General features: G+C 41.7%; 5 protein-coding genes and 1 long non-coding RNA gene across 15 annotated transcripts in view; 4 read left to right on the top strand and 2 right to left on the bottom strand.

Moving 5' to 3' along the window:
- The first annotated feature begins 21,181 nt into the window (after positions 1-21,181).
- Positions 21,182-24,527, top strand: LOC107263795 (reticulon-4-interacting protein 1 homolog, mitochondrial). 2 transcript variants are annotated; one of them, XM_015731379.2, is made up of 8 exons: positions 21,182-21,684; positions 22,152-22,392; positions 22,468-22,613; positions 22,688-22,837; positions 22,913-23,220; positions 23,303-23,488; positions 23,549-23,726; positions 23,802-24,527. In XM_015731379.2, exons 1-8 carry the CDS (start codon positions 21,637-21,639, stop codon positions 24,003-24,005), a joined length of 1,461 nt encoding a protein of 486 aa, XP_015586865.1. In that variant the 5' UTR covers positions 21,182-21,636; the 3' UTR covers positions 24,006-24,527. The 2 variants fall into 2 exon arrangements, with proteins under 2 accessions (XP_015586865.1, XP_015586866.1); XM_015731380.2 differs by having other exon boundaries at positions 21,184-21,684; positions 22,931-23,220.
- LOC107263794 (protein EFR3 homolog cmp44E) lies at positions 24,518-33,164 on the bottom strand. Of its 5 annotated transcripts, none has more exons than XM_015731373.2 (16): positions 32,941-33,164; positions 30,193-30,269; positions 29,737-29,852; positions 29,255-29,417; positions 28,818-28,970; positions 28,628-28,734; positions 28,421-28,564; positions 28,265-28,343; positions 28,058-28,193; positions 27,689-27,960; positions 27,449-27,621; positions 27,014-27,374; positions 26,743-26,942; positions 26,577-26,676; positions 26,095-26,253; positions 24,518-25,996 (listed from the first exon to the last, which is right to left on the bottom strand). In XM_015731373.2, the coding sequence occupies exons 1-16, from the start codon at positions 33,020-33,022 to the stop codon at positions 25,844-25,846; spliced, it is 2,475 nt and encodes an 824-aa protein (XP_015586859.1). In that variant the 5' UTR covers positions 33,023-33,164; the 3' UTR covers positions 24,518-25,843. The 5 variants fall into 5 exon arrangements, with proteins under 5 accessions (XP_015586859.1, XP_015586861.1, XP_015586862.1 ...); XM_015731375.2 differs by having other exon boundaries at positions 24,518-25,981; positions 32,941-33,022; XM_015731376.1 differs by lacking the exon at positions 32,941-33,164 and adding an exon at positions 32,277-32,307.
- Positions 33,165-34,494: 1,330 nt separating this feature from the next.
- On the top strand, positions 34,495-36,674 carry LOC107263555 (chymotrypsin-1). Its single transcript, XM_015730882.2, has 4 exons — positions 34,495-34,620; positions 34,683-35,008; positions 35,365-35,616; positions 35,706-36,674. The coding sequence occupies exons 1-4, from the start codon at positions 34,557-34,559 to the stop codon at positions 35,853-35,855; spliced, it is 792 nt and encodes a 263-aa protein (XP_015586368.1). The 5' UTR covers positions 34,495-34,556; the 3' UTR covers positions 35,856-36,674.
- A 645-nt stretch (positions 36,675-37,319) lies between these two features.
- Positions 37,320-39,413, bottom strand: LOC112493782. The gene is made up of 2 exons (XM_025080911.1): positions 39,117-39,413; positions 37,320-37,626 (listed from the first exon to the last, which is right to left on the bottom strand). The coding sequence occupies exons 1-2, from the start codon at positions 39,261-39,263 to the stop codon at positions 37,414-37,416; spliced, it is 360 nt and encodes a 119-aa protein (XP_024936679.1). The 5' UTR covers positions 39,264-39,413; the 3' UTR covers positions 37,320-37,413.
- Positions 39,414-46,604: 7,191 nt separating this feature from the next.
- Positions 46,605-54,608, top strand: LOC112493795. The gene is made up of 6 exons (XR_003058567.1): positions 46,605-47,030; positions 47,108-47,328; positions 48,167-48,466; positions 51,110-51,182; positions 51,701-51,921; positions 52,013-54,608. It is a non-coding gene; the product is annotated as an uncharacterized LOC112493795 (long non-coding RNA).
- Positions 54,609-55,954: 1,346 nt separating this feature from the next.
- LOC107263679 overlaps positions 55,955-72,089 on the top strand; it is a 103,928-nt gene continuing 87,793 nt past the window's right edge. Inside the window, exons 1-2 of one of the 5 annotated variants that reach the window (XM_025081061.1) lie at positions 55,955-56,599; positions 66,037-66,357. The gene's annotated coding sequence lies outside the window, so the exon portion shown is untranslated. Of the gene's footprint in view, positions 56,600-65,445; positions 65,572-66,036; positions 66,358-72,089 lie in introns of those variants that run through there. The other 4 variants (XM_025081059.1, XM_025081062.1, XM_025081063.1 and 1 more) reach the window with 4 other exon arrangements.

Consider the following 72,089-nt stretch of genomic DNA (forward strand, 5'->3'; position numbering starts at 1 on the left):
CCGTCGCTCCCACTTTCAAAATCAATATTTGTAAGTACCTTTAATATCTTGATACGTAAAAAGACAGTAGATACTGGAACTGTGGATATCGCCACGACCTTACGAGTAAGTTCTCGCTTATGACCTAACCTGGCGCCGGGACTCATGTATTTTAAACGGGAACCCATGCATTATTCATTTCACTAAACTCGTACTTCCGCAGAGTCGGTTAGTCCCCCGGTGCACGCGCCCAGCGACCTCCCTCTTTTCCCACTTTCGAAAATCGACACTGGATACCTATGGATAATCTCCTGTCTATTTCCTCTGACTGCCATGAAGAAATCTGACGTTATCCTTATGACCCTCTACAATCTTCCTCACGGATGCCAAAAATATATTCCTGACAACTGACAATATCCGAAAACCTCCACAGTAGATTCTGGACGAACACACACTAACGATGGAAGCTAAACATATATATAAGCTGTTACAATAATGATAGTAATAATAATAATAATAATAATAATAAATATATTATATTAAAAATTCAAATATTCATTCATGAATATATACTATTATTCTGATTAATTAATCAACAAAAGGATTTTCGTATAAAATTTTATTAATCAACGCCCATATATTTTCTACCCCGATTGTCATCTAGTATAGCACCTATACGTAAAAGATCAGATCTGCTGTCAGCCACATAGCACCTATCGCGATTACGAATTAATACGTATCCGCAAATTTACTCGGTGCGTCCCCTATTCTACCCCCAAACCATTCCGTCTGTCCACCCTTATGTACCCTTATACAGATATACCATCTACGTAGATAGCAGACTGCGCAATATACATATACAGCAAGTGGTAGTCGAGGACCGTTCCGGATTTTTCGCATGTACATGCACACATGCGTGAAACCAACGCACGGGGGTTGTTCACGCATTGGGGTGAAGGTGTTGGGTACGCGACAGCTGTAAGCCCCAAGGGGTAGCTGAAGTCCTCGACTCCTGCCACTATAGCGTTTGGCGTATCCGAGCAGAGCCCGACATCTCGTCCCGTATATTCCTCCCTTCTCAACATTACCAAAGTTGTAGGGGAGGTGCGTCGGCACTGTACGAGTCTCTCTATATACCAGAGGGTGGCTCTTGTGAGAGACGTTCACCGATTTTCGATGACTGGCTATTACAGGACCTAATAACATTCCTGGGACATTTTATATCTTCCTTTCCTTATCCCTTCAGTCTATATGAAATACAGGCCTACGCATAGTCTAACCCCGTCTATACAAGGCTATTCAAAAGTAGAATAGCACCTGAAGGCGGTCACGCTACGCAAGTGAAATAGACGCTAGAACTTCAGGTAGCACGTTAATTCTGAATAACCCTATACACTGTCCATACAGTATACATAAACGTAACACGTTCCGTTATCCAATTGTTCCAGAGTTTTTAGTGTGTCAGACCCGGACCGGCTCACCGATACTAATTCACCCCATTAAATTTAATTTGGGTCGCGCGACCGGACGCTCTTTGTACGCGGCTGATCCATCAAGAAGTCCCATCGCTGAGTGTGATGAATGGTTATCCCATCCTCGATCAAAGTTCCACTATGGTAGAACATGGACGAAGCGTCGCTAACAATGCAATTGGCAATTATCAGGTATACGTGGTGCCGGTCTCCCTCTAGCACTAAAGGTGTGCGTAACGTGGATCCTAGGTATAGGTAGTGTATATAAATATATATATGTATATATATACCCACATGACTGGAAGACGATCTCTCGATGCGCCATGAAAATCCTGGAAACTGGTTTTATCTGCGTATAACGATCGCCGAGACCTGTCAGAGTCTCTCTCTCTCTCTCTCTCTCTCTCTCTCTCCGTGTTAGGCGACAGGGGCGAACCATTGGAACCCTCCCGTATTCGCATTAACGTGGAAACGAGGGATGCCCTCGACACTTCTACCCGTGGAAGCCCCTAACCATGAAATAAGCTAGTTCCTCCTAGTAACCCAATGAAATGCGAGTTTGACGTCACGCGGTACCATCGACCACGCTTCAACCACGACACGGCCGACGAATGTCAATTCTCCTGATTACAGGGCTCTAACCGCGACACGTTCCTTAGACTTGGCCCTAACCATTACAGCAAAGCCTACCTTACACCCAACATAACGCTCTACGCTCGTCAACTCGTTTGTACGTCTAAGATCTATACTTTCCACCTTCTCCGTACTTCGAGGTCTTAGCAAAAATATAATCCAAAGATATCAAATGCCATTCGCCAAGATTCTTCGCATAGTCTCCATTAAGTTCTATATTGGTACCCTGTGGTAATATACCGGAAGGAAGGAAAGAACGAAAGTGATCCGAACCCCGTATCAGTATACTGATCGCAGCAAGGATAATAGGTTAAGGAGGATGAGAAGAAGGGCTGCCAATAAAAGGACGGTCGTGAATGGCGCCCAATATACTCAACTAAAAAGAATAATCCAGGCTGTCCCGAGCTGCGAAAAGCCACCAGTGTCGATCAATGTGTTGCAAAAGTATGTATAGCGAAGCCCGCAAAGTGGTTCGGCGAGAGGCAAGCTTGTGGGCTGCTTACGAGCTTGTGAAGAGGCGATAACCATAACCTCCCCGCAAGAGGAGAGAAGAGCCACCAAGAGGTGGTGAAGCGGGTTGAAGAAGAGGAGTAGGAGTACTGGTACCACTGGCGGTGGCGGCGGAGGGGGAAGGAGGGGGGAGACTGTGGCTGCCGGCGGTAGTTGTACGCAATGGATATGAAGGCAGATAGGTAATTACCCACGTGTGCTGGCTTTCCTTTTTCGATATCTTCTAAGCATTGTGTAAAAGGAGTGCGAAAAAGTTAATCGCTGAAAGCCAACGAGAAAAGGGGTGGAAAAGTGGGAAAGGCCAGGATATCGATTATAATCAGCGCGGACAGGAGCTACGGCTGATCCGCAGTCATTAGGGACGCCAGGCGCCGCTTCGTTCTACCTTACACCTTTTACCACCAGCGATCTACGTCCTTCACACCCATGTATACGTCATACCCCATATAGACAACCCTTCGTAGGGACGAAAGACTTCCTTTCGAGCCTTAACACTTCCTTCTGCCACAAGTTCCCGGTCATTCAATGTACAATGACTATGGGGTTTACGTAACCTTAGTCATTAGTTATTTATATTGCATGGCTATGTAATCCAACCGCGTGTATATATATATATTTCTGTATATACATATATACTTCCTTTTTGGATACCTGATTTTCAGATATCAAATTCATGTTTTTTTTTTTTTTGGTACTTTTAAAGATAGTCAAGTTGCGTGGGCACTCCTTCGCTAATATGTGATAACGCTTAGGATTCATAAAAATTATAGAGAAGCACTGGGGTTATTAGACAGTTTAAAATGACTTTTAATTACAGACGGTCATAATAAAATTGTCCCCTGGACAGTTTAGTAACGAGTAATTACAGAAATTTCATTAATCTCCTCAAGTATTTACCTGCCACCTCAGCCCAAGAGTTTACATCGAATAATTATTACTCTTGTCTCTTGAATTTTTTTCCTCGAGGCAATCAGACGAACATTGCATCGCAACGAATACCTCGCAACGGTACCTCGACATCCAACACCCAGTCCTAACTCAGGCGTCCGTCCATCCATCCAGTCCAAAGGCCCCACCGAGTAAGTTCCTCTCTACCCATGGCAAACGAAAACAAACGAATTTTTAATTAATCACTTGCTAATGAGCTGGCAGCCGTCGAGAGACAGCTGACTGGTAATGCGCACGGCGTTACGAGGCTCGAGAGTGTAAGAGAGAGGAGACTGATAAAAAGAGAGAAATTTACGCTAAACCAGACGTTTTAAATTTCATCGACGGCTGCTGCATTTCGACGAAGCCCTCGTTGACAAAATGAAAAATAATGTAAAAAAGGAAGAACGCTACGCGATAAACGGAGAGGAAGCACACGAGAGAGAAAGAGAGAGAGAGAGAGAGAGAGGTAGAGCACATAGAAAGGACGTAATCAAAAAGGACAAATAATACATAGTCAGGTTCTTCCGTGTATATATATACATATACACATATGTAAACCCGCGCGTACAGGGACATGTAAAACAAGTAGGGTAGGTTGGTATAGGCAGATATAAAATCGTGCACGGCACCGGTCTAACCCCTGTTCCAACGTATGATTAAAGATTTACGCAAGTAAGCGCGTAGTACGCGAAATGACGGGTGGGTGCACGTGATAATTAGTGCCCGCGGCTTGTGCCCTCGACTCACGCTCGCACATTCACGCATGCACGTAACGATTATAAGCGACGATCGATTCTGGCGCTTATTGGAGCTCTCGTTTTTTTTTCGTCGGCCTTTCGTGCGCCCTTCTCCCACGTTCCGCCGTTTTTCTTCCCTCTTTTTTCATACTCGCCTCCCATTGGCAACGGCGAGTGATTTCGGAGCCGGAGTACCATCGAAAAGGGCGGAAAAAAGTGAGGGCGTCGCGACGGTACAGTTGGCTAGGAAAAGCAGGAGAAAGTCAGCCCTAAAATGAATGGCGATGTGCTTCGATCCGTTTCTTAGGATTTTCTCTTAGCTGGAGATGAGGTCGAATTAGCGTGAGAGCTACTTGGGTCTTCGGTAGAATTACGATAGGGTGGCGAATGGGAAATTTAAAGATGAACAAAACAAGTATAAATTCTGCACCTCTTCGGTATAGGGAATAATCTATTTGGAGATCCTCATATCCATTAAGGTCAGAGTCTACTGGCTGCATAAGATTTCAGTTTAATTAAGAGAAATAATTAGCTGGCAAAGGTTAACCCGCTGCGGCAGTGGTAGCGCCACTGTGGACACTAACGCAAACCTCTAACGGTAGCGCCGGTTCGCACTAGCTGCGACCTCGATTCGATATTCCGTGGATGGTCTTTTCATTTGTTTTCTCTATTTGCCGAAAAGCGCCAGGAGATCTTGTCCCGGACGGAGATTAATACACGGCGGTTCGAGAGGGCGAGACGAGAAGAAGAAGAAAGTGAGGAGATGAAAAAAAGAAATAAGTGGAGAACCGTATATAGGAAGGCAAGGCAAGATAAGTGGTAAAAGGAAGAAGAGGATAAGGACGAGAGGGAGAGAGAAGAAAGATATAAGAATAAAGGAGCGCCGGTAAACCTCTTCCTCCTTCGGTTGAGCATCCAGCCCTCATCTATTAATCCCACCGGCAAAATAATGCACTAGTCCCGTGAGCGCAGCCTCGCGTACGAGCGACGGACCAGTTATTAATAAGTTAACAGGATTTCCTCGGGTCGGAAAATACGCCGGGGAATCCCTTGAGGATTTGGATTTCGGGGAGCCGTAACGCTGCTATACTACGTCCCACACTCCCTTACCCTCGTATTCCACCTTCAACCTCTTCCAACCTTTTCTAACCTTATTCAACATACTCGGCACTCCACTGTACGTCCTCGCCGTACTTTATACCAGTAGATTCGCTCGCTCGCCCACTCCTGGCTTTCCCTCGTCCTTCCACACCACTCCCATCCTCGGGTTCCTTTCTATAGTGCCTTTCTACCTAGGTTCTCTGCTCGTCCTCCTGATCCTTCGACTCTGCTACGTCCTTTCCTCTTGCTCTCTTTCCCTTCTCTCTCTCTCTCTCTCTTTGTCTTACTCGATCTCCCGTACCCAATCTCCGTTACCACCGTTGCTACCACGTTTTCCGGCATCCCGTCCTTTTTCGCCATAGCACCGCTCCACGTACGACCAATCCAATCCCCGGAATAAAAGGTTGAGCCGAAATTATCATGGAAGTAGACCGAACGCTTTCCGGAAAGTTGGACCCGAAATCCGAGACGTATCCACGGAAATAGCCACTACGACAACCGCACGATCACCATATTCCCCAGTGCCTCGTAGCGTGCTATATACCAACGACTCCATGATACTGGATCGAATGAGAGCAACGATTAAGCACGGCTGCCTCTCGTTTCTCGACCGTTGGCGCGAAACGTAATCGACTTTGTCAGCACCGCGCAGGAGGGAAATAAATTAACACTCTCGGATCCTCCTTCCGGCCGGTGGACGGACGTTCCGCGTCCCCCAGACGCTCAACCTGTTGCGAGCCATTAACATCGACGCCATCTCCATCGATTTTTGTCCGGTGCCTGGCAGTCGCGAGGAGTTTCAAGGAAATATACCAGTTTCTGTGTAACGCGATATTTTCAGTTTTCGTATTTTTTTATTTTCTTATTTCACTCTCACTCTGCCTCGCTCCTTTTATCTCGTTCTTCTAATTGGCGAAAAATGCCAGGCACACCAAAAAGAGAGAGGCCTGACCCTACCGGGAGTACGTGGTGCGACGAGAGAAGTAAGAGAGATAGGAAAAACAGGAAGGTCGTTCAGAGGAAAAGAGGAGGCTGGACCGTATAGAATTGAAAAGAGAGGACGCGAACCCTGGCATCCACAGTGAACTATAGACGGCGGCCTATTACGCGAAATACGACACCGCTGCCGGACCGAGTCGGAACCACTTGTGCGTAGAAAGAGGACGGAGGACGGTACAGCTGTGAGTTTGACGAAGACGGAGGCTCTTGGCGAGTGGAATGGGATGCTGTGAGAGAGAGTACCTTATAGATATACAATGTGCGTACACGAGTAACGGAGAGGGAGCATTGAGTCCTGCGGGTTAAAGAGAGTAAGAGAACCAGTCGGGGAGCTAGCCAGCAAGCGAGAGGGAGTAGGACAGAGCTATCAAGTAGAAGCCAGCCAGACTGGCGAGAGTCTGGAGCGAGAGAGCGAGAGAGAGGGAAGAGAGAGAATACTGGCAGCGAAACGGGAGACTACCAAATGCATGGGATATCGGGGCTACGAGCATGCGAAAAGGGCTCAGCCGACGCGGCCAATGTTCCCGTCTCTGGATACGAGTCGGCATGGGACTGTGGTGTGTAAAACTTACTCGTATTCGAGAGAGAGAGGGAGAGGGAGAGAGAGAGAAAGAGCGGATAGCGAGGGAGACAAGGAGAGAAAGGAATCGTAGTCCGCCACTGGATGAGAGCCAGCACGAAACCCATGGTGTGTAAAACTCCCCGTGAGAGAACCGTCAGCAAGATAGGAGGAGGGAGAGGAGGAGGTGAGATGGAGAGCGAGAGGAAGAGAGAAATATGAAATGGGAAAAGCGATAGAGAGAAAGAGAGAAGATGAAAAGGCAAGAGTACCAGAGTGACTGGGGGAGAGGGGGGAGACTGGAGGGGACTGGAGGATACTGCGAGAGGACTGGACGAATGGAGAGCTCGAGATAACCAGTGCGAGTGCGAGAGAGAATATTTGAGTGCTCTGGAGAAATGGAGATGCTCTCACAGACTGGCTCGTAATCAATGGGTAGAGGACGATCTCTGCCCTGGTCAGGATACGTACAGCTTTTGATACGTATATTCACGTATGTGTCTATATTGCTACTCGCGCATTGGACACACATACGGTCCGTCGAATCGGTATCAGTTACTATCTTGAAATGGGCTACTTCTTACTGCTTTTCTCTTTTTTTTTTTCTTTTTCCTCAATTTTATTACCCAAAAGATTAACGCAGATCCACTGGATACCGGATACCATTGCCGGTGACATTTACCGGAAACGAATAAAAGTTTTAACGTCACTTCAATTGATCCGCGGATGTGCAAACGACTTTGCGAAAGAGAACTGCGTCAACTTTTCACGAAAAAGGAAAGGGACATCCTGAAATTCCTTTGTCGCTCTCCTTATTTTCGTCGACTTTTCCTAAAATGAAGAAAGAACGAGAGAGAGAGAGAACGATAGTGACCCCGTAAAATTCTTTCTCTCTTTGTCTCTCTTAAAAGATTTCTCGCGCAAACACAAGAATATACCCCAGCCAGTATCAGGAGAATCTTTCCGATCGGTAGCTGAGAGACAACGTACTCCCCAGGGACAACCCTCTATAATCAGGAACTTCTCTGAGAACAGGAAGGAGTAACCAGGAAGTTCGAGGTTCGATCCTTGCTTCTACCTGATCTTTGATCTCCGACGGAGCACCGTTCAGCGTCTAGCGTCCCGTTTCCGATGAGGCGAAAGAGCGTATCCTGCGGGATCTGGTTGGCCCAAGAGATAGCTGGGTGGAGGAAGACCTCCTTCAGGAACTGCTGGCTGTAGTGTGTGACCAAAAGTTTAAGTTCGCTTCCCTTCTATGCATGTGTTATATCTCCCCACCTACCCCCCCCCCAACCCCGTGACACTGTGCGACCTTAAAGTGTAATGGTTTTACGGTGCGTCAAAGCTACAGCAGTACAGGAAGTGCCGGGGTAGTCGTAGCGAGTAGGTCGGGGCGGGAGGGGAGGGTTTACGCTCTGACGGGGCCATTACACCCTTGATTTCATTACAGCAGCCTTCCTAGAGTCGCCTGCAATCTCGCCCTCTTCCTCTTTACCATCCCCCAACGTCACCCTTCTTCGACTCACCCTCCAATATCACCCTCGACTTTGCCACCCTGTCAGCTCTCACCCCTAACTCAGCCATGCACCTCCTAGCTCCCGCCGTCACACTTCATCGCTCTATCTTTTTCTGTCAGTGACGCTGACTATTAGATTACCTAGGGACTGAAATCGGTGACTTTCATCCCCCGTCCCTCCCCCGTCCCTCCCCCAGTCATCAAACGAATTCTACCGGGTGAATCGAAAGTCATTCGTTTAACGAGAGCTCTGTCTTTTCGATCGAAATGACTTTTATCGACTTGCCGATTACGTGAGATAGTTCGTATAGTCCTTGAGAGCAACCCTTGTAGATTATATCTTGAGGAACCGGGAGACGTTGGGTAAGGGTGACGAATTAATTACGTTTTGCTTACGGGATGCTACCGTCGGATCATCCAGGCATAGGAACGAGCAGAAGATTACGGTAACTAACCTTATCCAACCTAACTCTAACGGGTAACGAGATTCTGATAAAGGCGGTCAGAGGCGGCAGGCTAACGCTTTAACGATTTCACGTGATCGCCGATACGAACCACGCGATGCTAATTCGTTCGTGGCGAATGGATTTGTCAGTGTGTCACGGGAGGAAGTAGTTTAATGATCGTGAAACCTCGTGCTGAAATCTAGGTACGGGGAACGACACACGTCCGATGCACATCGATGATTATGGTCAGTCTTAATATTTGGAAACACGCGATGAAATTCAGGCCACCATTCAATGACCTAATTATCATAGAAATCATATTAATGCCGATCCTACAAATTTGATACGTAACACGTGTATAGCTTTTTGAGTGGATATTTATTTAAATATTAAAATACGTGTATGTGAAGAAATGGGCAATTTGCACATCTGACTCTTTAAGGATCATGAAATACACGTTTATACGAAACTCGTGAAAGGACGAAAAAATTATTCTAATTTATGAAGATGTTCGAATCTAACCAGCCAACGAAATCTTCTGCTCAAATCAATTGGGACTTTCTGACCAAGACTGTGTTATTGGGTAAGGGTTGAAACCCCAAGGGCTCCCCCAATATCCTATTCTGCGATTGACTTCGAATCCTCCCCCAAAGCGGGTTCCTTTCTACGAGGGTGACGAGGACTCATGGTAGACCACAAGTGGCTGACAATCGCCACTGACGATTGATAACCCTGCCAATTCGCTGTTTAGAATATCAAAAAGTTTATATCTCGAAGAAGCTAAAAAAATTGTTAACTATGATTCTGCTGATTTATCCAAATCCTAGAGTTATCGCTTGACATATCAACGATTGTATAGATAGTCCTCCTCTGTGCTATAGATACCAGGTAATAACGGTGAAGCCAAGACATTGTAACGGGTGGTTAAAAAAAATCGTATTGCAATAAATAATAAATATTTACTATGATATTTGCAAGGACTGGCAGGAATCAGTCGGTGCTAAAGTCATCGATATGAGCCAAAAGATCTCTTTTCAAATGATACACTTCAGAATTCTCCTATATCTGAAAACGACAAGTATAATAAAACCTAGAGGAGAAAATAACCCCAGTAAAAGTAACCCTCGAAGAAGGCTCAATGTTCAAGCATCTAGAAACAAAATGACGAGTAGGAAAAAAAAAGAAAAGAAAAAAGGAATATCTCCCTGATTGATAATCCAACGACTCGGAAGGTTAGGCTCTTTCTTAGTACCGCGAATAGAAGCCGCGGATCGAAGAGGGTTAGGTCAGGCAGATAGACAGACAGACGGATGGTCGGACCGACAAGGCGACAGGGGATATCGAAATAGGGTTAGGGAATTCCCCTAGTAATGTGATTGCTCACCCGTTTTACTTCGCTTTCCCGCTTCCCTGTCTCTTAAGACCTTTTGCTGGTCCTACTTATAGAGAGACAGCCAGTTCCCTGAACCAGCCGCAGGAGATTTCCTCGATCGTTGAATTGTGAACGAGCACAGCCAGATTTTCTGGAGAACGTAATCCGAAGGTCGTAGAGGGTGGTTCTGGTTAGTGGTAGAATGTTCCACTTGAAGTTACGTACCAGCCATACCTAGCCACTTACTAGCTACGTATGCCAAAGTATAGAATAGGGGTATTTATATACCTATAGCTATTACTCTATCTGGCTGCCTAGCACAATCCCTGTACGCGTATCCGTATTAACCCACAAAATGTTCCACGCAGACCTTTAAAAACCACGCGTACCGGGAACAACAAGTGGCTCGCTGTATGGTCGCTCTCAATGTTATCGCTTTGAGCTTATCGTCCCTCGGGCGACCACTCGACAGGAAGCTGGTTTCTAGTTGGTCTGACTACGACAATGTATCTTGCATCCTTATATCATACCAAGGACCCTCCAGCGATTCTCGTGTCTCTGTCTGAGCAAAAAAATCTCTGTGCCTACGTACTATTCCAGTTAGCAACGGAATTTAGTTTCTACCTTGCTAGACTCTCAGCCAGCTTTTCCATCTGTGGAGTAAGCTGGACTGACAGAGTGGGTAAGGGTAGCTGGTGGCAGGATAGTTCGAAAGTCCCTGGAACATGGGACTCACGAAGTTTTGAACGAGTTCGCCGCTACGTTATGAAGGCGTGGGACGACTGGCAGGGTGAAACGGGCCCCCTGAAGGGTGAGGTTACATCGATAGCCCCCATAGCTAGCCGCAGCGAACCGGGATCCGGGAAATTGCAAGGGATTCGACCCGCCCCTGCCATCTGCTCACTGGGAAAACCTTCGACCTCGAAATGTCCCAAATCCATTGAATTACGAAAATTTTTTTAACACTTCCAAAAAACAGCACCGCTAACCAACCTTATGTAAAATTACGAACTAAGAAACACAAACATCCGGATGATATGAGAATTTATCTTTTGAAATTAATAAGAAACTTGCCAGTGAAAAGAGCAAAGGTTAAAGGGTTTCAAATACTTGGCGCCAAACTGTAACTGGTCCCTACGTAGTGTCAGTTTGAAAGGGCGAGCAGCATCGGCCCGCGGCGCGACGAATCGATCCCTCCGTCTATCCCGTATCCATCCGTATATATATATATAGTTATATGCATATATATGCACATAGGTAAAGCAGCTATATGGGAACCTCCCTATACCTGCTCTGTTGCTCTCACGCAAGCCACTCATACGCCCGGTAACGTACGATGGCTAAACCATGATATAGGTAGGTTGGCTAGATAGGTGTAGCTAGCTGGGCTAGAGTACATCCGTACCAAGTACATACGTATATTTAGATACATACGAGTATGGCTCCATCCTCCTATATGCATCCCCGAGCCTCACCGTCATTTTAATGAAGATGTAATTACGGACGTTTTGCTCTTGGATTCAGCAATGTGCCCGTGGTACGACAGATCGGGATGCATCATTGGCTGCATTATTAACCGCACCGAATACTGTACCTGCTAGCCAGTCAGCTCCCAGCACCAGGTACTCAGAGAATCGAGACAATTAAGGAAGCTTCCACAAGGCGAGGGAAGTTTCAAGGAAGCACCCACGTAGAAGTCTCGTAACCGCCCACTCGTATCCTGCGGAAGCTGGGAAAAAGGAACTAGAAATGCATCTTATTCTCGAGCATCGTTCCTTTTCTAAATTGGATTTTCTCGGAAGGGGATGCTATAGGTAAAAGTACCATTCTTACTTTACGGATTCGTTTGTTCATAGAATCTAATATATATATATATAGTGCACGTATAGTGTCTCGATCGGTCTTTTGATATTGATTAGAACAGATAACAACAACTTTATGTTAATTTCATAGTAGACCTTGACATCATCCAAGTCTTTAACGGGATTAGAAAATTAGTTCTGTTAAATCTTGTTTAGGTAGCTGTGATCCTAGTAGTTAGCTCATATCGACTATGGATACTAACAGGTACATCACCTACATGGACCGGTGTGTAGTACGCAGAAGTGGCCTGGCGCCTTGGAGATTAATCTCTCGATGCAGAATCATCCCAACGATAATCCACCTTGGAAAACATCCCCTCTCTGCCAAATGCACAAAGGGCTGCGTCATGATTTAGTGAGTGGAGATACCACAGCATCCCGATCTCTCCCCTATTTTTTGACCTCGCTCGGACCCCAAGGGTCTGCTCCCCCTTACGGGCTACCTACGCGATGTATCCCGCTACTGGCTACGCGATAGGCATAACCTGTATACTGATGTATAACACAATTTTTTCCCCAGACATTTTGTGCGTCATGCCTCGTTCCAAAGTCGGTAGAAATCCCTGAAATTAATACGGGCCAAGATTTTTCGAAAGTATCTGTAATTCGTTGGATCGTATCCTTCTTGCTTTACTTTCTCTCCAACGCTTTCAATGGACAGCTGGTAGTGGACTTCTCGTAAATGGAAACTTGCCCTGTCGTTTGCTTCCTTGAACGGCAACGGACTGGTGCCTGAGGTTTCCTGTTTTTGACACAACCAGACCCGATAAGATGGTAGAGGGGGATCGACGTTACGAAATATCATGAAATTCCAGTAAAGCACGGAAAGCGCAATTACCGCCTCTATGTCAACCCCTCGTTAATAATTTGGATAACTCCCCTCTTCTTGATGAGAGAAAATGATATCGAGCGCGCGCTAAGAAGACTTTCGTGGCGGTTGCTTTTACCCGGTTTGTAAAAAAAAAATGAACACCGCCTGCTAAACTTATCCCGTATCTCAATACCTACCAGATATATTTCCGTGAAAAGTTTTAATAGAAACCGAGCCCTTTCTCTCTAGGGATATTTCATCCCTCATACAAGGGGTGGACAGCAAACGATGTCCGGTAGAGCAACCCAACCAAGAGAGCTACCCTGTCCGGTTGAGGGATGCTGTGGTCCAGCATAAGGTATTCAGAGAAATCTTGATCTCACCAGCAGGGAGCAGAAGGTTACCAACGAACTTCCAAAACCGTTGTCCCTTTCTGCGTATGTATTTACACGTCATCCAGTGTCACACGTGGATTTCTAGCATCAGCAATGTTTTACGACCCCAACGAAAGACGTCGAGCGATATTATTATTATGCAGCCATAGATTCATTAACGCGTATTACAGTGTCGAATAAAGCAAGAATTGGGCCTTGTACTTCCCAGTGAATATATCCACTCTAAGTGAGACCCAAACAAAGGAACTTGCTGAATGTTCAACCCCTAGCTCCTTCAAGAGCCGCAGTCACGATTGGTATCGACACTCCCGTTTTTCCTCGTGTTTCCTCATTTCAGCCTCCTTCCTCGTCTCCTAACAGAGGCTGCTGCTGCTGCTGCTGCTGCTACTGCCACCCGCTACAGATACTCCAGCTTCTACCACTTCCATACTACTACAGCTTCTCTACTGCCTCTACCGGTGGTGGCTCCCTCGAAACCCTATTTCGCTCTACCCCCTCTGACTTCTCTTTTCCTCTTTTCTCCAACCCCATACTCTCGCAAATATCTCACCCCCATTTCCCGAGCTGACTCTCATTCTCTCGCTCTCTCGCTCTACTTATCTCTCCCTCTTACACCCGCCAACTTTCTCCCGACTTTTCCTCATTCCATCTCAGTGCCCTGGTACCTACTCTCTCTTCGCCTCTGAGAAAATCCCAAGAGGAAACTCAGGCTTATGTCTTTCCCCGCCAACTTTTATTTATTCAACTAATTGCGGCGGGTCTGCGCAACGCGGCCCGCGCTACGTACACCACTGCTTACTAACGGAGATAAATGAAACGGTCTAGTTCATCCGAAAAAAGAAAAAAAAGAAATTGAGTGGGCTCTTATCCGGAATTAAAAAATCTACAATATCTCATCCCTGTACTCTGACGAGTGGCTCGATCGAAATTTCTACAGCTACATCGAGTATCCTGTGTTAATTGACATCGGTACCTGGCGGGTCCTATGTGATATTTCAGAAATCTGGATATCACCGTCCTTCGTCTGAAATGAACTCCTTGTCTCGCAGCCGAGACGCGGAAATTCCGCGTGCAAAAATCAATTAAATCGGAAGCGCCCCCGTCAAGTAATTGGCACGGGAATGCGTTTATCGAAGCATAAACTGCGAACGGAACGGGTCTGTCCCAGGGGTTGGAAAGTAGAGGATAGGACACACAGGCACACCGAGAGCCAGAATACCAGCAAAGGGGGGTTGAAACGGTGAAAAAATCGATATAATCTTCCATCTGCTAATAATAGAGGCTTAGCCCCCGTCCATTCATCCATGGAGCGCCGCGCCGTACCGCTTCGAGTATTCTACATGTTTACCCTGGGCTCATCCAGCATAGGCAGGCACTAGCCAGCCACCTACTATAAGCCTCATACTATATTCATCGATCAGGTTATTCCTGATCCTTGGGAGTGTCTACGAGACGGATCGACCTCCTTCAACAAATTCAGGAACCACGATGCAGTCCGACCTATGAACTTAACCTCTGTCCGATATGGCCCCGTTACTCTTTCCTTGAAAAAAAATGGCTGAGTGCCCAATGTCCCTGGAAGTCGGGACGAAATAGTCTAGCTTGGATGATCGATAAGAAAGGCACCACGGGATCTTCTTGAACCCTGATGAAGGTATTCCTGTACCCCGGAACAGGACGTCGACGTGTAGAATATTCCTGGGAATATTATGCGCGGAGTATGCTTATTGAGTGTCTCCTAATTGGTTTATCCCGATGTTCAGAAGTTATCCTCGATTTCTGTCCTATGCTATCCGGGATTGGTTCTTGTCATTGGAATGCCAGTGACGATTTGCGGGTTATTTGCTCCACGGGAATAATTCATAGATGGCGAAGCATCTCCTTTGCTGGCAAATTGGCCAGTCTCGGCCAGGTCGTACAAGAGAAGCGCTATTCGGCATGGAGAAAAAGTAAATTCCGGTGGTTCCATTCAAGTACAAGTCAGATTGAGAAAATATAGGTAAGTAGGTGTGTATAAGCGAGCAGTTCGAGGAGAGCGATGGGTAGCAGAAGGATGTACCACGGTAGATTGGCCAGGACACATATAGCCCTTTTAGCTCGCGAGAAATCTCTAGTCGGGCCGGGGATGAGATACTCCTGGTACCGAGATAGCAACGCGAGTTGGCGAAACTCTGAGGAAATTCGATAAAGTTAGGGCATCGATGCGTAGCTCAAGAAAGGTTGCTCTATCGCCGACCCCTAGGAGGTTAAACGGGACTCGATACTCAACATTCCACACCCTCGCTGAAAACTTCGGCCCTACCTATTCTCTTCTTTTTCTAGACCTCTAAGAGGAACTTTGCCCTCTCACGCTACCCTCGTTTCGGGATCCTTCCTCATCGTCCGCCATCGCCTCGCAGTCCTTTTTCACTCTTCCGTAAGAAGTTTGAGGCATGGCCTTTCCCTAAGGGATAAGGGTTATCCGCGGGATAGAGCAGGGTTCCCGGTTCGATTCGCGGTCGAGGAGACTAGCCCCATTTCTGGACGGTCCGTTTGCACCAGGAACTTTGAGGTATTTAAGCAAGCAAGGAGGGGTCCCAGTTCGATACGCGCCCAAGCTCAGGCCAGGCCGCATTCTGAGGGACGAGGGAGCGAACAAGAGGGCGAGGTGAAGCTGGAAGAAGATATAGAGGGTTTAGGTAGTGAATTCTAGGGTGGAGCTACCCCGAGAGAAGGAGAAGTTCGGGAGAGAAGAGAGCCCGTGAACGGGAGGACTTCAGCGAAGCGCGAATTAATTCAACGCACAACTCGCTCCTCCTCACAGTACCTTTGCCCTCGCGCTCTGGAGGGTTCGGAGTGTTCGGAGTGCTTGGGAGCCTTGGGAAGCTGCGAGGGTCGGAGAGAGATATAAAACGTGCCAGAGTAGGAAGTACGATCCTTTACGCGTATAAAATGTAGGAGTTCGATGAAGAGCGATGAAGAGGGATAGAACCGAAGAAAGGGGCGAAGAGAGAGAGAGAGAGAGAGAGAGAGAGAGAGAGAGAGAGAGCAGGAGGAGGCAAAGCAAAGAGAAAGCTCTGCTTAGAGAGGACAGCCTGTACGCTAAGAGAAAAAGAGACAGACGTAGTGTGAGCCAGATGCAAAGAGAGATTGTCTGGGCAAGAGGGACTGGATCTAAAAAGAAAGGGAGAGAAATGTAAAAAAAGAGAGAAAGAGTGAAGGGCGAAGTAAAATACAGCGGCAACCAGGTTTTCTATGAAGCACGTGTATTCGTGTGATCACGTCTTATGCACCCGTCTTCGCAGAAAAATGAATTTCACGTGTGCGCTATTTCGTAACTGGAAACTGGTGGACATTTTCAAAATTCACTGTTGCGTCTGTGTTGGAAATTTGAATTTTTTTTATTGCGACCACATTGGCTCAGAATTTCAGGTACAACGTACGCGTGCTTTTCTAAAAATGTCGCGTGTTCTCGGCGTCGTATCTAAGAATAAGGAAAAACCTGACGAAAGCGGGAAACTGAAAGCAACGAAGATCCTAACAGTCGCATTGCGTGCAGATGGCTCGCGTCTGATTTCCAAGCGGATATTCGCCGTTGCTGAAAGTGAAGTAGGCACGAGGAGAATTGACTGAGACCTGGAGAAGGCCGTAACCGGAAAAGGTCGTGAGGTTGAGATCACCGATGACGTCACTAGGCACGTCGAACATTTCCGTTTGACTTCCGTATACGAAATTCTAAATTCCGAAGTAAATACGACAGCGCTTCGTAGATTATCTCATTATAATATCTGTGCATGGGACAGCAAGTTCAAGACCTCTCGGATGAAGCTAACTTTTAGCGGTGAGTCGGGTCGCTTTGAAGTCGTTTTGGATCTCATTAGCATTGACCGTAACGTCCGATTTGTATCAGCTACTTAACGGGTGTGTTATAATATTACTATCGTAACCAGTCCCGTACACCCTTCCACTTTTTCCAGCTTTCTCTGGCTTAGCCTCTTCACGCACACTCTCTCTTTTCATCCCCACACACTCGAGAAAGCATTTCCACCCTCGCGGTTCAGGGAGAAAAGCGGGTTGGTTTGGAATGGGGCCGCCAAGGGGTGGCCAGGGAGAGTCGCCCTCCCTTAACAAGCAACAAGGGTGGAGAATTAATGAGAGAGGGCGCTCGGGCGGACACTTGTGGCTACCGCCCAACCCTAACCCACCCAGCATACTGCCACCCCAAGCCGACCTCCCGGCTAACCTACCCCCTAACGCTTTCTAGCGATCCCCCAAAACCCTCAAACTTACGCACTACACACCCACGGCTTTCGGAACTATCTCCTTGGGCCGTATATATATATATGTATATACAGCTATGGTATGTATATATATATATATATAAATACGTATAGATATACCATTCCACATACTCAAGCGTTATACGTGCGGTTGGACTAAAGTTTTTCCAGCTTCTTGAGAAAACGAGGAGCCGACTCGCTCGGTCTTGGCGAGCGATAGTCTTTTCTTTGGCTCCTTTTTTCTTTCCTCTCCTTTCCTTCCTTTCTGCAGGGTAAAAGGAATCAGTGGATACGTGGATCTCACGAGTGCGCTTCTCTATCCAAAATCGATCTCCTTCCCAGAGAGCTGAGAGTGGATACATCCACCACGGTAAATCCTTAGGTGAAATCCCTAACGACGGGCTGGAAGGGTCATAAGTCATCTTGCGTACGAATACGCGAAGCGGGGATTAACCTAGGTTAACTCTTCCTGGTCGATCGTATTTTATCCAGGCTCACTCGTACCCTGCTACCTTTACGCATAAATTTGAAGTCTCCGTTTTGCAAGAATTTCAGGATACAAATTGGAACACGTAGGTATAGCCACCTACCCACCTGTCCGACCAGTCTTCCCTTAGCCCTTTAAACTCTCTCCCTTGGGCTTCCTTTTTTTTTCACCCATCTTCCACGTTCTCGCTGACGGGAACAGGCATACCAGCGTCCCGGCGCGTAGCGTGAATTTTAATTAAAGCAATTAAGCATGCGTCCATAGCGGCGCATTAACGCGCGGTGCATTCATGGCGCAACGGTTCAAAAACGAGACTGTGACGTGTCACGCGACACAAAGGGTGGATGCCGAGTGGCGAGGGTGGACATCTGGGCATCCGGCTGCAGCCCTCCCGTACACAACCATTCCAACCATTTTTCTACCGAGTCGGTCCTTCGAGCCCGCCACTTTTTTAATTAACAGCTCCCGGATTAGTCACCCTTAAGTCGCGTGGACACAAGTCGCGCAGGCGTCGACTTCATCTCCCTGCCGATGGCAACGTTCCCCCACATTTCGAGGTCCACTTCGATTTTAATAAAATTCCACGATTTCCGCTCTCTATTTTTTGTCTCCCTTTGCAATATATGTCTTCTCGTTTTTCTCGTCTTCCTTTTTTTTTTTAGTTCCAGGATATTCCCAATGTCACTAGTAACGATGCGACGAGCGAGAAAAATACCGCGCGAAATCAGAAGAGCGTAACGTAAAACGGAGGCTGGTACAACCGAGGCCGCAACACCCCTACCATCTCGTATCGTAAAAATCGAATATTTCCATGGGCGTAGGCGAACGGTATAGAGGCGTAGAGCCACCTTTATATCTGTAGACGTGACTTTGCCGCTAGCTCTAGAAATATATGGGGCCGTAACGCTAGCTAGTGCGAGGGACACCAGAGTTGGAGTGAGAGGGAGAGAGAGAGAGACAGAGAGAGAGAGAGAGAGAGACAGAGAGAGAGAGAGAGAGCCCGATGAATGAGACTGAGAGAGTTTCAGAGTTACCGCAGGAGAGAGTAAGAGAGAGAAAGTACAAGGAGCAAAGAGAATGTCAAAGAAAAGGATAGTTAAAAGAGATAGAAGGGTGGGAAGGAGGACATACCCTCCTGTCCGTTGACCCACGGGACCCTCCTGACTCTGGCAACCCTCGCGACCCTGTTATTTGCATATGTTGACCTCCTTTACCGATTTCCACAGCTAAACAGAAACCTCCTTCGACTTGGAATTATTTTTTACTTAATTTTTTTCAACATACCCATGCCGATATCTATGATCAGTTTTAATTCCTGGATTTTCTTCCATAATCTGAAAAGAAATATTTATCATATACATTATTATATTGGAAATCTGCGTGTGCATATATATATATAAAGTTAAATAAGTGATAGTAGATATAATTACTTGGTAAGCAGTATTGATGTTGGAATGAAAATAAAGAAAATGTCTCTCATACAAAAAATTTCAGCGAAAGCTTATTAAGTTACTTCCATAGCTCCCCGTGAGGTGTAACATATTAACGATGATTCATATAAACACCACATAAATCCAGGTCATTAATATAAGCCTTTTGTAATGTCTATTTAATATTCAGTATCATTTAATTGCTTGTGAAATTACGTGAAATCGAAAGCAGTCGTCGCACAGAAAATTCACTAAAGTTTCTACTCGGCGCCGCTTAGGAACGTCGATGTAAATGGCGCTGCAGTGTAACGATCACCAAGGGAATTGCTGGGGATCCGTGTCGTCAGCTTCTGGCAGCCACGATACTTCATATTCCGTTCTCTCTTTGTAGCTTAAAAGTCGTTGTAGGCTGAATGCACTTGATAATAAAGGATGGGGCGTATAGGACTCCCCCTTTGACAATAGGCTGTTCGGTCGAGCGCAGCACTTTTACGAACGTTATGATTTTCTTTTTTGCAGTAACACACTCCACGCATTTCTGAGATCTTCCTTCGGCCTTTTGCCGTTACTTTCGTACTTTCTTAGTAGTTTGTCGCTTAGAGCAATAATATTCTACGAACAAGGGAAACACCGTTGGGAAACGGCCAAGGACTATCTGGAAGGACGTGTTTGGATAGTTACCAACTACCTAATGTTCCTGCAAGTCGTGCGAACGTACCAAACGCATATTTGCTGTTTGCAACCAATATGTTCTTTGTACATTGTATAATCGAACTCCTTGACTTATTTACATACGAATATACTTAGTCTTGCCTTTCATATTTTTGATGTTCTTCAATTTTAAACCCTACTGAGATAACAGTTGAAAATAAAAATAAGATAGCAGTATAGGATGATTCTACAGAAATGTTTATTACTATGAATTTAAGAAATCTTAAGGTTCGAGTAGTTCCTTTTTTAAGTTTACAGATACACTCTATATGTACCTCTTGCATTCGAATGCTGGATGCGAATACACGTTTTGAATATTTTTAATAATAAAAGTGATGGCATCTTTATATGTACGAAATAATTGTCTTGGTATATATCTACATTACTCACTGTTAGTTCATGTGAATCAGATGATAAAGCGTAAGAACAATTAGATATTTATCAGCGGTTGTACCGATGCCGTTATTGACTAGAGGATACTATTCTCGAAATCACTCGACACTGTCGCATGCGACAATCGTGGTCGAATGATCGCAGCGCCCCCACAATGCACAATAACCCATTTAACGTGAGAACCAGGAACTACAAACAAATATCGCATGCCATATGTCGAGTGATTCCGAGACTAGAGTCCTAGGCATCTTATCACTGGCACATTTCCTCATTGGAGGAGTCAGCCATAAGGAAAGGAAGGAAGGAAGGCATCTTATCGGGTTTGGTGTTACGTGAATGTGGCTGCCGCGGACACCCATTGATCAAATTACTGACTAAAATACCAATGCCAAGAATACACCCAAAGATGATATCGCCTAATAAATAAAATAATAATGAACCCCAGAATTGTGAGTACAAAATATCATTTGTTATTTATTGTATTACTTTCAGTCGGTAACTTCATCTACGTATGGTTGCAACATCCAAGTTCACGTGACAACAAACCTGGCAAGATGGCTGGTATACTTATCTTCAGTCATCGATAATACAAAATAAAATGTATACTGAAGATTATCATGGTTGTTCCGCCAGATAGCGGCGCAATTTATAGTTTAACACGTGACTCATTACATCATATACAAAATCAAACAAATATGTGCCAAATAGAGACACGAACTGATCTGGCATTGTTAGGAATGCTGAAATAGCCAGTTTTTTTTAATTACCATTTATTCAGACGAATCATACGCAGTTTGCATTTTTGGTGCGATGAATAATACGTTGAAGTTAAGCCGGCTTGATAGTTCCAAAAGACACACTTTGCATCTATTTCGAGGGGAATGCAATGTGTTAATCGGTTATTTATAACACTGGTGTGCCGTTTTTCCTGTTGGTCAGTTACTGGCGTAAGACTCTCCGGTTAAAATTGTGTCTCTTTTATTAATAATGATGTATTAACATTCATTTGATATCATTGTGAAGAAAAAGAAATCATGGACGAACTTTTATTCCGTCTGTCCAATCAACTTGAGGCACTCCAGGTATTGCTTTAATTACCCCTCTTCATTGAATGATTGTTCTTATCAAATCGTAGGTTTTAGAAAGTTTATATAATAATTACTAGATTGTTGTGCTCTGCTTGATTGATAATATAATCCATGTAACTGTGATTTAAATGATTAGACACGTATGAGGTGGTTTTGTTTACAGCAGTTAGCTGCAGATAAGTCACGTGTACTTTTTAATTGCTCTGTCTTACATGGTACGCTTTAAATACAAACAGAACGAGTATCTATATCACGATTATGTTAAAAATTCCTTTCCTTTGAATAAATTGAAAAGCAGATAGTACTTCAATTTCTGTATGAGCTACCAAATTATTTTATAGATTTAAAATGGAAGAGGTATTTTTATATGATACATTTATTCCGTAAGAAATTATTGATCTGTCCAATAATTTTAATTAATTACGTAATGCTTTTAGAAATATGAAAAATTTTTTTTTCAGGTACAAGCATCAGTAACAGCACAGCAGGGACAACAATGGTGCGCAGTGTGGTTTGCAGAAGTTCAAAGACTGTCACAAGATTTGTATAATGAACAATATGGACATCAGGTCATAGATTTTGTGAAAAACCTTGGATCTTATTTAGAAAGTGGCTGGGAACAGCTTCAATTTCACTACTACTCTTTACAATTTAATCCTAGAGAGTTTTATCAACATCTGGGCAATTTGTGTTTTAGCGACGGTACTGCTCTTATTTATACTTTTCATGGCTTGATTTCTATGAGCAATAACTAAATATAAACTTTCTGTTTTTCAGTTACACGAAGAGAATTAGCTTTTTGCATAACAGGTTTAATTATTGGTAGTGTAGCTGGGTATAATATTGGCCTAAATTGGCAGCGACCGTCCCATCATATGCACCATATGAAAGCCATAATATGCCATCACTACATAGGTATCGAGGTATGCGTAATGTCTCCAACAAATAGAACCCAACACAGATCCCAGCATGCTATATTTCAATTACTTTCAATTAGGGCGTTTCTACAATAGACGATGCCGAGATGCCTACCATACAAAAATCAAACGAATTACTTATTCAAGTTCGAGCAGCATCTGTCAATGTTGTTGATGCTAAAATATGTTGGGGCTATTCGAAAGCATACAGGCGGCTCCTTAATTCTGGAGTAAGTAGTTAGTTCAGCAATAAACATTTGAATCCACTGATTTAAATAATGTAACAATATAAGATTTACTTGAAGTCATTTCTTTATTGTCAGAGATACAAGGAATTGCCGGTTACACTTGGTAGAGACTGTTCTGGCGTTGTAGTAGACATTGGTCAGAGTGTGATAAACTTTGATATTGGTGATGAAGTTTATTTGGCAGTACCACCATGGGCATCAGGTACTATGGCCGAATATCTTGTTATACCTGAATGTCAGGTGGCTAAGCGACCAAGACTTGTTACTTTTGAAGCTTCTGCTAGTTTGCCATATAGTGGATGTCTTGCCTGGGACGCCTTGGTTAATAAATCTAATATACAAGAAGGAAATGCTAGAGGAAAAAGGTCAATAAATTACACCATAGCTATGCATTTAATTTACGTTACTAAATTTCACTTTCCTCTATAACCGGATTAAATGTTTCAGAGTACTGGTTTATGGTGGAAGCACACCAGTAGGATGTATCCTAATTCAACTGGTAAAATTTTGGGGTGGTCATGTGGTAACTGCTTGCAAGCCACATGCAATACCAGTAACGAGAGCCTTAGGTGCTGATGAAGTAATACCGTTCAATGAATCAAATATTGAAAAAGAACTTGAATTGCATGATAAGTATGTAAATTCAGAAAACTCTTGAACAAGAATATGTATACTCATTTTTCTTTTTTATAGGTACCATGCTATTTTTTACACTGGTGGCCAACCTATTGATGAGTTCATACTGAAAAAACATTTACTACCATATGGTTCGTACGTATCTACCATGCCTGAATATCTGACTTCTGATTCCTTGGGATTTTTCTTCGGTAGTATATTTTCTGGATGTGTCAGAATCAAACTTATGGTACAAGTAAGTCAACGTCATTGACATTGATATAACATTCTTTACGGGTAACCAAAAATAATTTAATCTTGCAATTTTCAGTATATGTTTGGCTGCAATATTCATCATTGGAAGGAAGGTTCTAAAATAAATACGGCGTATCTACAATCTTTGAGAGACTTAGTAGATGCAGATCAATTACAAACAGTTGTGGATCGCGCATTTGCACCGCACAATATCGAACAAGCACTGCATCACGTATTAGATCCAAATGCAATTGGTAGTACTATTATAAAATTCCAATGACACCTTGTTACTACATTTAGGATACTTAGATGTTGCTAACTCTAACTCATAGACTGTACAATATTATACCATTGTTCACTGTAAATACTAAAATCACATTTAATCATATATGGCTGTAACCGTCCGTCAATTTATATTACAGAAAGTTTATCATTTTTCGTATAAACAATATACAAGGTAAAATAATGTATGTATATAATTATAAAAAAATAATTACCTTGGTTCAATTGCATCTGCATGATAACTTATCAGTACGAATGCGTCAATAGTTTTGACTGGACTATCGAATTATAAATGATTCGATATCTTAAGTTGACATATTGAGTTGACAATAATCTGATGTATGGATAGGATGACGGTAATAATGGTTAAGGGTGCTTCTACTGCCATATAATCGTCTAAAGAACTTTGCAGATAACGTAACGCCAAGACGATTGAAACAAAGGAGATATGAGATGTTAAGTTTATATCTAAAGCTTTATAATCTGTTTTACTAAAATAAATAGTGGATCGACATTTTAATTTGTTGTATTTCATTTTTGTTTCTATTTACATTATTCTATTCTATTTTTACCGTTGGTACAAAGGTAAAGTAAACATTATACGCCCATTATACTAACTGTAACCTTTGATCTCTTAGGTAAATTATACAAGTTAAATTGTAATATGGGAATGAAGAATATTCGTTGTATAATGCATTTTCTACAATGATTAAATACCATATGTTTAACTACATCGTTTTCTACAATAAAGAACGTTCACTGTGAGACATAGCTGATGAAACATCAATCAAAAAGTAATGACAGTAACGAACAGATGACAAATAAATATATAACATACAAAAACACTAACAATTACTTCATAAAGAGGCGATCTTGCATCAATTTTCATTTCCACTACATATACATGAAACTATATTGTCTCCATGGGAAATACTTAGAATCTATTTACTATATTCTTCTTCTAGTTCCTTTTGGTATTATACTCCCCTAGGGAGCCAAACGCCAGATATATTTACTATATCATCCTATAGCTGGCAGCTGTATTTTGTGTATGGCAGAATATAAAGACTGAACAATATAAGATACTGATTTAGAAAACAGGCGAATTTTCAACTATTTCTAAAGTCAATATCCAAAACGAGCAATACATTCTACTGCGAATTATCTAGAAATCAAAAACGCTTTTTGTACTTAAAAGTACGATGTTATTAGCAAAAGGAAGCATTACGCAATTATGTAATTATGATTAATTAATAACACTATCGAATTATTGTTGCCATTAGATTCGTCAAATTAATATCTCTAAAGCAGTGCGCATTGCTCATATTCTTAAATGCTCAAAAACAAAGAACTTTGTCAATATTACGAAATTCCTTGTTCTTAAAATTCATTCGCGAACTTTAACCGTCGCAATCATGCGGATTAATAAGAATAACTGGACTAAATATTATTGAAACAAGCTGAATCAATCAAGCTTATTCGTCTTAGATCCTAATAAATTTTGTGTCTAATACGGACAAATAACGATATTTTTTATATAATATCTCTCTTATCCTAAACAACCTCATTTTTGGTGTCTTTGATTTTGAAAACCAGCGAAGTTTCGAAATGACGTATAAGAGAGGTGTAATTAACAATTCGCACTGAACCACATGAGCAGTTAGTATATACAAATACGCGTGCGTAAATTTCAATTCCATTGAAATAATCGTATAAAAAATGAAAATAAAGATATAGTAATATTAGGCAATTAACTTATCCCGTATGTAATTTACGAGAGTAAAACTTACGTCTTGAATAAATAAAATGAACAAAAAGTATGACTGGTGTTTGTCCTTAATACACGAAGAGTTCTGGAAAATGAATTTCATAGGCTGGTGTTTGGCTTGGTTTGGCATCGGCCGGTGGCACTCCTGGTTGTATTGGATTTCGTGGCTCTACTGACAGCGTTGTAAATATTTCCGACAATTTGCTCTGTAATAAGTCATGCTGCAAAATATTAATTGGATCCAAATTTGACATTCAAAGATACGCATATAATTCGATGCAGATTCAGCAACTTCAATAATATAAAAATAATGCATCACCTTTGGTTGGGTTTTACTGACTAGATCAGGGAAGGGTGCATTTTTAAAGAACTGTAAAAGCTCCACTCGTTTCTCTTCTTGCACCTCACGCCTCATGTCACTGGTTTCTGTCAAAATCCTTTTCATACTCTCAAACGTTAATTCCTCGCCAGGTAATTTCTGAATACAAAAGAACACCTCGTGTTTGAATTAAATTCTTAATGATTGCATAAACTGCACTTATATATGGCCATTAAATAAAAGGAATAAGAAAACATGGAGTAATAGGATATCAGGAACAGCAAAATATAATGGACTGACGGATACAATGTCGAAATAGGAAAGGTCTTCATTGACATCTGTATAGGAACTTCGCTGTCCAGTGGCATTTATAGAACCAAAAATATCCCAACTTGGGATTTTCTCCATAGCCCATAACTTCAGTATCTGCATAGATGTCGAACGATGATTAAGAAGAAAGTGAATATTGAGTTTGAAAATACCTTTTGTACCCCCGGAGAAGAACCAGCACTGTCCACTTCTGTAGGTACTGTGTTGATATCAGCCATGGAGTTGCGTCCAGCGCTATCAACCCAGGAATGCCTAAGGAAATATTTGCAATAATTGTAATTAAATGAAATCTACATATAAATTAAATTAATGTAGTACCTATGTTGTAAAGAGTTACTGCTATATCCAGATCCCTGTTGAAACTTTCCTGTATCAAGGCCAGCAGCTTTAAGGCACTCAGTTACAACAGTTTGATCTACCATTAAAGATGGTAACAACCGAGATGTCAAATCACTATCGTAACGCGATTTCAGATCAGGAAGTAAATGTAATCCCTCCTTACGTCGAGCTTCGACAACCTTATAAAAAAAGTTCCAATTTGCAAATCAATATATACACATGTTTCCGGGGATATTTATGACTGTCTTACCTTATTAGCGTAATCCATAAGGGATGTTATATTGCAAACATAAGAAATCAAAACTAACAGACACACTACAATAGCGTGTAAATTGAATTTCAAAGAGATACTGATTTGGCTGCTTGTCAATGCCAAATCTTGGAGACTCAAGACTAATCTCAACAACTCCAGAACAGTTTCCTCGGACGCCAATTCTACGGCGAGTAGAGCCAAGGTCGTATAAATGGCTTCAACATTCTCCACTGTGTTGCTTGTAAGCTCAAGAGATTCATAAAGAGCTAGGTAAATATCAGGACCGTGTTTACGTATAAATATTACATCCGGTCTGGAGGACTTTTCAATAACCAGATCAAGTTCTGCGACATTCAAGCTATAAAGAGAAACAAATATATATTTATTCAAGTATTAATCATCGATAACAATGATTGAAATGCATAGACTTACGTCGGTTTCGCAAATTTAGTTATATTGTGATGTCTGTCGATTAATGTGTGCAAAATTTTTTGAACCAGAAGTCGCATCTCAGCGTCCGGTGCCAAAGACATTCTTAGCAGCGGCTCTAGGAAACTTGGTGGGAATGTAGTATTCAAATGAATTGTCTGATATTTTGTACCGACCTGAAATTATACAAAAATATTGAAATATTTGTTTAAACAACTAAAACTGTATGTATTTAATAGTTACTTTTAAAAGAGACTTTAAGAGAATGCTCTGCAACAATACGTCTCCTTTTCCAACAGACACAACGCGATCTGGCTGACTGTAGGGTACTTTACTCATGATAAACATCATAATCTCGATCTTCTGATAATCAGGTAAATGATTTGCAAATTCACCCAAGGCATTAATCAATGCTTCTTGGTACTGTTGCTCATCACTACTGGATGACTGATTTCTGGTAACGCTTACTCGTAGGTGAGATAGTAAGGAGTTGATAATTTCTAACACGGATGGACCTAGATTAAGGTAGAATAATATGTAAACTTTACTATGTATCCAATTTCAGTAAAATTTGGTTACTGAAATAGTTCATCAATCACTTGATTCCCTTACCGACGCTTTCACCAGCTGCAATAGATATGATTTTTGACAAAGTGTCGGCTATGCTCGTTCGAATTTTCGCTGTGGATTTCGAATTTTCGTCAAGATGAGTCATTAAAGCTTCGACCACGGTATAAGAATATTGTGACTGGAAAGAGATATAACGTCAATAGCTAATTATATGAAAAATGTAAATTGGACAATATTTATAAAACCAACCTGAATGGAGAACATGATTATTCTAAACGTGTGTATCGCAAAATAATTGGGAACCCATAGTTGATGATTATCTAAATGCCTATAAATTATGAACATAAATAAGTGATAATGTTTGATTAAAGTTTTAATGGCAAAATTTAGTAAATTTAAATTTACCTTAATACTGGGCGTATAACACAACGAATGTGTCCAAATGAGGCCCGTCCAACGAGTTCGCGCATACAAGTTTCTGCGAACTGTGGTGGATCAGATCTTTCTTCGACAGGACTCTCTGGAGTCGCATCCTCTTTATCAGAATATCTAACAGAATGGTTGAATAATTAATAAAAACAATAAACATAACAACACAAACAATAAACATACCTTAAATTTTGCATATTGTACAACAGCGAAGGAACAATTTTATCCATATGTACAGGCTCCCAAATATTTTCTACCAAATCATCAGAAAGAGTCTTTCTTACGACACCCTGAAAAAAGGTATAATTACATACTCATTCGTGCATTTAATTCGGAAATTAAACTTTTGCATTAAAAACAAAATCTACAGCACCTGCAATCCCTGTATCCCTGCGAGTCGAATCTGCTTGCGGATTCCCATGTCGTCGTGGTTGGAGTGGCACATTGCAGAGAACTTTGATACAAAGAAATCGTAACGTGTGTGATAAGACGGCGTATCCTCTTCGATGTTGGCAAAACTAACAAACTGGAATAAGAAAGCATTTTGTTCAACTGAATTAAAAATTTGGTATAATCTGTTCTCTTGAATGATTCACACGGCGTAGCGAAAATTAGAGAAGCTCACTGCACATCTTTTATTGTAGTAGAGAGCACATACGACAAACACATGCAATGTAATTTATAAATTATGTATTCATGTTTGAAATACATAAGTGATCATACCCACAATTTCAATCACAATCTCCAAATATTTAAGTAAACTATGGAGATAGTAGATAAACGGATTATCAATTTTTAATGTATACTCACAGACTGTGTTGCCAAAATTTGTAACTCTGGTTCAGTAGATTCTAATAATTTTTGAACCATCTTTAAAAAACTCTCAACAAATAAATTAAGAGTTTGGGCATGGCACGCCAGTAATAGCTGATCCATTGCCTCCATTGCGATGATGACAAATCCATTTCGCCTTCTATTACATCATATACAAAACAAGAAATATGTAAGTAAATTTTGTAAATAAAGATGATAAAAGAATTAATGTAAATCTGTGTAGCAGAAGTGGTCTCATATAAAAAATTATACATGATTTATTATTTTTCAGCAATTTAATGTTTATGATACTATTCAGTATATGATATTTAACAGTAGCAAAAATAATTTAGGTAATGTATATTTTGATAATGTTTCCTAAACGGATTTTCAGATTTCTATATTAAAGTATTTCAAGCAGAATATTCCATGTTTGTTATATATATGAAAATATTGGACTATGGTTTGTTTCTACATACCTATAAATATCTCTGGAAGCTCGCTGAAACAAATATTCCCCTATTCTATCCAACTTTTCTGGACTACTGAGAGAATAAAATGTCAGCTTTTCCATATTGTTTTTGACCAAGCCATCCTGTACAAAAATATCATACATTCATATTATTCATACAATCCTTATATTTTCAAGAATATATGCCTCGAGCATTCTAGTAACGTATAAATATATCAATTCAGTATAATTTTGCATATCATAGTAGAACTTGTAATATTGTCTCAACATGACTATCACTTATTTAATTACAATGCAGTTGCAAACTATAGATCCCTATCAACCTAAGTTACATAAAATTATTGAACAATAAACTATATTTTAAAATTGTCCTCGAAAAATAAAACATTACAGAAATAGTACTATAAAAACCACGTATGTAATTAAGAAAATAAGGAATTTAACATATATTTTAAATCCATACCTGAGGATTGACTGGAAATATATTGTCCACAAGTCTTTTATACCTTGGTCGCAATGCAGAACAGCACCAGCAGCAGCCTAGAATATTAAAGTGAGCAGTAAATGTAAAGTATCGTTAGGATTTCTGTCAATTACTATTATCCTCCCTAGATTATTAATGTCGTATACCGAAATATACGTGTCATGTGAATAAACTAAAGCCTTTATAACTGAATAACTATTCCGAAACAGTATCCATTACCGAACATCTTGTCACGTCCACCCGCACTCTACTTCGACGACACACTAATACGTCTTACTATTCACTAGAAGTATCTTATCGACGGAGTAGTATGATTCATTATCTAATGAGCAGGCCTGTTCGTTCTAGCATTTTTAAGTGCTCCAAAACACTATACATATGTTCGAAAATGAGCCGGAAACGCTAAGATCATCGTTGTGTTTCGATTAAATTCGTAAAAATTAAATGCAAAAGTAATCAGATCAGAAACTTTGCACGCGTTTCAATTTCACATCAAAATTTTCAGATTTTATTAGTCTTTTAATTTTGGGTTAATTATTGCTATATTGATATCAAAAGGATTGTTCATTTTGGAGAATGTATCCTGTTCTTCTCTTTGGGAAAAAATCTCTATCAAAATCCTATTATTTACTATTTTCGTTGACATATTACTTGCATGATAATAAAAAATCCGGAGTTTCCTAAAAAACGATAAAACCGAGTAAACATGAAGGTATTAAAGACTTTCTTAAAGAGATGCCATATGTATTCAAATATAAGACCTTAAGCAGGAATGCAATAGTAGAGTACAAAGAAAATATAGAATATTGCTATAACATAATAATTATTGTCATCGTATTTCATTCACTTCATTCTTACTTCACCATCAGTTGATCTACGTTCGGCTAATTGTCAACAGATGGAGCCATAAGCTACTCTTAGAACTTTGAATATTATCCTTTACATTCTCTAATAAACGAAAAGTACTAAATTAATTTTTTTATATTCAACGATAGAATTTCAATTATCCAAACTCATGTACAAGATAATATCCAAAAGCATTATACAAATAATATTTCATTGTTCAAAAATTACAAATCCAAGCATTAATGATAATTCGTTTAAAAAACATATTGTCATTGCAGACACATAATATTTAGTGCATATAAGATTATTCAAGATTATTTCATCAACCAAAATTGAACCATTTATATATTTTCTATGGTAGAACGACTACAATTCAACAGTATTGAATAACACTGTATGTTAGTACTTAATCCCGCTAAGGGTTATAAATCCATGAAAAGGAGAATATAGAATAACTCTGTATAGCGTAAGTTAAAATTCAATCATTTCATGAACGCCTACAAAATATGGGAGTTTCCATAAATAATAGTCTACACGCAACCTATAAATAAAGCGCATTATACACAGTATGTATCCGGACGAGGCTTAAAAAAGAAGGGTAGCCACCCATAATAAGTCTTCACAGATCAATACCTGATATAGGTGTATGTCGCCATGGAGCGACAACACACAGGAAATTGAAAATCTTAAAGCGATCACAGGAAGCGTAAAATCATTTCAAAGAGTAACGTCCAATACTAATAATAGAATCACAGAATAATCGTAGGAATTTCGTCACTCTTCTGCACGAGCACCTATATATCACGCATTATAGAGAAAGGTGTACGCTTTCGCGCCATTTGTAATTCGAATACCGCAAGAATATGTTAAGATACTGTGAATGATGCACGTGGAGGTTGTCGACGAAGGTTTCGCATAGCTTATTAAAATTTCGAGGTCTCCAGACAGGAAGATCGTTGTTTTCAACTTCTTTTCTTAGTAGCAAACGGGTTTCGCGCTCCATTACGCATAGATAACTCACAAGAGGTATAACCATTAGTACTTATATACATGCATATATACTACTGAATCTTTTATGATTTTTAGGTTAATTCGCATATAAGGTATCAAGTTTTGTAAACCCCGTGATCTGCATGTGGGACAAACGGTACCGACGGTAAAGACGCATGACGAATCTACGACAAAGTTTGTAAAAAAATTACTATATTTTCCCCTACCTTTCACAGTCGCCATAAATAATTCGCGCTACGTTGAAAACGGTACTTGAGATCCTCAATTCGACGCCTGTCATCTACATAGATGTGGGGAAACCATTCTGGTAATACGTATGCACATATATTTACGCTTTTACGTCCATGCATTACAATATCAATTTGTGCGTGCCACTTATGCATCTGTTGATGGTAGATAAGAGAAACGCATGGTTGCCTGTAATCGATGACATTTTGAAAAGGAAAAAAAAGAACGTCAGGTGAGGGAAAATATTTTCTTTTAATTTTATACAAATAATAGATTAATCTAATATTTATCATTGATCAAAGTATGATTATCTCGAGTGAGGACAAGACATACACATATTTCCAACATCATAACATATTCAAGGCTGACTCGGTTTTTTTAACCACGAATTTCCCGGTTTGAACTAACCTTAAACCACGTGATCGAAATACAGTTTGATTCATGTATAGCCTACATATGTTACGAGATAAGTGATCCTACAATGATGCCGGTATAGCTCATTGTAATCAAACAATCTGGAACTACCCTCATGGATTATAAATAAAGTCAGTGCTAAATATTTTCAGGATTATTAAATAGTAACCTCGCATGTGGTTATAAGGGATGAAATCGAATTTTTTAAATATTTCTATTATTACTCACAGCCTGGATCAGTGCACTTTCGTACGACAGATTCAAAGACATCCGGTGCTTCAGATTCGAAGCAGCATCTGACCAACGCCATTCCCAAAGGATAATTTCGAGAACAACTTCCTCCCACAGCAGTTTCAGTACGGTGCTTTTCGTTTTAGGCAAAAGAGGGAGTACACGCTCGACGCCCCGGGATGGTTTTATCGCGTCAATGCTCCGAGTCTCTCGGCGTCGCAGCGCCAGTGCTCTACTAACCTGCATAGCACGAGGCAGCCCCGGCCACCTTCGTTATTATGTGCTGTGACGTCACAGGACGTTGGAGCGCGTGTGCCAAGTATCCAGAAATTCTGATCAGCCTTCACGGTCACAATATTTCTCTTTAGCACCACCCTTATGTCTATATATGTTTTAGCATAAGAGATCTGCGTGCTAACCGACTCCTTGTGTTCTCGTTACGTTTAAAAGTTGACAGCCGTTGTCACGTATACGTGATTTTGCTGTGCCAGCGGATATCGGCCGGTGTCACGTAATTGTGACTTTGCTAAGGCGGCTTATTATGTCACAGTTCATCGCAAGCTATCTCGATGTATTATTAATATATATTTCTATATAACAATATCCTTAGCAGCCTCCTTTGCCTTACTTCTATCAGTCTAAAAATTATTTTAATTCTTTATATCTAGTAACTCAATACTGATATCTCGAGTTTTCGGTCTAAACCGAAAATTTCAAAATATCCCGAAAAATGTCTAGTAATAACTAAATAATGAATGCTGATTTTTATCAGGCATTTAGATACGTGCACGGGCATAACCTAACACTTGGAACTTATTTTTTTCTTCTGATCATTGAGAGATACTGTTGCGCGTCTGATAACTGTTTTATTTTCAATCGCCAAAAACTAAGATAAGCTATCAGGAAAATCTCTTTCTGGTATAGTATCGATTGATGATAAAAAGACGTTTTATATTGATGGATAATTTAAATAGGGAATTATAGTTTTGTAATTCAATTTCTTTTACATGAATTTGTACTTTTGGTAATAAAAAGGCTTAAGGGAAAAAAGTTGAACACGTGTCAAGTTGTCATAGTGACTTGGCGGAGACGAAGGTTCAGTTACATCGGCGGTGATCGCTTGTAATACGGGCCTTATAATGGGCCCACGGACGAGTGGGCCCAACGCACTGACCCATACGCTCAGCCGCTCCAAACACGGCGAGGACACTGAGCACGTGACGTCACCATTCGGCCCACACGATTTGCGGTTTTCAATAATTATAATCGTCTTTGTTACTATTATTTCCCTCGACACGATTGCACTTATGCATTTTGTATTCAATGAGTATCGTAAAAAACATTTGGAATGCCAATGGGAAATCATTTTGATAATTATACAAATTATTTACCTTAATTATCAATTTTACATTACAATAATTCTAAGAACGATTTCAATCTAGGAAATTACGTAGAGTGTATGTAGTTCGATCTATTAATTAACACCATTAGATAACTTAATCAGTTGGGCTTGATTGGGTTTTGCAGATAAACATTCCAACTTCTATAAAAGGAAGTTTATATGTCGTGAATTTTCGCTCGCAACGCGTACACTAAAGTATCGACAGGTGACAATGACTCCTGTCAAAATGAGCTTCTCTCTTTTGTCTATTTTGGTCGTTGGTATTCTTGCCAAAGGTGAGTAAAGCATCGTGAATAACAATTAATTAATTAACCGAAAAATTATTAACAATCAATAGGAATCAGTGGTGGTGTTCTGAACACGCGAATAATCGGTGGTGAAAATGCCAAAATTGCTGAGTTTCCTCATCAAGTATCATTGAGATACCAAAATCGTCATTATTGTGGCGGCACGATCATCAGTACGAAACATATTTTGACAGCTGCTCACTGTATCATCGAGTTCGTACAGCAGGATTATCCTTTGAAGGATCTGACCGTTATTACCGGAACTAACAGTCTGGCAACAGGTGGCGACACCTACGGGATACAAAATCTAACTTATCATAGCAGCTACGATGACAGTGCCAGTTCAACCTGGCGCCATGATATCGCCATCATTAGGGTAAGAACCACGGTCTTACATACAGGTCTTGCAACTCGTCCAATTTCCAGCGTTGGGGGTAGACGTGGTTTTGAAGCACGGCACATTTTAAATTTTAGTCACAAGCGTCGCTGTGATCGAGCGACCCCTTATCTATCTCACTTTACAATCGGCTGTGGGAGAGAGAAATAGGAACGGATCGCTTGATCGCAACGTCTCTTGTGGTCATGAAGCGAAATGAAAAATGCTTCTAAAAGAAGACTACCCTCTCCAAGGGAGTTGCAAGACCTGTATGTACGACCGTGGTAAGAACAATTAATAATATATTTATAGTTATACTTATCTGATAAATATTCGTTATTATTCTTTTGCATCAGCTCAGTACGGAACTGACTGTCAGTTCAAGCCAATCAATCATTTCGTTACCGACAGAGGATGCACCTACTGACGTAGATGCTACTGTCAGTGGATGGGGTCGCGTATTGTACCCTAGCTACTCTTCGCCAACATCCTTACAAAAAGCTAGCGTTACGCTTCTCAACAACACATATTGCCAATCGTTTGTTAACTTAGCGATATATGATTCCCATCTCTGTGGACTTCAAGAATACGGCATTGGCGTTTGTAGTGTAAATATTTCTTTTATTAATATCGATAAATGAGAGTAACTTTTGATATCTCAAGTGATATATTGATAAATGTATGCATTTCCTTTTAGGGTGACAGCGGTGGTCCTTTAATTTACAATAATACGATTGTTGGTATTGTATCTTGGGGATATGGCTGTGCTATTGGTATGCCTGACGGTTACACAAGAGTATATTCATATCTGGATTACATTAAAACAACGATGCTTGAATTAGCATAGAATAGAATAGGTTAAAGCATTGGTAAAACCTAAGAGCTAAAATATATGATAACTGTCAGAGTGTTATTGATAATTCAAAACGACTTTGATAATGGTATCATTTTCCGAAAACTCAAAAGTGTTTCAAAAGATAAATGGGTATATTTCACACTATACCATATATCATATGTATACCACGTATTGTCTATAGTACTAAGTTACTTGATTTTATATTGATAAATTCTGTGAATAATACAAAATTTTATGGCACGTAGATACAATGTGTGATCTCGTTGACTGATGTTATTATCTGAAGTATCAAGATAGAACATGATAATATATTGCTGATATATCATTATAAATGAATAATCTAATCAATTATCTGTCAGGAATAAACGGTGATAATTGCCTTGCGATGAAAGTTACTGAGATTCCTTAGTCATGCTCAATAAAATCGAATGTATAATGTTCCAGGAGTTGAATACTCTAATGTGTTAGGGCGAACGCGTGAGGTACTTATCTATATATATTAAGGTTTATTATAATGGTGGCTACGTAAATACTTGTTTCATGGGGTTACTGTTTCTTTTATAATTACCTTAATGGTGGCTGAAGTAATATCGTTAAGAAAACTAGGCTGCACAAGTCGTGTCTGTTCCCTGTCGATTATTTCATACGAGCTAACTACGTCAGATATCGATTAGAAAATTGTAGAGATTCAATTAAATTATGGTAAATCACTGGATGGAAGGTAAATGTATATTGTCTTTGGTTTGGACGTAATTACACGGATTATTATGAGATTCTGTTCGCAGTCAATAAATGTTAATATATGTTTCACCATTACAGTTCCATTAATCAGTTCAAATTTCACAGATAATATTCGCAGTTCACTTACGTCTCTCACGACGATACAAATAGCCGACGAAATCTTCCCAGCGCATTCTTGTAGTGTAATAAAGTAACGTTTTGATTACCTGTTACTATGTCCCGGTAACCACGGAGTTTATCGTACGTTTAGAAGTCGTACCACCTTAGTTACATGAGAACGAATTACGACTAAAGGAGCTTCGGAATCGCAAGTGAATGAAATAACAGAAAAAAGTTTGCGAATATGAATTGCATAATAAAATCGTACATAGAGCCGCATATAAATTACGATACAATTTTGGCATATGACATCGATCAAGTAAATGTCAAAATAATAATTTACTTTCTTTTAAAAAAGAAAGTTGCACGTTCATTTTTCTTGACGCATCAAGTGACTTTCACATTTAGTCTATTTGAAATTTCAATAAGGTTGGTTATACAAATTTATGTCAATTCAATAACCGATACTGTACACACGATTGTCGATCAATCAAATTTAGGTTCACGACCATACCGGAGTGATTGGAATGTGTCAATGATTTTCAGGTCAAAGGTTATAATCTTCAAATCCAAACAGAAACGGTTATCAGATTTCGATAAGTTCTTGTTCCATGCAGTGATACAGCATCATGCTGAGATCAATCTATAATCTATATACTATCGATTGAATCTTGTCATGCGATACAACAGACATACCTTGTCCATTGTGCTATACAGATAAGTTTCTCTTGGTTACTATATACTCAGAGACTTTATTCCTAGTTCCAACTTCCAAGTACTTTAAGGAACCGTATAAGATCCTTTCGCAACTCGAGATAAGGAACAGAGTGTGGCATGAATATTCGGTACTGTAAATCTCAAAGTCCATATCCTGCGCATAGGGTACCCATGCAAATTGCTGGTAAATTTCTTCCTCGACCAGCTGTAACAGGAATTGCAAAAGGTGTAGGTGAATTTACGCGGCCAGAATATAACTAAGCGGTTTACGTTACGTAACATTGCATTTTTGTCATGGCGACGCTTTAGCTTTTTCATATTGTTAGCCAAATGGGACCAGAACGATATAATGAATTCGTATGCTTCACGGGCTTACCGTTATGCGGAATCCGCGAGAGCTGTCTTATGTAACTATGCCAAGCATGCAACACTATATATATATCGTTTAGTATACTATACGTATATATATAGACAATATATAACCACGTACGCAATACGTAATCCATTCTTTGAGGATGATCAGATATTTAAGTTTTGGTATATAAAAGAAAAAAAATGGTCTCAGTGAACCTGGATGTCAGTGTGTAAATGTATGATACTCGTCGGGATGAGATCTCGTATCTCTAGAGATCAAGGATCTTGTTATGGAAGATTGAAGATCTTGCGTGATCAGGATTGCAGATTGAACGGGGAGAGTAGCGTTTCGCAAACTTTGTCTTCTCACGCATCATAATGTGTATTGTAACGTAACATTAACGGAAGGCAATGTAATGCCGGCTAGACGTGTGTATAGTCGTATTCGCGTCGCGCTTGATGATTTCAATGGTTGATCGCATAAAATGGTGAGAAAGAATAAGATTTGCAGAAACGAGCATAACTACGGTATCGTTTAGGGAACATGCGATGGTTGGAACAAAGATATTCTGTAATATTTTCCATGTCTTACAGTTGGTTGTTATACGATAAACCGTGATATTACATACATATGTATGTAATAGGTGGATGAGAAACAGAGAAGTCGTCGAGTCCATAAAGTGAAGTTTCGAACGATGTTTATCAGTAGAATCACGCAATCATCATACTCTCATATATGTATCTTTATTGCTATAGTAAATCCTGACAATTTCTTATAGTGTTGCACCCATCGTCAGGATAAAGGACCCAACTGGTCTCTTCTTGATTCCAACCCGTGACGTAACTTAGTACTGGGGGAGTTGTTATAAATTATTAATTAGCTAGTGGCACCATGGGTGGAGAGAGTAAGAGAATGAGCGAGAAGAGAAAAGGAGATTAAGAGAGGTTAATCGTGGGCGCGGTTTTATGATAGGCTCGTAACGTAACTGATTATGGTCGATCTACGTTTCGCTGGCCAAATTAGCAGATGAAATCGACAAGGTGATACGAATGGTTGATTTATATAACGGATCCGGTTTGCCGAAGTCCAGTATCTCGTCGACAATGACTTTTATGTTATTGGGCCAACTACGTTAATTAGATCTTTAATGTACTGGTACTGTATCGTCGATTTATGAATCTTATTACGAAAATATTATTGACAGACTCTGTTTTTAATGTCGGATAAAAGAATTATTTAACGTTTGAACCTTTTAGCGAAGGATCAACGAAGCAATGTGGTTAAGTATAATTATATATTTTGTTGTCAAACTTTCACTTGTACTTTCATAATAAATTTACCTGGTAGAATTGAGCCCGAAAATCCTGTGCAGTTACGTCAACATGTATCCAAGCAGTGATGCAAGGACGAGCAGCTCCGACGATTCGGAAGAGTGAGAGTCGAGGAAGCTGATTAATTGAAAGAAACTCGTTTCCAAATCGAAGCATCGCCTTTTTGGTTCAACATATGGCAGTCACTGAGTAATACTTTCAAGTCTCTCTGAAGCTGCTTTCTTATTAGCTGCTAAAGAAAAGTCTTATACGGTCGCACCAACAGTTTTATACGAGTTCACCGATGTTCATTTCCAAAAGTGAATGTTAAATTCACCATCAACGTCCGTTCAATGACTAAGACCTGTACTTTAATTAAGGCCACTCTGAAACGACCTACTACGACGTTTGCTCGGTCGGTAATTAATGAAAATGACGTCGGTACAAGTACCCAGTCCGACACGTTTACACGTATACACACCATACCTGCCTTGGCTTATAGCATATAAGAATTTACGTATTGGTCGGTCGCGTATATTTCGTAATGATCCTCCCTTATGTAACGTCACATAAACTCTGTATATTACTTGTATATTGTGCATATACGTATACGCAGGCACGTACGGCTACATAAGAATAATATGTACCCGTACTTGAGATTTATAACCGAAATTGAAGATAAACGCGACCCAAAGAGGAGTTAATTTGAATAATAATACAAGGCAAAGCAAACAGCGCCTCCTGACAGTACAAACTATATTTCTCTATGGGGTGTCCGGTTGAGTAAGTGGCCTTGCCCACCGGGAGATGGCACCTTCCACCAAATAATAAATGCCCAAAACTATCATGGAGGCTCAGCTTCGCGCTAATGTGTCAACCGAATGAAGACTAATATCTTAAAGTAAATTGTAATACAAGAATACCGTTTTACTGGCAGGTAGCATCAAGTACTGAATATATAAGGTATGATACTATCAATAAGCAATTCATATATGACAGAAATTTAATATGGAGTCAATATTTTATCAGTCGGTATAACAAAAACAGAAACCATAAATTGGATATAGGCAGTGAAACGTTTTAGAATTTAGAGTGGCAGATAACTGTGTTTTTTTACTATGTAATATAATTCCCATGGTATTCATTCCGAGTCAAAAGGATCGGCGGCTTTTATGGGATTGATGTAATTAGGATTTCATGGTGGTAAGTAACAAAAGATTTTAACGAAGTTCGTATGTTTTGATCAGTCTCGTTAACCTTGTTCCTAGTCAACTTCACAGACGTATCAAACTTGTATAGAACCGTTAACCTCCGTGATGTTTAGCTGGATAATTAAAATGTTGATTAGTAAAACAATCAAGAAAGTATATAGTAATGGGAGACCATAATAAACACTGTGCTATGCCCTAGTTATTATTTATTGAGCTTCGCGCCTATAAAAGCACGTACGTGTACAACATGTGAGTCCACATTACAAGAGGCTGTATAACCACACAGTATAAGGCAATTAAATCCATGGAATGTGCACACGCCATATGGCCTATCAATGGCGTTGTGCTTGTCGGATCGCACAGGCGTTATTATTCCCATGTAAAAGTACCCGGTAGCCGTAGCTACTAAATCTAGTCTTCTAGGCTTTTGATGTTGGAAAATTTTTGGATTAACTTCAATAAACCTTGATTGGTTGAGATTTTTTGGTTTCATAGTATATTACACATTTTCTCTACCAAGTGTCACTTATAATCTATAGGGTGGCTAAATTTGAATGCTTGAAACGTAACCGTTCTGAGTGTCGGTGTTCGGAAACTTCTGGAGATCAGAAACACGATTGATCGGTCCTGATTCTTGCTTAACTCGACAAGAACTTTACGGCTCCTTAAGATATAGATCTAGCGTTAGTTCTGGAGTCTCGCAATCGCCGCCCAAGAAGACAATGGCTTTTTCGAATAAAAGCAGAGTAAATACATCCAAACATTCTCGTTGAAGAATGGTGGAGGCCGTAACGGTTTCCGAGTAATGGATACCAATGAAATCGTTCAAGCTGGTTCAATCGTAATTAGAGTTTGCAGTAATATTTACTGTCGCTGTTGAGTATAATACGTTTTTTTAGTACCTCTTATACTCACCAAGGGAGTAAATTGGTTTTGTCTTGGATGAATAATAAATATCTGTCATTCTCATACGTTATACAAAAAAAAATTATTACCACTGAATAATGACAGTAAGTATACCTCAGTTATGCCTATATATCCACGAAATTTCAATATTCTCGCACAGGTTATATCACGTACACCTTGCAATGGCTGCACTTGGCATTTTACAATAATTAGAGTCTATTTTATGGTAATTAACGAACTCTCCTGGCATGGCTTTATAACGACCCCGTGGACTTACAGTGAAATATATTTTCCAGCTTAACGAGAGCGTGCGTGCATTGTCTTCGTTCTTTTTATATACGTTAGCGGACCTCGGGATATTTTATGGATATCCATATCCAGGGAATTTTGCAACCTCTTATAAAAATAGCTTTAACGAACTTTTCGCTCTATAGTAGTCAATATATCAATACCGTTACATATTAAAGTGCATTATAATAATTTACAAAGGCATAAAACTTCTGGGATATTCACCTTATTGATAGTCTGACAATTGGTATTGATCGCATGTAGGATATATGATCTTCCTTATAAAGTAAGGCTCATGGGTACCAACTGTCCTCGATACGAATACTTGGAGCGAAATGAGACGCAATCGACGGAAATAAGTACAGTTCTCCCGCACGTACCGAGTTCATGGAAAGACCTCGTGCTTTCCCATAGATGGAATTGTGTCAGTATATCTAAGAAGGTACTATAGTCTGTTAAGATAATATACTTATACATATGTAATAGATCGTCGGGGCCGTAGACTGAGCGACCGAAGTATGTGTCGGAACTGCTTAATTCATATATGGTCTTAAAAAATCTTTAGTAATTTTCTAGAGAAACGTCATCATAGGAATATCCTTAAGCGTATAGATTCTTCGAAGACAATTCGCCATCTTTGTTTACCATATTCATAGATAATTATCGTCTATAGCAATGAGTGTTCCCTGTAGCAGTTACACCATCGCTAATTGTTTTTTCCGCTCTGAGACGTGTCCATGGGGAATCCGGGTAGTCCTCGGAATTCCCTAGACAGGATAATAGGGAATTATAGCCTTTTACAATGGATCAGATAAATTAGAAAAAGTGAAGTTCGTGTAAATACATTGAACGAGAATGTTGTATCCTTTTGATTTCCCGTTTACTTGGATAGTCATTTAATGAAATCTTGAAGGTGCATTTGTGTAGGAATGAGTTTGATCTTATCCTCATTTTGTACACTGAGATTCCTTATTCAATTCAGAATAGTGTGAATGGACGTTTACGTAATGAAGCTTCACTTGGCACATGGCAGGTGGGTTCATCATGGAAGGATAGAAATAGCACATTTGACCATTGTGATCTATTATTGTGACGTCTCGACGGGAGTATTCACTATGCAACAGTGTAATTGTTATTTAATTGCGGCTTAACCTTTGCCTAATGAGAGCGTGCCATTATCCATCATGAAAACCGTCACAGCCAAGTCAAATCGAATGGCTGAAATGATTTTCTAGCAGTGGGAGCTGAAAGAAGCTGTCCATCCTACTGTCCTTTGCCTTATGAATGGATCCCTCAGTACTTGCGCACTTCTCAGCTCTACCATCGTACATACGTCATCATTTACGTTCACATTAATTTTCGCTAAGAATCTTGGTGTGCGTCTTGAGTGAACGTGGACTTGTGATAAGATTAAACAGCCTTTTTTAAATAAATCAACTAATACATTATACATGAGATACGCGAAACTGTCATTCTTGTACTTTCTCAAAATATCAAGTAGATACTTCATAAATTTTCAGTAGTTTATATCCGTAGGTGAGACCGACTACGCGAGTTCTAAGGTCATCGACTTTAGGTCGAGGAGGGCTGTTTCAAGCAGCATGTTTCTCCTTCGTCCTTCTGTCGTTCACGGCTGAACGGATTTATCCTCTTTTATTTTCATTCAGCTGCCGATATTCGCTGCCAATGAATTCTCATTGGCGAGTCGATGCATATGGAAGTTAAAAAAAAAATCGCCAAAGACGTCTCGGTAGTCATCACTCGTACAGGTACTCGATATGAGTTATATGGAGAAGATCCAGGAACTTCTAAAGGCCCCTATAGAATAGCAGGTAGAATAATGAAAAGGATAAGGCCGGAGTATACAAGCCGATGTATCGTATTCTATTTCTTCCTCTGACTGTGTCGAAGTTCATTCACGAAGTGCCGGGGTCAATAAGTTGACGAACGGTAAGGCAATAAAGTTGATCGGGATCGAAAAGCATCTCGCCTCCTCTGGCTATCTGGTTTTATTTACACCGCTACGTTTCCCATGTAATCCCTCGTACAAAGAGCCGCTCGTGCTGCTCGCCTCCTACAACAAGGTAAAATCCTCCAGTTCAAGTAGACGTGCACCACGGTGTGTTCTATAGTGTGTATATATATATATATACAAGCACATATATATCCAACGATAATTCGATTCTTCAAGAGGAGCCCCAGTTGCGCCTCCGCTGATCCTCGGGTCACGTTAGAATCACCAGATGCACCATAGTCGAGGTTATAACAAACGATATCGAGGTGCGTAATGGTCCAGGCTTTATCAGGCACGGCGATTAGTGCCTGTAATAGTATAAACTTCCCAGCAGGCGCACCGTGGAAAGTGCTTCGTAAAGTCAGAATCGAACGGTACCCGAAGAGGGCTGGAGAGGGGGGAGCACGGTTAACGAAGTGAAAAGTAAGCAAGCACGGTCTTGCATATGATACCGGAAGTTAAACGACCTCAAGTGACCTTGGCCCTCGAAAGGGTCCAATGGTCCTAAGATGGCTGGTAGAATGATCTTGAACGTATCCAAAAGCATCGGAGGAGTCATCTAACGAATCGATTAGTCTTGTTCGTTAGAGAAGGCGTGATTGCCGAACGTTGAACATGGACCGAGGCGGCCCTCGTAGTGTAAAATCATTCTGAACTTCTACGTCATCGTAGCCAAGTAAGCGAGCCTCCAGTACGATCCTTACGGACGCTGTACTTCCCAAATTAATTGGTGGGTCGTGCGGCGAAGCTTTTTGCTCCAGTGTCGAGTGATTGAATTAAGAGATCACTGATGCCGCCACTTAGCGCTTCGCTGAACAGACGTCTCTCATTGTCAGTCACTCTTCCTTGGTCGGACATCACTTAGACTCCTTCTGGCGAAACCATTATCGCAGAATGGGGAGGTATCGAATTGCCAGGGACCCAATCGTGAGTTTTAATCTTATTGGGATTGGGCATTCTGCAGGTCGAAAGGGCACTTTGATCCTTTCACGAAATGGGCTTTATTTTTTTTAATTTTTAAAATGACATTCTGAATCGATTTATGAAACTATAGTTGTTTTTGAGATTTTTCTGGTTCATGTGAAACATTACTCTTAGTTTGCTACTGATTGGAATGGGGCTTCGGGGTATGCGGAATATGTAACAATTAAATGTGATACCTCATTCATTGTAATTGCGATCTACGCACCGAGCTGTGATGAATTATTTTATTGCGCTTTAAAGTAATTGGAAAATACTATAAAGTGCTGTAAAATTGTTAAAAACTTTTTTAATGCATGTATGTAATGTAAATTTAATTTGTTTAAACGTATGTATGTGTAACACAGAAGGAAATTAAAAGGGAAATGGCAAGTGCATCGCTATCAATGTGCATTGAGTAGCGTACCATCATTCCATCATTATCGTCACCGGGGGCGCTACCAGTACTGTAGCAAGAACTATATGCGCCGATCGTACATTGATGATGAGTAATGATAATTTCACGTAATTATATACGCGAACGCTTGGTAATCGCGATGTAAGTGATTTAGGACATACGAGTGCTTGGTATTAGCCGCCATGTTCTACGTGTTATGCATTTGGCCGTTCTTTCGAAGTTTACCTACCTATCTATACACTGTATGTCGCAACATGCGTAACAGACAAAGAGCGAAAGATGTAAGCGAATATTCAGGAAGAAACACTTTTACATTGTAATACTGGCTTTACTGTGTGACAGCATCCGAGTAGGTTGTAATTAATATCCTTGCGAAAGAGCCATTTTCTTTAGCTTTTATGCGTTCTTAGCTCAGATTCGAACTCGTGTTGTACACTAAGAAGGAAACTGTGGTTGGACGTTTGTAAACGGAAATAGGTACTGGAAGCAGCAGTTTATGAAAGAGCACAGTAACTGAGTGGGAATACGTTTTAATGGGTATATGGATTACAAGAATGCTTGTGATACTCTTAGGACTTTTTTTTGACACGTTATACGACAGTTACGAGTTTAGCGACAGAAGGAAACCGATCTGTAAATTATTTATTTTATTGTACGTATATTGGGATAATTTGAGAAAATTTGTACCTTAGTTGTCATGGAGATATTTTTTGTGCTATTAATTTTTCGTTTTTTTTTCTTTTAATATTTCTTGGTTATTTATTTTTCTTGATTTTATAAAGACGAACTTGATCGCGCTTGGGTGCACTTTGAATCCACCACTGTCCAGGGGTGAGATAGGATAGTGCCGCTACGAGTAAGGCGCTGCACCGCACAGCAAAGTGTTCTTATCTTCCAACAGAATGGGGATTACTGTGTTTCTATAGGGTACAACTTGTTAGTCGATAAGTTTTCTACGATAACAAGAGGTTACGGACGGGTACACTGATCCAATTCGAGATAATGATTCATTAGAAAATTCTTAGTCTTTCGACATAAAAACGACCTTCAGGTATTCACGTAACTGAAGAGGATTTTATAGATTTCCTTACATACAGAATATATACATAGACAGGTCTAGTATGTAATAAAAAAAAATTGCAACCTTATTCTTATTGTAATTAAAAAAAAATTGTGCATTTTCCATGGGGTACGTGTACGTTTACGTATATACGGAATGCAGTAAAAAATGGTTTATTCTAGATATAAATAATATATAATTAAACATATATTTCTCATATGTATATTCTAGGTTTATGATGTTTTTGTGAGGGTTTTGAATTCAAGAAGGTACACGCGGTATTATATCCAGTGAGGTGTGAACGGTAGGTGAACGAACCTGCACCAGTTGTAAGATAGTGAACAGGCCAGGCGTGGACCACCTATAGAGCCTGCGGCCTAAACAGTTCACATCGGCAAAGGCTCCATCTCGCACAGGAAAGCAGTGAATTTTTTTCCGAATCATCTCGATTAGCTAAAGCTGCTATCGTCACTACGAATACTGCATAAGGCGTCAATCAGCAGCCAGAGGGTTTATGTAGAATAAATGAACTAAGGTTAGCTAGCCACTGCTAGCTGGCGCTAGTTATCGTAAAGGATAAGGGTTACTCATAGATGGCAGCAGGGTTGGTACGTGAATACTCCGCAACGTACCAACCGTCGCTGACTAGCGGAGAACATATTGTCGCGGGAATATCGTGTGGCCCGAGGGCACTTGGCAATCGTGTTATACATGCGGAGACCGTGTTTAGCATGTGCATACTAGGTAGACGGGACGGCCGATAGCAGCTCCTGATTATCAAGACGCCAGGGCCGGTGTAATTAATAGTTTATGGGCTCCGCAGAGAATTATCATTCATAACCTCGTCGCGCGTGACGAGAATACACAGAGGAGCAGGGAGACGCTCAATGCTACGGTTTTAGGCGATATCAAAAGCATGGCGCTAAATCGTAGCGGCGAGTCCGGGAGTGGAATTTTATTATCATCGTCTGCGTCGACAATGCATATCCCGTCGTAGCCGAGCTGAACGTGAAACTTGGCGGACAGACGTTCCCCGCTACTTACCGCTGGTTCCGACAGCAATCCTTCGAACGAAGCCGCTCATCAGGTATTGACTAAATTGTTTTTCTTCGCAATCTGTTCGAGCGCACAATTCAAGCTCTATAAAATTTACTATGACAAAAGCCAACACCTCGTGCCTGCCTGCACTGAGGAGTGCAGCGGTGCCGTGCTGACTTCCAGCAATGTCCAAACAATATAGTGCCGAGCGGAACTGTGTGCAGAACAGTAAGCTCTAGTGAGAATTATCCCGGAACTGTTTGAAACTCGATGGAAAACAACACTGGAAGCTGGCACAACATGCCTGCCTGCACTGAAGCGTATGATGTCACCAGCATCGTCAATAGGTACTTTAACGATGTTACGTAGCAGAACTATTATTAAAACCTATCAGGAACTGTAAAACTTATCGAGAACTATTGAAAAGGCCTATAGATAAAACATTTAAAAAAAATCAAGGTGCTACGCGTGTGCAAAGTTGGCGCCGCAATTTCTTACCGTGGCGCTTGTTCTAGGTTCGCCTCGAGTCCTTTCAAAGCTCAGAAATGTATTTAACTATGGGCAAGCGTAGGCGTTCTTAAGAAAAATATTTCTGGTGTTATTAGTAGGTGTTGGGCAGCTAGTACCGCTATTTGAATAATGCATATAATGCCGCCGGACGAGAGCAGGATCTATTCAGACCTAAGACCTCCATGTTTGACTTCCTTGGCTATTGCGAGAATCATGGGTTCTCCGTATTAGCCGCTGTCATCAGAGAATTTAAATAGTAAAAACTTCCTACATACAATAATACTGAAACCATATTACATTTTGAATCTGTTAAACGTTTTCTCTATCTGTGGATCCAAGATTTACTTGCTTACACACCGTGTGGAAATACCTTAATTCTCTGAGGCCGTTGTCGCGTCCTATGGCACCTACAATTCTGATTGTCATTGTGAATGGCGCAGGTATGCCAGCCCAAACCATGTTTGTGAACGTCTGAATATATTGTAATGTACATTCCAAGGGATAATTATTATTCCCGCCAACATCAGTCTCGTATAAAACATTCGGCAGGTTTATCGTCAACCTACCGTATCACGAATCCGCATACTTCATACACCCACGTCGTTCTCTATTCAATACGATTCCTCGGGTTTCACAATCTTCCAAACTTCTCATTTTAGTTTTTCTCCTTTCCAGATACGAATACGTAAATAAACTCGCATCTCTCAGGAGCCAAGTGAATCAAGTCTATACGTAGACCTATAAGCAAGTAGGTATCCAACTATCCAGAAGAGTACTATCGTAACCCCTCCAGGCTTAAGGTAGACAACAGAGCAACGAAGCTGGAGAAAAGTGAAGGAAGATGACGGCGAAGAAGAAAAAAGGAAGAATTCACGAGGAAGAGAGTTCATCGTAGCAGGAAAGGAGATATCAAAGCTAACAGTTCATCTCAGCAACGGATTCACGTCCAATTCAGTATACAGATTAATACCCGAGGTGATTTCATCACACCGACCAATCCTGTAGCATCATTTTCATTCCTACCATCGTACCTTCGGTTTCCATTTGGACACCATAGATACCTTTGTGAAGCATCGATCCAGCTGTACAGCGTCCCTCCTTTATTTTCTCTCATTTAATTTCTTCCTCTATTGCTCCAGCATTTCTCATTCGAATTATGTCAATAAATAATCCACCGTCTATACGCTGTAATGGATATACATTCAAAGCGTCACGTCACTCAGCAGTAATATAGTCGTGTGTATCAGACCTTATGGTACATTGTCAAAACAATGACTGGTAAAATAACGAATCATTTTATAATCAATTAATAATTACCAGTCGCATTAAATTTCTGATTAAGAGAGGTTATCAGATAATACGAAGGTGTCTTTGAGGATTTATCAAATACGTATATGCATTTGTCTATGATTTATACTTGGCTTGTACATTAAAGCAGTGACAGCTGGTGATACCAACCGGTTGAAAATTTACTTAAAAATTAGGAGGAAGGGGGGTCACGATTTAATCGTAGATGCACCTTTACTTTAATCACGACCACTTTACCTGGCCGTTGATTTTATGACTATTTATGTAGATTAGGCGAGATCGAGTGAGCAGTACGCCGCTACTAACTAACTCCGGACACATATAGTAATGCTACGGTAACGCAGCACGTGGGCGGGGCGGATCGTACATGTGTTCATTAATGGCAATGTCTTATCGTCATTAAAATCGAGAACGTCTATACCTTACTGACTTTATGAGAATCATCCGTGCACCCTCATACATTTTCACTTCGATATCAATGTATTCGGTTTCTATGATGGGACATGCAACCGAGTAATGTCACTTTAATTCAATTACCTATGCATTGACTCTCACGATATTAATCTCATTTGCATTATAGTCATTTGCATGGCCAAGACGAACCGCCATGAATATCTGACTGGTTTTTGAAAAAAGTGTAACATACCTACATGGTAATAATCAGTGACGTGTACTAGTACTATTTTATGCGAAATAGTAATTTCAATTTCATACAAAATCTGTCCGAAGGTATCACAGCTTAGAAATGTGATTAAGCTAATATTCAATAATAATAATAATCTTGACATCTATCTACAGCAATAAGACGCAACGTGCAATGAAATTAAGAAATGATTAAGTGCCATATGATAATGTTACAAGGTAAAGTCTCTATATTTAAGAGTGTGTACGATGGTAGGAAATAATTTCCAAGTCAAGCGATACAAATTAATTGAGACAGTTCTAATCGAACTTGTCAATTAGCTATATGTCTAGTATCCGAGAAAGGAACAAGGAACCAAACAAGAAATCAGTGCGATAGCCAAAGATGAACCGTGCAATAATAAAGCATCGGTACAATTTTGTAGTTGAGCATGTAGTAATCCCATGTTAACGGCGAGCGGACAGGCCCACACATAGTCCTTGAAAAAAGTCAATGACGAGACGGTAGTCGCGTGGGTCGAGTTCAGGAGGATCCCTGGAAGCATTCGAGGTCACCACACGGAAAGATAGACGTCTCGAGAAACTCGAAAGCCAGCTTGACTGGCTGCTACCGGCAGATCTGATCCTGCCGAGAGGATAGCTTTGTTACCCGCTCTGCTGGTGATCTATGGAGTGGCTCTAGATCGTAGAGTGCGCGTGCGCCTATTACATATTATAATAGAATTTGCCGTGGAGGTTGGCCAAGGCAGGTACCTACGTATGTACATAACCGGTAAGAAGGTAGACAGTAGGTAGTTAGGTAGCCGGAGAGCCAGATGGGACAGGATTTAGCGAGAGAGTTGTTTTTGAATTATTATATATACCAAGGTACGATAAGAGGAATATTATCAAGTCAAGATGATTTTTTTTTAATTGCCCGAAAATATCGGAGAGAATTCAAAGCAGATGGTCGAAAGGTGTCTAGCGCTGGCTTATATGCGAATACGTTCTTTTTAATTATTTACTTCCTTATGGCACGTACTGGGTATATGGTTTAAACGGGATAGGTGAATGCGATGGTACGGGCTGTTATGCAGTTATGAATCGAATAATTTCTAGGTATAATAAGTGATAAATCATGTGAGAATGATCTCGGTATGCAACGCTGATAGGATACGGGATGCATTGGTAGACTCCAATCGTGGCAGATGCTGGATGGACTTCCATTAAAAGATATAATTTTTGCATTGGCATCACTGACCGAGGGAAGTTCAAGCGGTGGGTCAAATAGTGAGGTTAGGTTTGGTATCTGGTAGAATTCGAGATAGGATATGGGTGTTAACTGGGATCGAAAGAACGTTTAGCGTGTTAGTGATTAATTTAATTGACTCAATTAGAATTGGTTTGCGTGAGAGCTGATCCTACGGCTGGATGCATGCAAGCACAATTCTCCAACTTTCAATTTCGTTCGGCCACTTTGAGGTCGGTTTTAATTTGCCGCCAATGATACTAAACTCGAAAAGAAGGGTGGCTTAATGCTGTGGTGCCTTGTAAAACCATCGAGGATTCCATTAAACGTTCATTTCGCTGACCGCGATTAAAGCAGCCTCCACAGTGCGAACGAAAATTACATACCTGCTGTCGGCTTCTCGAGTTATTTTAAATGAAATCTACTTTACCCTGTTTCAGTTAACGATCGTGCACGCGACGTTCGAAATGGTTTTAACGTCTCCGTAGGACCGGCTGGACCAAACGCGTTGAGGTGAGTAAAAGAAAAAATATACATATATGGAACAGTATCGATGTGTTTTTAAATATTAAAAATTATTCAGAAATTTTTTAAACTCCATTGCATTCTGGGTCGGACGTCACTGCTTATAGAAAGTTCCGTCGTGACGAATACTGTGTACGATATTATCTTATACCATAAAGCATTTCAATTAATACAGGCATTCTTGATTTGCGTTTTGCAATTTGAAATTCATATTTCTGGAAATCTCGAACTCGAGATACATGATTCCGATGTATATAACAGTCTGTCCTATTAATTTTGACCTTGACCTTAGTACCAGCTGTTACGGGGTGTACGGTAGTATTCATTATTCATGGATGCCAGTGTCCGATACTCTTACGAATTTATAATCGCTGCAACGTGCGTCAGTCGACCAAATTTGTATTATGAGTGTACGCATAGAAACGACAGTGAAATTTGACTCTATCATCGAACCAATAGGCCAATACAACGACCTCATGTTTCATAGCTCATTCAAATTTCCGCAGGGAGTTTCGCTATCGTCCAATCACGGGCAACGTGCTGATATCCTCTTGATGACCATCAGTCGCTTCAATGCTTGGATAAAATCTTCAAACACGCCCGTTTTACGAGCCCACGTTGTACCTATAATTCATAGACGATATATCTAGTCGCAAAGCTGTCTAACCCTAGGAATGCGCCTAGTACCTTCAGCAATCTTGAATGTCAGCCATTTCCTTGAAATGAGGTGAGTGACCGAAGACAACTTTATTTTAGTAGCCAAGTGTTACGAATTAAAAAGCCATTGTATTTTTAACATCAACATTGTAATCTTACAGCATCACAAGCCGCAGCGAGGCATCCGAACAAAAGGATCGGATCCGAGACCTCGCAGATCTTCCCAATCACACGGTAGAGTGAGATCGCTAAAAATTAAGATGGCTCCTGCAGTAACGAGTTAACTGAATATCCAATGAGATACAGAGACGACAGAAGGATGCTGTATCAGTCAAATCGAATTAACAAGGATCTTTTGTTATTCTAATATCCGTAGCGGTAGCAACATGTCCCAAGGCAGTTGACATTTACGTAGCACGAATGTGTACGAAGCCAGAGGGTCAGTCACGCCCTCTCATAATAGAAGTACAGTATATAATACAGTAGGTACCTAGATACGTAGGTCGGTAAGTCAGATACTTATAGAACGTAGAGATCGAGAGACCAAGCCAGCGATACACCGAGGTCGATCAGCAACTTCAGTCTGGAAGAACGAGGACGCGTGGACTGAAGAAGCTCTCGAAGATGATGTTAATAATGGCGGCTGGCTTCCACTCGCCATTCCCCTTTCTCGACTCTCACCTTCTTCATCATCCTTCAACATTGCGCACCCTGTGTGGCCGCTGACAATCATCGAGTCTCCGTTAAGTACGCTCACGACATGATACGTAGCAGAGGTTAAGGAACTTTTAATACCGCGTCAATCAAGTCTCTCGCTAACTCGCAGTAGCGTGGGTCGACAGGCGGGCTTGTTTGAATTTGCAATTCCGCCAATAGCTCGCACTAGCCGTAGATAGTCTGACTGCAGTTGCTGGATGGCCAACTTTGTTCTTGAGTGTACCCAGTGTACCGTATCTACGCAGGTATATCGGTACTTGTAATGAGAGACGCCATGGAAGGGGTCGATGAAAAGATGGAGGTAGTGTAGGTAGATGTGACACGAGACGAAGATTCACGAAGGTCGAGAAATTATCGTTATCGCCATCGTGTCGCCGTTGTAAATGCATACGAAAATGCAACCAGGATAAAGGAGATTCGCGGGCTGATATAGAGAGGGAACTTGGGTAAAATTATTAGCCGTGTCTAGTTGGAGGTCGTAATGTTTTGTGAGGAGGCATGTAAGTAGGACCTATCAGCATAAATATGAAGACCTCCCATATGAGGTAGCACAAGCCCTCGGGCAACATGAGGTCGTCGGTAGGCTGCTACAGTTATGTCACGTCCCCACCTACTCTTACGATACATTTTTCTACTGGAATATATTAAATAGTTAATAGGGTACCCATATCTATGTACTTTGCGATACGAGATCCCATATCTATAGACTGTCTACCGCTTTGTATTAAACATACTAAGAAGGCTTAATTGTGTCCCGTGGGACCTTGATAGAGCTACCGTTCTTGATAATGCGTCGGACAGCATCCCGCAGGGCTAATCGTTATGACAGATGCGCGTGCAAACGGCTAGTATGGCTGTCATCGCAGAAATCACGCGATTTCATTAAAGAACCCAAGCCGTGGTATACATGTCCTTACGATAAATTAGCAATATACACACTGTACACGCGAGAGTAACCACGTCGTCAGGCAAATCGTATGAAAGGCAAGGAAAGGCGGTAACGTCCGGGCGACACGCAGCATCACGGGGATAGGTTTACACAGGCCTTCTAGCCTACGCAGAAGCATCGACTACGCAGTAGAGCTCCTGCCAATCCTATCCTATACGGGTATTTCAATATCGTATATTATTAATAACATATAAGAGCTATAGTATGTGAGCGGGTACCAGCATGTCTTCCTGCTACCAACCTATGCTCTCGTAGGCTTAACATCTGCATCACGATGTCATGATATCACGCTACGCGTACACGCGTACATACAGTCAAATGCGGACGAGCCTTACGTAGTATAGAAATTATGATATACTTACTGTACAGTCTTATTCACCGTTCGAGGGATCGATAAGACTACCTGCGTGCTTAGTATATCTTTTTACATATTAGCCTCTATACTTACATACTCAGTACATAGATAATTAGTGAATTGCTAAGTGATCTTAGGAGAGGAATTGTCGGTAGAAATTCAAAGGTTTATTTTTAGAAATTCATATCCCTCACTGTTCCTGTATGATCGATCTTAGATGTAGGTCTGGCGTGTGTCGCGAATGCGAAAATCATGTAGACACCAGCGCGAAACCACTTTAGGGACAAAGGAAGCGCCCGAGGTGCAGGGTCGGCAGGTATATGAATTTAAAATTGTCCTGTATGATCGTCCGAGCTGTAATCGCGTTGCCGTCGTCGAAGACTCTGCTGGTAGCATCTGGAGATAGTATGTGGCCGTGACAAATGTGATCTACGTTCGCGTAGCATACTCATCGAAAAATCTTAAGGGGTCTGCTGTAGGTAGCAAGGGATACGAACAGTTCACGTCATTGAACCAGAAGAATCTATGACAGGGATAATTAATAAAAAATTGAAGATACTCATGGAGTAATTACAATTAATTAATAGGTACTGGATAATCATACATATAGTCAATTTCACTTATGGTTATTAATCTTTATTTATCTTTATTTCATTTTCGCGTCAGTCTGAAATATGCATTGGATCTCACTGTATGCACCGTTCGGAAACAGTATATGTAGTAGTATAGCACGTGTAATTCGATGGGACAGGCAGTTACTCGTAGCCATCGCGAGCGGTAGGTCGCGCGTATTATAAACTATATAAATAATCCGCAGCATCTGGTCTCATCGCATCTGCGTACGTGTCGCACAAGAGACTAATAAATCGCACCTTTCCTGTTCTGACATAGGAACGGCCGTGTGAGTTGAGCGCGCGAGCGCGAGCCAGGTTAAAAATCTAGGTAAGCCCATTTGCCATAGGACCACGTAAATCACCGTCATTGTTTTATTACTTTATTACCACCCTGGAGATATATGGCAACAAGGCGTTAGGTTAAGTTAATTCAACTGGAGAGGATCGCTGCCTCCCAAGTAGTCACTGCGGAAACTGGGAATTTCCATGGGATTTCTATATGACTTCCTGTCGTGAGTATGTTCCTTGCCACTTCTAAGCGCACACTCGCCGCTTGTGTGCATGAGTAAAATTCAAAGACTGCTTAAGGAATTATTTTCTGCACAGGGATTGGACTTTACTATTAGCTGCCTCTCTGATGGGATTCGATGGAATGGACCGGAACGTGTACGGAGCATCGTTTTGCTGAATCGAGATTAGAAGTTGATGTACACGAACTCCTTAATCCCTTTTGGTATCGTTATTTCAAATCGCCTGGAACAATCGGCGCCTCGGCATGGCTTGCCGATCATTCTTCGTTCCTTGCACTGAGAGGATTTTTGAAAGATTGCTACAGGAATAATATACCTCTAAACGCGGTAAGATGTTTAGGAGGTTTTATTTAAGTCTATTTGTTTATACGTAAAGATATTAAAATTTTTTAAAAATCTTTCAGGCAGTTGACTAAGCAGACGACACATGAATTTGTTATTAATTAACTAAATACAATCATCCCCTGGAGCCAGCTTTCCTAAAACTCAGCACGCAAGCCATTCTCAGTAAATGCCAATAAATAAGGGTCGAAGGTTAATTTAAGGGATGCAGCATGACTGACAAGATTCAGAAATACACTGGCATCCCTAGTACTTAAAGTTCCAGCTGCGTGGAAGATGCGTGGCTGTGCTTAGCCTTTCGCACGTGAAAAAAATACTAAGAGAATGGGACGAAGGTACAGAAGATAAAGATGAAGAGGAGCGTGCAGAATAAGAGGCACGAGGAAGGTGGCGAGATGGAAGAAGCAATCAGAGGAAAAACGAAGGTGAATTGGCAGGGATTCTGGTGGCGGCAGAGAGGCTGGAAGATAGCAGAGCGCATCATGGAAAAGAGGATCGAGAGAGGATCCGGAGGTAGTAGAATGTGGTGATGGTGGTGGTAAAGAGTAATACCAGCGTAGTGGTAGTAAGGTGTACCTTACTCCGGTGAGCGGAGACCGCTGTCAGTACTCCCGAGACCATAGGCCCGTGCCATCGCGAGATTCTGTGCTCGCCACTTGGCATAAAGTTGTCGCGCAAAAGAAAATAAGGCGACATAAAAAATTAGAAAATTATCACAACGAAGAAGCCCGAGAAAGATAATCGACAAGTAAAAGATAAGAAACAATGAAGATCTTGACTATGATTCATCAGTACCATTGAGAGGACATTATAAATGACAGAAAAAACAAAACTCTATGATTTCTTTTAAAATCAAAGAATCCTTATAGAACTCCAGATCAGATCTCTATTCCACCTTGTCCAGATGGTCAGTGACTCGTAGCAGAAGACGACGTGATCACCTTGATTCCTCGAAGGGTTTGCTGGTCCTTCTGGATGTCCTAGTAAATGAAGACTGATAGCAGCGAAGAAGTCAGGACTCCATTGGTCGTTCCTTGTACCAGGAGAGATCCCTGACACATTCAGAGGATCGATCAGGATCCAAGAGTGTATTTACTCGAAGCCAACGCTCCAGTGACAGTGGGAATTTATCGGGAAGCGAAGGACCTTCGCGAAGTGTCTGTGAGGAAGTGTGAAGTGGTTGATGCTGTACTGTATCTCTTGATGACCGAGAGGAGCATCCGTTACACACACTGAATCAGGTAGGAGCGTGCATTATAAAAATATCAATATTTTATCCCTATCTCTATAAATAAAAATCTTAAATTTCATCCATATACTAAACAACGCGTATAGTACCCATAGTCAATTGGTACTCTTTGAACTCAGACACCTAACTATTATATACCACAAGTACCCAACCATGTAGTATTGACAATTTATTGTCAGCCTTTATTTTATCCTAGAAGTCACGTGTAGGTGCGACCTGCACGTAGGGTGCATAGTTAACCATGTGACATTGCTGACCAAGACCAGATGGTCCTACGTTATGTTCACGCCAGTGGGTGCACCGTGTATTACATGTGGGACGCTATACGATTCTTGTTGTTGTTATTGTTGTTCATCGTATTGACGTTGTCTCTTAAGATATCGACAAGTAACTGACAACTCTCCGCTATTCAGCTACTCGAGAGTTGAGCTGGCTCATTGTTAGTCTGACATTAACTTTTACTCTCTCCTGGGGCATGACGTCAGTGGTATCTCTATACGTGTAACCGTCACGTGTAGGTAGCTCGGAGTCAACAGACCAATAGTTGGAAATGGTACCTCGCACTATAGTATACGTGCGCAAGTCACGCACGAATTTCAAATACATCGTGATCCTATGAAGTGTTCCTAGCTCACCGGCAATTTGTCACTTGATCCTCCATCCAGATAACAGCGTTTCGAAGAACTCATCCGTAAATAGACATGACGAGATGAATATAACTCGCTCTATATTTTAACATGGATCTATTATATACTTATGTATATATGGCATACCTGTATTATAGGCAGTGGCTAGACGGCGTTAAAAATCTTCAGAGATGAGATCGCGGGTCGTAATGATACAGTCACGATTTCGCTGTTTTAATTCTTCGTCCTTCCAACTCGGTGCCTTCTTCGGTCCTTATGAAATACCACCGGGCAATTAAGCCGCTACGCTAACTCGTCATTTTCATAGCACAGGGGAAGCGTTGCCAGGCACTCTCTTTAATGTAATCGTTGCGCAGTTTCACCAGGTCGTTTTAAGTAACCCGGTGACACGTTTGCGGCACGTTTAGCGTAACCGCGTTAACGCGTCGGGTAAATAGGCACCTGAGAGACACTTACGTAAGCGACCTCAACCTTAAAAACGGATGATACCTCTGGCGCCAGGACAATTTGATGCTCTCGGTTCGAGTCTTGGTAACAGATTTGTTGTCATTGGTTTCAGGTAATATTTGACATACGTGTCGTAAATGGTATATTTATTGATATTAATTGACGCGACAAATAAAATTATTGCGAATCAGTAAGAATCGATGTTTTCTGGGTCGGTGTGATATTTTTTCTTGTTATCGAATTCAAATAAATGCAAATAATTCATGTCCCTTACAATGGCAAAAGGCAAGTAGAGAAATCGCGGTCGTTCGGACATAAAAAACGGATGAGAGTAGAAAATGGAGTAAAAGAATCATTTTATCCTGCTTGACTGAACAAACTCTATGGTATTATTTGAAACGTCATTCTCGATGTTATTGTACCTAATTGTTAGTCATTGTGTCACTATGAAACTGGATAATCATGCTAAAGTCGAAGAAAAAGCAGATAAATATTCGTCTAATCGGCGACCATTATTTAGTGGACCACGTAGCTTGACAATGTATCGGTATAATAGTGGTTGACGAAATAATTAACATCTGTATCAAAGACAAAGGAGAATTGCTGTGTACCCGCGAGAGCGGACATTCCGTAGATCATCGAAGTAATGCCACTCGCAATGGAACCTGTTCACGGAGTTGAGAAAAATGGCATAGGAATAAAATTGCGTAGGCAATAAGGCGTGGGCGATCCACAGAAGGATGCGAAAGAGATCTAGCCATATATGAGAGGAAGTGGATGAGCTTGAGTTCGTATAGGGGATACAGATAGTAGAGATACAATTCATTTATATACCAATCTATATATAAATATATATATATAGCAGTGAATATTGGATCAAGTAGATAATTCAATATGACTCAAAGGCACAGAATTTGGGTAATATTTAAAATTTAGAGGGTTGTAAAGTTTTCCATTATCACCTTCAATTTCGAAATCGAGAGATTTCAGGGTGCCATCATCCACGGTGGTAAAGGTGCCGGGGCCTGGAGGCATCGTAAAATCACTGCTGGAAGAATTTCCTTGGGTTCGTTTCAGCTCAGCCGACTGCGTCCCGACCAACCCTCTAATTCACTTCGACCGGTATAACAGAAGGACGTTTAAATTTCTTAGCATCCTTGAATAAGGATCGGGTTCTACATAAGATGGATCCACAGGAAAATTACCAAGGTAGATACCAGCCAGTCTGGCCATTAGCGTATCTACCTACTTACAGGTAGTACATGCTTAATATGTAGAAAAGGCTAACAGGTTACCATGCACGCGTTAGTACCTAAATATTTACGTGGCTCGGCGGGCGCACCAGCTTCAGCCAAGTGTAGATACGCGAGATGAGAGTGTGCAAGGGAGAAAACTGGATGGAGAGAAAGAGAGAAAGGAGTAAAAAGGAATAGAAAAGTAGAGGTCCCTAGTGTAGGTGAAGGTATTGTGTACATCCGCCGCAAAGTCTTTTGTTTCGTCGCGTTCCTCAGGAAATTTTATGGTTCGGCCCTCCTTTAGCCTAGGCCTGGCTCGAGTCTAGGCTAGGTCAGGCAACCAAGGTAGCAGCCCACGTCGCTTTACAACTTTACGTTTAAGCGGCTATTAGCGGCGATTCCCATGGCGCTCGGTTGCCTCGCCATTTTATGCTCCTCCGGGAATTTGCTGCCGCGTCTTTGTTCGTACGTCGACCCAGTGTAAATATGCGCCACTTTTAATTCCCGCGGTACCGTTCTATCTTGCGTTTGTCCGAATTCTCCGTCTCTCTCTTCCCACGTCATTCTCCCGTGCCAGACCCTCATATTATTTCGTTCAAAACTCATACAGCGCACACTAAGAATATTCTCAGCATACGAGTGTGCCTCGTGAAAATTACTATTATCCTCGTTGCTTTTGATCTGTCGCTGACGATTCAGTCAACACTGTACTTCCTATGCTTGTTAACTACCTGCACACTAGAGACCTCTTGCGGACCTTTCTGTACAAATCCACACTACACGGACTACCGTCTCTGTATCACCTCGTAATTCTCCTGCTATAAAACATATTCTGTAAAATTTATTTACGGCTAATCGGACGTCCCGACGAGCTTCATTAAGGTTCACTCGGTGTGTGATATTGTGCGGGAATCCTCATTGACGCGAAGCTATACTAATATATTGTCGCGTGGTAGCGATACTCCTGGACTGTGTGCGATAGGATGCTAATTGCAATGACTTCTTATTGCCTGAGTGCTATCGACCATTTAGACGCGATATAATCGAACGAGAGTGTATATCTGTGTGACAGTTTTCAAAGAGCGCTATAATTGTTTCAGAGATGCGTATAAACTTGGAGGGGATCGGATAAGACTCTTTTTTCGTATAAGATGTACGTAAACTGTCATATTTTATGAGGATACGCCAAAACTCGTTCTGCGCATGCGCAATAAGAATCCTGACAATCTCTCGACTTTTTGGCTCACGAATAGATATCTGGTCAGGCAATAAGTGCATTAACCCCGGAACACGGATCGATTTCTAAGACTGATTTTTACTCACGGATGATCGGGGGTAACGATAGACAGATCCTGCACATCGCGTGCACATGCACGTGCAACCCGAGCACGCTTATAGACCCTCCCCGCCGTAACTGCACGCGCGGAAATCCACTTTCGATTCTTGACCCTGCCACACTCTCCTCTCCCTCCTGTCTTTTCGTTCTATTACTCTTTTAACGCACTCCACGGCTCCATACAGTCTTTCGCTGAGTTAACTTTTTAGTTCATTCGGCATCTTTCGTTTTCTTGTACACTTTCGCATATATCTGTCTTCCTCTCTCTCTTTCTCTACCTCCGCTTCATTCCATAAGGTCGACGTCACGATTGACCAAGATGGAGAAGCGTGTTCCTTTCATTCGTCGAAACGTTCAATCTTAGAGTTCAGATGACTTTGTGTTAGTTGAATATCCAGGTGGTATTTTGGACGGCCATTCTGTTCGTATTTTGATTTCGCTAAGTGCACGCTTTATGGAATGCGACTGTTGTGTATTTAGATGTAGAACGTGTATTCGATATTATTCTATGGGTTAAGGTTAATAAAATAAAGAAAAAAGAAACAGAAGCAGGCATCAAGCATTTGTAGACATGATTCGGCTCATCGTATGGGTAATACCAATTATCGAATATGGGACACGCGCACTTGCCACTGACAATAGCCAGATTTCGCATGCCAGTCGGAACAAGGCCCGTTTTTATGTACAGGGTGTGGCAGCTAATGGAGGCCTTTGACCCTGCTAGGTTTGCGCCGCATCATCATGTAATCACGATCCAACATGTATATAAAACTCGTGTAATTTATAAGTGTCATAATTTTAAGGGGAAAAAGCTATATTCATTTTCTTCGTTAATTTAATCAGTATACCTCGATCCGATCTTTTTATGTAATGTATATAACTATATCGTCCTCACGAATCCATTGCAATTTTGCTACGGGGCGGATTGGTATAGGAGGCTGATATCAGTAGCGGCGGGAGCCAAGTCCTCTGATGTTTCGAGAGTCATCCTGCTCTCCTTTTTGCTACGTGAAGTGTAGGCTAAGTGAAGGTCGTTCATCGGTTCGCCGCACATCCAAGGGATAAGGTTGAATAAGGACGGACGAGGAGATCTTGGAGCAGTCGTGTCGCGCCAGCTCTCTTCTTGGTGCGACCGCAACGAACACTGCTACGTAGCACTGCTAACACTCCTGCCGGAGTGAACACAGCGAACAGAGCGAACACTGGCTAAGAGGGCCCTTCCTCCCTGCTTCTGGGAAGGGAATGGTGCTACCTATACCCTTCTCCCTCGCCTTCTCGTTCCGCGTCGTTTCCTCCCGACGGCGAAGAAAACGCGAAACGTGACGCCTTTTTTTTACACGGCCACCGTGTACACTTTGTCCGGCCTTTGCCGGCCGCGAAATTATTATCCGAGCCGCTTCGAACGCTATTTTCTATCTTGCCTTGCATGTTGCCACTATGGTTCTATCCACTCGAAATTGCCTGGTGAACATCGTACTATGGTAGAATGCACGGTAGGTAACGCTGTAGGTTATACTAACGGATACATGGGATTTGTAGGTTATGAGATGCACTGTGGCAATCTTGAACGTCCTTTGAATTTATTTGGAATTTTCATCCAGGAAGTAAGTGACTCGATCTTTTCTCACCGAACAGTGATTACGTAAACGTGCGAACGGTGAAAGTCATACCGGTAGGATACCGTTGCGTGGCTTTCTTTATACGCTTTTGTTTTTCGTCTCTTTTTTCTCCGACCGAGTGACCGATCCGCCATTGAGTATCGGCAGGTAAGATTACGCTTGCGAGATACATCCAGTGATCGGTTTCGCAATTTGTTGTTTTTATTAAGATCGAAGGTCATCTTGTCACCTCGTGGAGGCTCCTGTATCGGCGAACTCGATCTCTGAGAATTCTGCGGTAAATCGTCTGTGCCGGAAAGGGGATCGGTTACCGTGTTATCGATCTTTTTTTTCTTAATCTTTTTATCTATCACCGCTATACGTACACTCTCTGTTGTTTTATCGATTTAACATTTTTCTTTTCACGAAGTACCTTTTCACTATGATCCACTGAGTGGGCGTGGCAAGGCTGTAAGCCGATCCGTCACAGATTCACGCATGCGTATATACGCATTGTAGGGTATACATAGATAGATCGTCTTGGGCAAAATGCTACCGGTTCGTGTCTACGATCAAAGCGCGGATCGCAAAGCAGTTGAAGCTCTTCGAACCGATCAGTAAAAATTTCCGTAATCGCGAACGTTCGATCTCTGGAAATTCCGAAGTAAACCGTCCGTATCTAAGGGGCGATCGGTGATGAGTGTAATTAACGATTTCTTTTCGCTTTCGTTACCGCTTCGGCTGCCGATATATCGACGAAGGGGAAATTAAATTGCATCCGCAAGCCTCTCGCGCACTTCCACGCCTTCCTCGAGAACTCCCTAGAAGACTACCTTCTGCCTTATACCCTGAGTATTTCTAGTTTCTGTATTGTATATGCAGTATACACACAGAGAGTAGGTGCATACCGATTCATGTAGGAATTTTCGATGAACTTCAGATAAAAGATTTCATTTTTACAGCTCGAGACACCCGTAACGCCAGTATATTGACACGTGTGTAATTGTGGTTCACGGAAACGTAATGGATATAATAAGTGTAACCAGTTCGCGTGACGTTCCTTCGATGCAATCGTGCAATGGGATCGAAAGCTATTAAAAATAAGATATTTAAAATAAAAACTAAATCATAATCCCAATGCGTTACTTAGCATTCCACGATATTTCCCCCGGTACGTATATTGTGTACGTAGACTCATCTTACAAGTACTGCATAAATGCATGGTTAAACATACTGATTACGGAACAACCTTGCATGCTCAAGTATTATTTATTTTGCAGGAAATTCGCATTTAACAAGAGTATAAACGTACGCAAGTACTGAGGTAAAGCATGAATGCAGAAGATACATATATAGTTATACTATTTATATAGAATGTATCCCTTAATTTTCGTGCCGCTTGTTCCGCGATCGTCGAAAATCAAGCGACGGCACGTTCGCCCGAAGCGACCGGTGGTACAATTCGTCCTGCTAATTCGTAAACTGTGCGAGTGGTATATACGCGCCGGCGGGCGAGTCCGCAAGTTCGCGACAAAAAAGCGGCGAGCCGCGGTGGGTCGGCCGGTGGTCGGTCGCACGGCGGCAGCAGAACGACGAGGAGTAAAAAGAATGTCGAAGTGGTCAGCCATTGCCACAGTAGGTGGGAGGTCCAGCAGGTAAAATAATGATAAAGCTAATAGTGACGATAGCGTTGATGATGATGATGACGATGATGATGATGATGACGACGACGAAGACGAAGTCGACAATGACGATGACGATTGCCAGGCGCAAGAGTTCAGCTGGAAAGGGACGCGTAGCAACGTAGAAAGAGAGTCGAGCATCGAAACACGCAATTTCCTTCTTGCCTCGAGCCTCCTTTCTATGTAGTTCTTTCGCGCCGGGATGAGCCAGTCGACCGGCCCTTTGAAAGCCGCCCTAACTAACCTTAAAGCAGCTCCTATAAACAGCTCTCTAGTTTCGACGAGGTTCACCATGGCGTTTACGTATAACGTCTTTTTAATGTGCGCACACGGACATCAAGAAGTCTTACCGGGGGACCACCGGTACAGGTACAGTGCGCAAACATCGCGGGGGCCTTCTTATTCTTATTAGCACCGTCCGTTCCGCTTGCGACGTTCGCGCTGTTTATTTTTCGATTATGATGCGCGTTTAATTATCTCCAAGCCTTAATGAAGGGAATCAATCTTACTCATGCGCCACTTCGTACCTTCCGATACGCCGCGGGTTCATAGATCGGGTCTTATACGAACCCATGTGTGTACACACGTATCTCATGCAATTCTACCCTTAGGCAAATCCCACCCACATGTTTGCGACGATCAATCTGGATAAGTACATTGCCCGACGTCCTTATCCTACCTCCCCCTAGTCCTATCTCCTTCGCTTCTGCGTTCATCTGCTCCTGTTATCTACATTTCCGTTTTTATATCTGTAAAAACGTATCTCGTTAAAAGTGGACTCAAGTGTGGCTAGCTCAATGAGTCTCGATAAAATGATAAGTAAATAGGACCGGAAGAAAAGAATTCTAGAACCAACGTAAAAATGTGGATCCATGTGACACGAGGGCGTCGAGCACAAAAGGACGTCGCGACGCACTTGCAAGCTGGTCTACCTTGGATATAGTGTTTCGCAAGACGCGTGGGTCTTCGGGTCGCGCAAGAGGCGTCTCCGCTGTGTTGTGTCGTGTCGCGACGTCACACACGGCAAAGAAGTCCCTTATAGCAAAGAGGCACCAGAGGCGCGTCCCGACGACTAAGTTTACTCTGTGTTGGTATATATAAGGTGGAGGCTTATTTCGTAACGCGTCCTTGCACCGTCCCACACGACAACCAAGCGTGCCGCACGCATGTTACGCTAATAGGTAATCCGCATATAGGTACGCGCATGCACGGTGCTTATATAAAGAGAGTCCAGCGGATACGTGATCTTTACCATATGCATTTTGACGCTTTACATGAACGCGACGAATTGCGATGACTTCGTGCGAAACGCTTGCTAGAGAATTACATACTTTGTGTGACAAAGGATCGCCGTGTTTGTTCCTTCGTTCTGCGAATCTTAGAAGTATGTCCCTTGCGTAAGCATAGTGCTCGTTTCCATCGGTAAGAGAGAAAACGGGAAACGTCATTTTTTTTCTTCTTACCTTCGTGACAGTAGATCAAGTTATTCGCGTACACGTGTAAAAATACACCGAGTCAAAGTTAGTTAGCATGCAGTGGATCTGCAGTTGATCACTCAAATAGAAGTATAGATAACCAGACTATATCGTACTACACTACTGAGCTGGTGCACTTCGTACATGCCTAGTATCAGATTAATTTTCAGTTAAATGACAGGCACGGTAGATAAGCAAACTCTATCTACGCCAATAAAGACTTTGGAGCGGTGCAGGGAGCGTCGCACCTATACCTTAGAGGATTATTGTCAGGCACCGGTCGACCTGCATCCACATCGCAGGACATCGTGCTTATAAATTGTAATTGAAAAATTGGTCGCAGGAGGGCAGCGCTTGACGATCAAGACCTAAGTAGGAGGGGGTGGTACTGACTGGAAGTAAATGTTGGGTTGTAGTTTAGTCTTCCGAGAGCCGATGTCCCGTATCGAACTCTTGGACGTCGTCGCGTCTTTCAGCTCTTCCGTTATCTTCCCCCTCTCTCTATTGTGATTCATTCGTCACTTCTTCTCATTAATTTTCTAAGGTATGTTGTTCACTGTTCTTTCTCTCTTTCGTTGTGTTACCTATTTTCCCCATTTCTTCCGCTGGGCTATAGCTTCTTCGCGATAACACTTTGGTACCACAGTCAACTGCGTAAGAAATACGCCAAGACGGTTTGAGCGGCTGCGTGACGTGGGTTGGAGTCAGTATCCTCTACTGCGCTCTCTAGGGGAGCGATCGCGTCCGTCTGCGTTCGCACGTGCTACTCCACTAGTCGTATCGGCTGAACCTAAAGTCACCTGGTAACGTCTAATCGTAGTTTCGGCAGGTGGGCGGGAAGTGATATAGGTTGTAACCGTAATTGTAGATGGGTTAAGGATCTTCCGGTCGGTCGCTGCTGCCAAGTGATTCGTTGCGGTCGACTCGACTAGGGCTGATCGTGATTTTTTTCTTCTCTTCCGGTCTTCATTTTTCACTGTCTGTATAATCATTTTTTTTTTTCTTTAAGCTTTTTGTCTCTGGCACATCTCATTGGAGGAGTCAGCCATAAGGAAAGGAAGGAAGCTTTTTGTCTCGGGATTTTAACTCATTTCACATCATCCCCCCACCTATGCCCTCTACTTCCAAAATGACGTAAGCATCGCAGTAATTCCTCACCGCGCGCGAAAAACCGCGTCATCGTAATAAGTAATTATTTAATTGGTATCCGAATACGCGCGTTGTGCAACAATAATCGCGACGGTCGTTTAGTCTTTGCGTGAACATATCGCGAGTGCCGAAGGATGAACTGGACCAGTGGACTATTCACATGAAAAATTAAGATCCTCTGGTAAGTGACTATTTCTTCTCTCTTTCTTTTCTACTTGGCATGAACATTCGTATGAGGGGCTATGTTAAGCTGTATTTATGTTTTACTCAGCGCATATCAGGCGTGTATCTAAACTATACCTGTATTAGACTTTGGTCATGCATTTTGAAACTTTGCCCTTAGTACAGGACAGTCTCATTGGCTATGCTTCTATCTATACTTCTTTCTAGTGATCAGCAGCATGTCCACTGCACAATAAATAATTGTTTACTGACTATTGAATACTGAATACCCCCTTCCATGAATGATGTATGCAAACTTGTAGACTTAAGTAGAAAATAATAAAATTTTCGATTATCAAGAAAAAATCTATAGTTCAAAGTCCTCGTCCAAAAATTACATATATGTCCACGTATGGACTGTTGATTTGACCTTTCGTGACGTAAGCGATGCCATCCATGTCAGATTCAGTGTTAAGTGTGTCGCGTTCATCAAACACCTCGTGTGTTACGTGCGAGGACAACTTGGCTGTAAAAACCCATATGTGTCACGTATGAGCGATTTATGTACATCTGCATGCTCCCGTGATCGTACAAGTACATAGATATGTAAAATTACATATACGCGTGCGTATGTAAAGTAAGCACCAACCGCGTATGGAAGATGGGCAATATAGGAATGCAAACTACAGGGCGGTTTCCTCTGTTATTCAGAAACAGTAGTAACGAGAATTATGTATGGTCGCGTATATAACAGTCATAATGGAAAGTTGAATAATTCCCATTGACCTCTGTATTCTTACTTATCCCTAGAAATACTCGGCGCATGAATAAGAGACGTGTACAGTTTCAAGTCGGTGCTTCCGTATTACTTCCACATGGACAATCCATTCACTGCGGTATAAGGTATCGAATAGTTTTCGACTTGCATACAAGTTCGCACGGTTCAAGAGGTGACGACCCCGCAGCTGCACGCCCACTTGCAGCATATAGGGAAATGTCACGGTATGATTGATAGGTTGGTGCACAGTGCACAGCCATGACTACCCGTCAGAAGTGGAGGAATCCTTCAGGCAGTCATAGGTCAGACATCCTCGGGATCATCGTGGCGGAACACCATCATAACCTTATACAATTATATACAGAGTGAAAGCGAGAGCTTAAACAAGAGCTCGGTCGGTAATGCAGTTTCGTACGGAACTGCAGTATCGGCTGCGTCAGAGTCAGGCTGAGGTCTAGCCAACCGATCGTGACAGGTGTCAACGCGATTCGATCCAATCCGCACAGGATCGACAAGGGTCAGGGTCGTTGTCTCTTGGAATCGATGCCGATAAATTAATCGCACAATGCCGGTCATCGATTGGCGATTGCTTGTCGCTGTCGACGCATACCGAACTGCCGGACGGATCGGATTGTCCGTAGCGTCCGGAGGGTTCATTGTGTGGAAATGATTAAGTGGAAAGCCGATCGACTATCCGCACTTTCAGGGGCTGTCATCCGGAGTCATTGGCTCTGGTATGGCATTCGTTTGCGTGGTTGCTGTCCCACATGCACGCTCAACACAAACGATTAATGCCGGTCGGTTAATTGACCGAGGGGACTAATTAATTAAGCTCTCTATCGTCCCGTGCCATATTTGCTTAATTGCGCGGGACGCGGTTAACGAATGCTTCATATAGCCTACCGATCATTATGCCGAATAGAGGAGCCCGGATTACTATGGAGGCCAATGTTTGATACCGGTCACAGTGGCACAGGACCGTAGACTATTTCTTGGGTTTGCTTATACAACGGATATCACGACTGCCACGTACGTTATAATCTTTTCTAATGTTATTTCTTTTATTTTCATACGACAGACACGTGAGTTTCGTTAGATTCGTTTTTCTACCAAGGATCGTTTTGCTCCTATGCCAGTAGCGTCGCGTCGATCGTTTTGCACTAATAAACCGATATATACCAGGAGAAAGTTGGCATTTCGCGGTACTGTACTATCCGCCACAGTGGTCGAGTGTATCCGCCATACAGGTACCACAACGTATCCTGTACCGTACGTGGAAGTAAGAATCATCAAAGCGATCGTTCAGCACGTGTAAGAATTTTCGGGAAGATCGACGTATTATTATCGTGGTTATAATTCGTTGCATTGTTACGCCGACAGGTGAGAAATGAGCGCCAGTATCGACCGGACGCGAAATCTCCACGGAACAAAGTATAAGCGAAGAGGTCAAAATAATTTAATTGCTTCCAAGCAACTACATAACCTACGTAGAGAATTGTGGCTTTATGACGTTTTTTTTTTGTGTCGGTACGTACATACACACGCCACGTATGAGTTTTTACAATTGATACGTTAGGGTCGACAGACGGTTTAGGTTAGGTACTTCTATACCGCGTTGCTGCTTTTCACAGATTTGTTTACCTGTATCCGTACGTAAATGAAATCGATGATTAATGACCGTATGATCGGTTTGTTAAAATTTTTCCTATATTCATACCGCGTCGCATCACGGTAAATCGACTCGAGTGTCCAATAAGTAAATTCTTTTGCTCGGCGCGAGGCGCTCGAGGGATCAGGGACGTAGAATGAGGGTGCCTTACGTAATGTCCCGTAAACCACCGAGACTCGGCAGCTGCATTGCTGTCTTTGGTTTACGTAGCTTTCTCCGCGCCAATGCCAGTCGACATTTCCCTGTGTCTATTAACGAGATCGATAAAACGCAACGTCTCTCGGGTAGATACGAAAGACACACAGTGGATATATTATTCACTTACTTCCCTGGATACCGAACACCTTTTTCTATGTAGCAACGATAACCCGGCCTAACCCCCCGACAACGTATAGGCATTACGCGAGGAGATCGTAATCTCGCGAACCAGCCGGAAGACGAATCGTTGCGATTTTACGAGCGTTTACGGACTCCCGGAGTGTGAATTACGCCTGCCACCAGAACACGGAGGCGGTTACGTTAGGTTGCTGTTTACGTTAAAAAAAAAATTTTCAACTAAACGTAAACGTTGAGATGAATTTTTCATTCGGTCCGTCATACTGATCTTGGGCTGTTCCAAGATCTCTTTAGGAACTCTGTATTATCGTGAAATTGCGTTAACGTTGCTTATGGAATTATTTTCTCTGCTCAGGTCAGATTAAATCTTCGCGTTGGGAGTCCGGCTTGGTTACTATAGAGTATTTACGTAATTAACCAAGGAAATGTGGATGGTCGTGGCTATTTGTTTGACAAAGCTCGGACTTATACCCTCGGTGTAGGTGTTCGGCGTTGATCATTCGAAAGGATGGCTTAAAGGCTGCAGAATGGCTTGTAGGGTGGGGAAAGGATACATAGATAAAATGTTCGAGAAGGGCCGGTGAGTGTCGCGAGAGAAGGCGTTACGTGTACGCCGCTAATAATAAAGCTCGAACTTGGCTTTGCTTGTGTTGGCTATACCAAAGGCGGCACCAAGTAGGTATGTATGTACCTTTACGTAGGTACGTCGCGTGACGAACTCTGGGTAGGCGCGTGGGCTGCGTTACTCGGTGTATATTAATTTACGTTGGCTGCGCCCCATGAATATGGAAATGGTGATGGCTGCACACGCGTCCGTAACGCGGATGGGGCTAAATGTGGGGTAAGTGCGGGGCAAGCGATGTTCCGTGAAAGAGACATCATAAAGTCGACTGATCTTTTCGTCACGCCTTGCCAGTGTGACCGGTAGCGATGGCTACGAACCGATCGTTTTGCCTGAGAATGCACTTGACCCCTATGAACATCGAAGCATCCCCTTTTTCTTCTTGACGTCCCTCAACGATTAAGGGTAGTCTACATTTTTTTATGAGAATATAAATTTTCTATATTACAGCTGACGAGCTGCTGTGGAATTTTATAAAATTTTTTGAAAATCATCATTACCGGATGTGTCATACTTGGTATCTGTGCTTCGAAGTTATTGGTATTTAAAATGAATGTTGTCAGGCCTGATAAACGTTTCTGATCGGCTTGCTAATGTAAAGACAGTAGTTACTGCTTAAGGAGATTTCACGTGAAGTTTAAACATTATTCTTGGTCTCTGTTATGGCTGTATGGCTTGATCAGAGGGGTTTTAACCGGGTGGGGGTTATGGGATTAGGACACTTAGAGCCTGTTTTATCTTCTAAACTCCTATCCATTGCGTGTGACGAATCGGGAAGGTTTCGACGTGCGATAAGTAACGTGAAAAATTGGCATATTCGGCGAGTGTTAAATTTGCCATGAAATAATTGCCGGTCCTCGAATCAAAAACAGCAGTTCAACAACCTGACTTGCATGATGTGTTCTCCATTCGAAGGTTCTTGAGCCGAACGTGGTTGTCGGTCTGAGTTCTGGTTGCGAGGTCATTGGACCAAGGCCGGTCCTACCTGCTGTATCCCTACATAGGTATCCTCGCTGTACAAGGCGTCACAAAAGTAACGTTTCACTCTTGTAATCCTTTTAAATAGTCATGCTTGCGTTAACCCGATCAACTTGTATCGCTAGGTATACTTTGAGATTATAGTTACAGTACGGTTACTTGCGCAGCTATTAACAATCTTTTACCAGCAAAAGTTTGATATTTAATTACAAGCAAGCTCATACTTTTTTTCGGGTATATACGTTATCTAATTTTGGAAGAAAAAAAATTACTTGAAAGATCACAACCCTTTCAGGTTGCAATAAAAAGCCTTTAAAATTACAACCTGTCTCGTGCTTTCGGACACACCCGTCTCGTTGGGATGCCAAGTACATAAAGAGCTGCCGGGCCTTAACTCTGTACCACATTATATGCACATACCTATATGCGTATGTTACGTCAAAAGGCTGCCGTCAGGATACTTCTTTTTTTTTTTAATGAATCACAAGGGATCGGTAGTTTCGCGGTTTAGCATTGTGTAAGAAACTGATATATATATATATACAGTAAGAAGCCTACTTCTGTATATATTCTTAACGTGTCTACTACTCCTGATAGCTTGTTAGCCAAGCCGATGTTGTTGTGCTGTTGTTATAGGGACCAAGGTGCAACGCCACCATTACTCTTCTCAATGCAGGTTGCACTTCCTACTTTACTCTCCAGCAGCCTGGTCCAGCATGGCTTAGACTTACAGTCGTCCCTCTGACACGCCTTTCTCTCGATTTAACGAATTGTACGATAAATGACGAAATGTTGAGATTGCAAAAAAAATATTTTTATCGGGTTTAATTAAAGAAAAAAATTTGTTTCACTCTCCATTTCTTCCCCTTTATTCATATACGAACTTGGGCAATGACTGGCATGTCGACGATCGGATACCAATCCCTTAATCGGCTGCGTGGGAATTTCAATTCGTCCGTTAAGCGTTTCGGCGAAAAACGAAAAAAGAAGTGGACTAAGTCGAGTGGGGGGAAGTACGTACGTGCACTGGTACCTCGGCCACTTGTCCTCCTTTCGTGCCACTAATGGAAGCCGGGCTCTCGGCTCGCATTTAACGCAATGCAATACTCGTTACGTAGTTATGCGTTTGTCATGACAAATTATAATTGCTTGCCGCTAGGCCACGTCCACACGACACTCGGGGAAAAAATCTTGTAAATTCATACAATTTGTCCGGGCCACGTTAACGATTTAAACGTCGACCATTTGGAAAATACTTAATTGCAGCACCTTGCCGATACTCGATTCTCTTACCTGGCTCACCCGATATAATCTACGTCATTGCACGATTTTCTCTACGACACGCTCCAACGTAAAACTGTATACGCT

This window comes from Cephus cinctus, unplaced genomic scaffold (genome assembly GCF_000341935.2).
Source record: "Cephus cinctus unplaced genomic scaffold, Ccin1 Ccin1_scaffold0160, whole genome shotgun sequence".
Taxonomy (NCBI): Eukaryota; Metazoa; Arthropoda; class Insecta; order Hymenoptera; family Cephidae; genus Cephus; species Cephus cinctus.

Coding starts and splice junctions, on each gene's coding strand:
- LOC107263795 (XM_015731379.2), top strand. CDS start 21,637: ATGGACGAACTTTTATTCCGTCTGTCCAATCAACTTGAGGCACTCCAG. Junction 21,685..22,151: donor ATCAACTTGAGGCACTCCAG/GTATTGCTTTAA, acceptor TTTTTTTTTCAG/GTACAAGCATCAGTAACAGC. Junction 23,489..23,548: donor GAACTTGAATTGCATGATAA/GTATGTAAATTC, acceptor TCTTTTTTATAG/GTACCATGCTATTTTTTACA.
- LOC107263794 (XM_015731373.2), bottom strand. CDS start 33,022: ATGGCGTTGGTCAGATGCTGCTTCGAATCTGAAGCACCGGATGTCTTT. Junction 27,375..27,448: donor ACTAAATTTGCGAAACCGAC/GTAAGTCTATGC, acceptor TTCTCTTTATAG/CTTGAATGTCGCAGAACTTG. Junction 26,943..27,013: donor TTATGGATTACGCTAATAAG/GTAAGACAGTCA, acceptor TTTTTTTATAAG/GTTGTCGAAGCTCGACGTAA.
- LOC107263555 (XM_015730882.2), top strand. CDS start 34,557: ATGACTCCTGTCAAAATGAGCTTCTCTCTTTTGTCTATTTTGGTCGTT. Junction 35,009..35,364: donor ATGATATCGCCATCATTAGG/GTAAGAACCACG, acceptor CTTTTGCATCAG/CTCAGTACGGAACTGACTGT. Junction 35,617..35,705: donor ACGGCATTGGCGTTTGTAGT/GTAAATATTTCT, acceptor ATTTCCTTTTAG/GGTGACAGCGGTGGTCCTTT.
- LOC112493782 (XM_025080911.1), bottom strand. CDS start 39,263: ATGCTTCGATTTGGAAACGAGTTTCTTTCAATTAATCAGCTTCCTCGA. Junction 37,627..39,116: donor TTCGGGCTCAATTCTACCAG/GTAAATTTATTA, acceptor TTCCTGTTACAG/CTGGTCGAGGAAGAAATTTA.